Source organism: Benincasa hispida, chromosome 4 (assembly GCF_027475165.1).
Source record: "Benincasa hispida cultivar pf3 chromosome 4, pf3_genome.v1.1, whole genome shotgun sequence".
NCBI classification, from domain to species: Eukaryota; Viridiplantae; Streptophyta; class Magnoliopsida; order Cucurbitales; family Cucurbitaceae; genus Benincasa; species Benincasa hispida.
In genome coordinates, this window is record NC_143481.1 from 6,522,327 (window position 1) to 6,594,415 (window position 72,089).

A 72,089-nucleotide genomic window follows, 5' to 3' on the forward strand; every position below is an offset into this window, starting at 1 on the left:
TTTAATTTTGCACAATGTTCCCTCAAAAAGTGATTCTGAAATACCTTTTGAGTTATGGAGAGGTCATAAAGGTAGTTTATGCCACTTTAGGATTTGGGAATATTCAGCCCACGTGCTTATGGTAAACCCCAAAAAGTTGGAACCTCATTCGAAAGTATGCCTATTTGTAGGCTACCTCAAAGAAACGAGAGGTGGATAATTCTCTAATCCAAGTAAGAATAAAGTGTTTGTATCGACAAATGCTACCTTCTTGGAAGAAGACCACATAAGGGATCATAAGTCACAAAGTACACTTGTTTTAAATGAGATTTCTAAAGAGACTGCAGATACTTCAACAAAAGTTGTTGAACAGACTGACAGATCAATAAAAGTTGTTGATGTCAGTTCATCTAGTCAACCATCTCAAGAGTTAAGATTGCCTCGACATAGTGGGAGGGTTGTGAATCCACCTATACACTACATGGGTTTAACAGAAGCCCAAAACATCATATCTGATGATGGAGTTAAGGATCCATTGTCTCACAAGCAAGCAATGAAAGATGTTGACAAAGATGAATGGATTAAAGCCATGAATTTAGAAATTGAGTCTATGTACTTCAATTCTGTCTGGGAGCTTGTAGATCAACCTGATAGGGTAAAACCTATAGGTTGTAAATGGATCTATAAGAGGAAAAGAGGTGTAGATTGAAAGGTACAAACCTTTAAGGCTAGACTTGTGGTAAAGGGTCATACCCAGGTTGAGGGAGTGGACTATGAAGATACTTTCTCACTTGTTGTCATGTTAAAATCTATCAGGATTCTCATGTCCACAGCCACATATTATGACTATGAGATATGACAAATGGGTGTCAAGACTTCCTTTTTCAATGGTAATCTTGAGGAGACCATCTACATGGTTCAACCAGAAGGATTCATTGAATAAGATCAAGAGCAAAAGGTTTGCAAGCTTAATCGGTCCATTTATCGACTGAAACAAGCATTTAGATCTTGGAATATAAGATTTGATACTACGATCAAATCTTATGGCTTTGATCAGAATGTTAATGAGCCTTGTGTTTGATAGAAAATCATTAACAGCTCAGAGCTTTCCTCATGCTGTATGTGGATGATATCCTACTCATTGGGAATGATGTAGGTTTTCTGACTGGCGTTAAGAAATGGCTAGCTGCCCAAATCCAAATGAAAGATTTGGGAGAGATGCAGTTTGTTTTAGGAATCCAGATCATAAGGGATCGAAAGAACAAAAGGTTGGCCTTGTCTCAGGCACCATATATTGACAAGATGCTTGTTAGATATTCGATGCACAATTCCAAGAAGGGTTTATTACCTTTCAGACAAGGAATTATTTTGTCTAAAGAACAGTGTCCTAAGACTCCTCAAGAGGATAAGGAAATGAGACGGATTCCCTATGCATCGGTGATAGCTTGTAGAAATACAAGCTATTGTAGCCTTTTACTTAGAATTATGAGAGTTGATGAGCAAAATATGCATTGACAATACGAAGAATTCATGTGGAAAAGTGAGCTTGCGTCAATTACCACTAAAAATTCCCATTAACCCTATATCATGCGTTATTCTGCATCAAAATGTCTGTTTTTTTAGCCATTGCAGGAATTGATAGCATGTGTTGATCCCAGACCACCACAAAGTTGATCGCATGCATTGAACTTCATGAAGACTAGTTCATTGCATGGAATGTTGCATCTAGAATGATAACCATGATAGAAGGTCAATCGCACGGTGGGTGGAATGCATTGATACTTCAGAAGAAACGATCATGAACGCATACCTAGGGAGTATAAAAAAGATAAGATGATGTTGACATTCCACATACCGCGTCAGAAATGATAGTCATTCAGAGTGGGATTACCAATGATGTCAAACGTTTGAGCTCTATAAATAGAGCCTTTGGAGCCTAAATTCAAACCATCTGAGTTTCTGCCTTAGGCAGATTCTTGTGATCATAGATGAGAGCATGAGCAAGACATTCTTTGAGAGTTCTTCACTCCCACAGCCCTTTTCGAGTGACGATCAGAGCTTCGTTGGAGATAGAGCTCGAAAGAGACTTCTCCACCACCCATCCATGGCACCACCTGGAAGCAAGAGATTGCCTACATCTAGCCCTCCACCTCTCCTCTTATCTCTGTATTATATTATATTTTGGCTTAAGACATTAATACATTTTGTAATCAATGCATCTCTTTAGTTCCTTCAACACCATCTTCATCATCATCTTTTTCTTTATCATCGTTTACGTTCATTATTTAGTTAAGTGTTGATTTCAAGAGTTATTGCATACTCAATCATGTGGTATAGAGGTATGACGCATGTAGTAAACCACCGAGAGGTATTCGTTGCGCGAGTATAGCGAGCCAATCCTCTTTGCTTAGTGCAAGGCTATCACAATGCTTGTCTATGAGCTGAGTAGCTATAGCTAACTGTTCGAGAAGGTAACTCATTAAGCAAAGTAAGTAATGTTCCTAGAGATAGGAATAATCTTATGTTCAATGCAACCATGCGTTATAGAGATATAAGCGTGTGGCTGACCACCGAGAGGTGTGCGATGCATTAGTATGGTGAGCTAGATTACTCTTGTGACCAAGCATAATGATGCGGTGAATTTATTCCCTCTACAATTCTATTTCTCCATGCACCTTATTATGCGTTAACAGTTGTCGCATCTCTGCCAATTCTCATAGTCAAACCTCCATTGCTCAATTTATCTAGTTAGGAGTAGAAGTAGCACATAATCCATTAGCTTCTTTCTTTTTATTTTTATTCATCGCCTCAAACGCATTACTTCGCAAACATCATTTAGTTACAAGTACCTGTGTTCGACCTTGGATCATCCCAAGAAGCTTACGTTCTCGTTATACTTGGCGAAACAACAAGAAAACTTGTGACAGGAACCCATGGTCATTGCATACACGATTTGAAGGATCTCATAACGCAAAGTTCCATGAGCGCATTTGGATCGCTTCGATCTCACAGTGACTGAAATACAAACAATATACATTTAACACATACAGTTATGCAAATAAACTCTCATTAATGGCATGCTCAGAACAAGATAAATAACAAAGAGATAGAGTTTCATACAAATTGAAGACTATCTTCAAACTTCAGAACCCAACGTAGCGGAACCCTCCAACAAATCTACCAACGCCCGGCGGGAACATCGACTGCAGCAGCACGATCAACGCGAACACGAACGCCATAACAGGGACGACACCACCACTAATGAGCCCTGGGTATTCTCGGAGTGAAAACCCAAAGAGTGGGCTTTGGTGAATTTGGTAGATGAAGGGGGACACACAAATCGTGTAGGCGATAAGTAAGTGGGAGAGCAAATGATGCTATCGCATAGCAGAAGTGCTTATTGTCTAGAGGAACTACACGATTGTGTAGGATTTATTGAACGATCATTTAGGAAAAGGTGTACGATCGTTTAGTTAAATCGGCATACTATACGATCATATAGAGAAGCTATGCGATCGTGTAAGCAAGAGTGTGCAATTGTTTAGTGCGAGGTGGACGGTCGTTTAGGTGGAGAAGCGACTATCGTATAGGCTCTCAAGCGATCATTTTCTTTCACCAACGCGCGCTTCACAATTCTTTTGGGCGATCTGACGGACTATCTATTGCACGATTCAAAATGAAAACTTTTTCATTTTAACTCATCGGTTACCATAACCGATGCTAGTCACTAACCCACGTCCAAACCTGATATTATAATTAATTATTATATAATTAATAAATATAATCATATTATATTTATATCCTATAGTTTGATATCATATATCTATTATAGTATTTTCTCCTCTACTTGATATAAATCATATTTATATCTTATTTCCTTCAAAATAATGTATCTTATACATTTGCCAATTATATCATATATAATTAACTAGTCCAATTATATCATATATAATCGAACTTTCTCTTGTCAATTTGAACATTTCAAATTAACCTAAATACTGGTTCTCGACTTTATCCAAGCTACCCAGGGGACCTAATGGACCTGTGGCTCGAAGCTCCAACGGTACGTGAATAGCTGACTAAACTCTTTAGCCACGAGATCCACCATCCGTTAACTATCAGGCATTCCACTAAAGACCAACAGCTGAATTCTTCTTACCACAGATATATTTTTGTGTCCATTGGATATAACTAATCATGAGTACGATGACCCTTCACAGATGCTCATAAGTACAACTGGGCCAAATTACCGTTATGCCTCTATAGTTACATCTCACTCCTTAAGTACCACTGATTCCTCTAATGAACAATACAACATAATCCACCTATGTGTGAACACCTCTTGGGCCAAGAGAAGGTGTGTGGCGCCACATCGTTCAAGCCCCAAAATCAATCCTTAAGGGAGTCATCTATCTACTTACCCCTGCCTCAGGGAAGGAGTGAATTCCATCTTGTGCAGCTGAGTTCCCAGCTTCCAAATAAGACAAATCCCTAAAATGATAGGTTTGAATTGGCGACCTGGCCACTGGTACCCATACAAATCAAAGGACCGCCCTCAATGGCAAGAGTTCCCAACTCAATCAAGATTGAGGTCATGTTACCTATGGTCATCCTAGTGAAGTGAAGTCTCTGTCCTGAACAGTGTTATATAACGAGACGTTAACACTTCGTGGTCAGGTCTTATACAAACTCTTTGTATAGGACGCCCCCGCTCGCATGTCCCCAACAGGAATGATTAGGATCAAACTATCTGTGACAAGTCACAATACTTGTGACCATTCCACAAAGCGGGCCTCATCCGTAGCGTTACCAGGATAAGGTTTCCCACCTTTATCCATATACTTCAGACCATTTTTTGTTATCACTCAAGATATGATCCACTTGTATGTCACCACATACATGCTTGAGTCACATACAGATAACTAGGGATTTTATGTTTATTGGTTTGTGGTAAAACAAATAAAACAAGTAAATGAGCAAAATACAAGATGTGAAGTAAATATCATATATTAACAACACAAGCGTTCGTACATACTGTTTACAAACTAAGACTTTAGGGCATCAACCCCAACACGATTAACGCATATTCCTCAACTCAACGCATGACCATCAGCACATAAAAATCAACACATATCAAAAAAGTGCATTTTCCTTTCACCAATTGGCTATTGATAGCCTTATGTGTGCAATGTTATGTACTAGACCTCACATTTGCTATGCAATAGGGATGGTCAGTCGATATCAGTCCAATCCAGGATTAGATCACTGGACAGCGGTCAAAATAATCTTCAAGTATCTTTGAAGAATGGGAGACTATATGCTCGTGTATCTATAAGGATTTTATCCTTACAGGATACATAGACCTTAACTTTCAGACTAATAAGGATTCTCGAAAATCCACATCAGGGTTAGTGTTCACTCTGAATGGAGGAGCTATAGTATGGCAAAGCATCAAGCAAGGGTGCATCGCGGACGACATTATGGAAGTCGAATACATAGCTGCTAAAGAGGTTGTTTGGCTTAAGAAATTCCTTACTGATTTGGAAGTTGTTCCAAATACATCTTTGCCCATCACACTTTATTATGATAATAGTGGTGCTGTGGAAAATTCTAAGGAACCTAGGAGTCACCGAAGAGGCAAGCACATAGAACGGAAATATCATTTGATCCAGAGATTATGCATCGCGATGATGTGATTGTCAAAAAGATCGCGTTTGAGCACAACGTTGCTGATCTGTTTACAAAGGCTCTCATGGCTAAAGTGTTCGAGGATTATCTAAAAAGTCTGGGTCTACGGGATATACGAAAAATTGTCTAGGACAAGTAGGAGGTGTTATTGGGGTATAGTGTATGCCCTAGTTATTATATTTTGTACTGTATGTTACTGGGGTATAGTGTATGCCCTAGTTTTTTGTATTTTGTACTATATTTGTATTGTACATTAGCCTCACTAGGCTTTAGAACAAGTGGGAGATTGTTGAGAATGGTGTCCTAAATCTCTTTGTAATCTCGTAGTTTGTAAACTCTATATAAATATATTGTTATTAATAAAATAAGTGTTATTTTATAAGCATATACTCAATCCAATAAACTAAGATCCGAGTTTATTTTATGTAAATTTAAACAAGTATGTAGAGACATATAGGTGGATCTTATTTAAATAATAACCTAAATGGTCTGTAGTAGATGGATAAGGTTGGGTACCTTATCCTGGTGACACTACAAATACGACCCGCTTTTTAGGTGTTACAAATGTTGTAAAGTGCTACAAATGATATGATCTTGATCATTCATGTGGAGACATGTGAACGGAGGTATCCTATACAAAGAGTTTGTATAAGACCGGACCATGAAATGATTAGTCTCTTTATATAACACCGTTGATAATAAAGGCTTACATTTCACTAGGATGGCATAGGTGACATGAACTGAATTCTGAGTGAGTTGTGAACTCCTGCTCATGAAGGTGGTCCTTTGATTTGTATGTGGCCAAATTGCCAACTCAAAAAGCCTACATTTTAGGGGTCCGTCTGATTGGGGAGCTGGGAACTCAGCTTTACAAGACGAAATTCACTCCTTCCCGATGCAAGGGTAAGTAGATAAATTACTCCCTTAAGGACTGATTCTGGGTCTTGAACATAGTGACCACACCCTCTCTTGACCAGAGAGGACTCAGTCATAGTGGGACTATGACTTATTGTTCATTAGAGGAATCAGTGGTACTTAAGAAGTTAGATGTAACTACATAGGTAAAACGATAATTTGGCCCAGCTATAGTTACGAGCAATTTGTGAAGAATCATCGCATTGTTGATTGGTTATATCCAATGCACACAGAAATATATCTATAGTGCGAAGAGTGCAAATGTTGGTCTTTAGTGGAGTGCCTGATAGTTAACGGATGAGCATGCTAGCTACACGATCGTTTAGCACGCGTCTTTTTCTAAACGATGAGCATCATATGCTCCCACTACGATCGTCTACCTCCAGCGTCTCCGCGATCGACAACCAACGCTACGCGATAAAGTAAACGATTTACCCCATCGTTTAGTAAATATTACACGATCGCATAGAAAAATCTACACGATCATTTAGTTAAACCCCAACGATCATTTACCTAAGGCTACACAAAACGACCAACACTTGGTCTTCTTCTTCACTAAGAACTACATCTCCATGCTTCGAAACTTCATCACGAACGATGCAACTAACTCAAACACTTTGAATTATAGACTCGATAGCATGTTAATTTTGCCAAAAAAACACAGTGGCTCTTAAAAATTAACACTTTGTAATTTACAAAAAAAAAAAAAAAAAAAAAAAAAAAGCTTTAAACAGAGGCAATTAAACCGTAAACATTCATCAACGCTATCCATAAACACATTTAATATTTAAATGCAAATGTAGAAAACCCACCACGATTGTAAAAGAAGTTCAAAATAGAAGTGAAATTTGGAATATCAGAACAACCTAGTTCTAATATCAATTGAAAGAAATCGGACATGAGGATTTCCATGAGCAGCGGAATGATCGTTCCAAATTCCATTCGTATATGAACATGAACAATTACAATAACAAACGGAAACATACAGGCTATGCACAAAATGAAATTACAGCATGCTTTACTACGATTAAGGGAAGAATTTCACATACCTTTGAAGACTCATCTTCACTAAATTCGTTCATTTCATTGTTTACATTGCAAACTGGAAAAACAGCCTGTTTTTGTTGGGAATGGTGTCCTAAATCTCCTTGTAATCTCATAGTTTGTAAACTCTGTATAAACATATTGTTATTAATAAAATAAGTCTTATTTTATAAGCATATACTCAATCCAATAAACTAAGATCCGAGGTTATTTTATGTAAATTTAAACAAGTATGTAGAGACATACAAGTGGATCTTGCTTAAATAATAACCTAAATGGTCTGTAGTAGATGGATAAGGTTGGGTACCTTATCCTGGTGACACTACGGATACGACCCATTTTTTAGATGTTACAAATGTTATAAAGTGCTACAAATTATCTGATCCTGATCATTCATGTCGAGACATGCGAGCGGGGGTATCCTATACAAAGAGTTTGTATAAGACCAGACCATGAAATGATTAGTCTCTTTATATAACACCATTGATAATAGAGGCTTACATTTCACTAGGATGGTCATAGGTGACATAAACTGAATCCTGAGTGAGTTGTGAACTCCTGCTCATGAAGGCGGTCCTTTGATTTGTATGTGGTCAGATTGCCAACTCAAAAAGCCTACCATTTTGGAGATTCGTCTGATTGGGGAACTGAGAACTCAACTCCACAAGACGGAATTCACTCCTTCCCAATGCAGGGGTAAGTAGATAAATTACTCCCTTAAGAGCTGATTCTGAGTCTTGAGCATAGTGGCCACACCCTATCTTGGCCAGAAAGGACTCAGTCATAGTGGGACTATGACTTATTGTTTATTAGAGGAATCAGTGGTACTTAAGAAGTTAGATGTAACTACATGGGCAAAATGATAATTTGGCTCAACTGTAGTTACGAGCAATTTGTGAAGCGTCATCGCATTATTGATTGGTTATATCCAATGGACACAAAAATATATCAGTAGTGCGAAAAGTGCAACTATTGGTCTTTAGTGGAGTGCCCGATAGTTAACGGATGGTGGATAATGTAATTAAAGAGTTCAATTAATTATTCACGTACTGTTGAAGTTTCAAGCTACAGGTCCATAAGGTCCCCTTGGTAGCTCAAAAGAATTACGTTGAGAATTAATTTTTGGGTTAATTTGAATTGTTCAAATTAATAAGAGAGAATTTAATTATATATGACATAATTAAATTAATTCAATTATATATGATATAATTGATATAATGTATTTGATACATTAATTGGAGGAATAAATATTTGAATGAGATTCAAATAGTTGTTAATTTAATATAAATATGATTTATATTATTTATATTAAATGCCATAAAATAGAAAAAAAAATAACTATAGTTTATATTGTACGTAATGCAATATTAAAACTATAGGTTATAAATATAGTATGATAAGTTAGTTACCATATTTATTTATATTATTTATTATTTTGAATAATAATCTTTTTTTCTCAAAAACTACCTTAGTGGGTGGTTATACAATTTTTATGGTAATTGGAATAAAATGAAAAAGAGTTTTTCATTTTACTAAGGCAACGACTAAGACAAAAAGATCCCAAAGAGAGATTGTACGATAGTCTACACAACCAACTCAAAGCATATACAATAGGCTCTTTGTCTATGTGATAATAGAGAGGCTATGTGATAGGCTACACGATTGGAAGATTTTAGCTATGTGATCGCCTAAACGATTGAAGCATTTCATATGCGATAGTTCTTATTCGATCGTTTTCCTCCTCTAAACTCACAAACATCCTCTTAACCAAAATCATCAGAGTCTACCACTCCTGGGTTCTCATCCTGAGCATACTGAGGAATCCGAGTGGTAGTGTCCCTGTTGGATCGAGGATCGACTTGCTGTTTGCTGCTTGTTCGAGAGGAGTGTTTGTGACTTGTTCGAAGTGTTCATGAACAAGTTGGATCAAGGGATTACTTGAAGAACGGTTCTTCAAAGGTATAGTCTCTCAACCTTTGTTTTTTTATTTCAAAAGCATGTTGTAATTTACTTTGATTGCATAATCTGTATGTATGACTATAAATATATGTGTTCAATCACAAAGGAATTTGGACGATCCGCTTCCGCTCAAGGAACTCCTCATGTTGAGTTTCCCTTCAGCTCTGTCATTTCCTACTTCAGCATCTCTCTATGATAAACCATTTGGCCTTATTCATTCTGACGTTTGAGGCCCTTCTCCTGCCTCTACAATAAATGGTTGTCGGTATTTTTTTTATTCATTAATGACTACTCTTGTTTTACTTGGATATATTTTCTTAAGAATTGTTCATCTTTACCCTAAATTTACATTGAATTTGCTAGAATGATTCAAACGCAGTTTTCTCAAACCATCAAAATTCTTCGGACTGACAATGCCATGGAGTATAAGGACTCCCACCTGCTTTCCTTCCTAACTCAACAGGGCGCTCTTGTGCGACGCTTATGTCCTTATACCTCTCAACAAAATGGTCGAGTTGAAAGAAAGCATCACCATATTCTCGACTTTGTCCGTGCACAACTTCTCTCGGCATTTTTTCCTGAAAAGTTTTGGGGAGAAGCTGCACTCACAGGTGTCTATATTATCAACCGCCTTCCCTCTACTGTTCTCCACTATGTGTCTCCTTTTGAGCAATTATATGGCACTCCACGTTCTTATTCTCTTTTCAAAATTTTTTGTCGTGCCTGCTTTGTTTTACTTCATCCCTATGAACATTCCAAACTTGAACCTCGGGCTCGTCTGTGTTGCTTTCTTGGTTATGGAATTGAACACAAGGGATTCCGGTGTTGGGACCCCATATCCAATCGGTTACGTATTTCTCACCATGCCACTTCTGGAAACATCGTATGTTTTCTAGTATTTCTTCCTTTCATGCCTCCCTTTTTGGTACTCAATCATTCTTCACTAGTCCTACCACAGATCTATTTCCCTCCTGTGAATCTTCATCTGAGTCTTCCGCTCTACCCATTTCAAATCCCATTCCACCCATTCCATAGCATTCATCTTCCATCCCATCCGTCTCAGAGCTTGGTCAGTCTTCTTCGTCTGCTGCACTCCCGAACCTACCATCTGTCCCCGATGCTGATCATGATCCTGCACCTATTCGTCGGTCTGCTCAGGTAAGAGAAACTCCACAGTATCTACAGGACTATCATTGTTTTTCCATTACTATGTCCTTGGTTGAACCGCAGTTCTATCATGAGGCTTGTACTAACCCTCTTGGCAGCAAGCTATGGATGAGGAACTTCAGGCATTAGACAAGACTCACATTTTGGAGTATGTTGCTCTACCCATTCCAAATCTCCCTCCACCCATTCCGTAGCATGCATCTTCCATCCCACCCGTCTCAGAGCTCGGTCAGTCTTCTCTGTCTGCTGCACTCCCAAACCTACCATCTGACCCCGATGCTGATCATGATCCTGCACCTGTTCGTCGATCTGCTCAGGTAAGAGAAACTCCACAGTATCTACAGGACTATCATTGTTTTTCCATTACTATGTCCTTAGTTGAACCGCAGTCCTATCATGAGGCTTATCCTAACCCTCTTTGGCAGCAAGCTATGGATGAGAAAGTTCAGGCATTAGACAAGACTCACATTTGGGAGTATGTTGATCTACCGCCTGGCAAGAAACCTATTGGATGTAAGTGGATCTATAAAAGCAAGACCCGTTCTGATGGATCTGTCGAATGCTATAATGCTCGTCTGGTGGCCAAAAGGTATTCACGGGAATATGGTATTGACTATGAGGAAAAATTCGCTTCAGTTGCACAAATGACATTTGTCTGGAGTTTATTAGTCGTAGCAGATGCCAGGCAATGGCCCCTTCTTCAAATGGATGTTAAGAATGCCTTTCTCAATGGCACACTATCTGAGGAAGTGTATATGCAGCCACCACCTGGCGTACCTTCTCCACCAAACAAGATCTGTCTTCTTCACCGTGCATTATATGGGCTCAAGCAAGCTCCTCGTGCCTGGTTTGCAACCTACTCTACAGTTACTCAGCTTGGACTTTCCTCCAGCGTGCATGACTCTGCTCTGTTTACTCGGAAAACTCCTCGTGGACTTGTTCTTCTTCTGTTATATGTGGATGATATGATCATTACTGGTGGTGATCCTCAGGCTATCTCGAATCTCCGACGCTATCTAGGAGAACATTTTGAGATGAAAGATCTGAGACTGCTCAGTTACTTTCTTGGTCTTCAGGTTTCATCATGCTTTGATAGGTACTACCTATCTCAAGCGAAGTATGCATCAGATCTGTTAGCTCGTTCAGATATCACCGATTCTGTCACATCACTGATACCATTGGATTCCAATGTCCATCTAACCTCTTTTGATGGTGTTCCCCTCCAGGATCCAACACTGTATAGACAACTGGTTGCGGCCTTATATATTTAACAGTAACTCATCCAGATATAGCTTATGTGGTTCATATTGTAAGTTAGTTCATGTCCAATCCCCGCACTATCCACTTCATAGCTTGAAGGAACTCTAAAATTAGAGGACCAGTAAGCGGAAGCGGATCATTCCAAACTCCATTAAGAAATAACACATACATTTAAAGTCATACAAAAACGGATTATGCATTAAAGACTAAATTACAACATGCTTTTTAAATCAAATACAAAGGATCGAGTGAAAATATCTTTGAAGAACTCTTTCTTCACGTATTTCCCTCGATTAGTCACTAACGCATCCAAACAGCACGAATACAACGATCAACTGAAAGATCCTCGATCACCAGCGAGTAAAACTCAATCCTTAATCCTCGATCTTCGAACAAAACTTGACACAACTACAAGATTACCTTGGTATTCTCGGTGTGAGAATCCAGAAGTTGTGGGCTCTATATGAATTTGGATAGAGAGAAGAAGGAAGTAAACGATCGAGTAGATGATCGAGCATGCGATGAATAATCGTATAGAGGAAGAAGTCTATCGTATAGACTTGATACTCGATCGTGTAGAAATGAGTACTATCATATAGTAACTTGACGCTTGATCGTTTAGGCTCTGTAAAACTATCGTGTAGTAAAACTCCTTTTACTAGATAGTGAATTTTTGTGGGACGATTCGAACGTATGATTTGAAAAACAAAATTTCCTTTTTATCTCACACTTACCATAAAACTTTGCATAACCACCCACAAAAGTCGGTTATTTAGAAAAAGAAATATTAATTATCATATAATTAATATATTATAAATAAATACAATAACTAACTTATCATACTATATTTATAACTTATAGTTTTAATATTGCATCATATGTAACATATAAACCATAGTTCTTTTCCTATTTTATGGCATTTAATATAAATCATATTTATATTAATTCCTCCAATCAAATAATAATGTATCAAATACATCAAATCAATTATAATCATATATAATTGAATTAGTTTAATTATATCATATATAATCAAATTTCCTCTTGTTAATTTGAACATTTCAAACTAACCCAAAAACTGATTTTCAACATGAATCCATTGAGCTACCAAGGGGACGTTATGGACCTATAGCTTGAAGCTCCAACGGTATGTGAATAACTTATTAAACTCTTTAATCACGATATCCACCATCTGTTATCTATTGGGCACTCCACTAAAGACCGGCAGCTGCACTCTTCACACTACATATATATTTATGTATCCATATAACCAACCAACAGTGCGATGACCCTTTACAAACTGCTCGTAAGTACAGCTGGGCCAAATTATCGTTTTGCCCCTATAGTTACATCTAACTTCTTAAGTACCACTGATTCCTCTAATGAACAATAAATCATAGTCCCACTATGATTGAGTCCTCCCTTCCCAAGAGAAGGTGTGGTCACTATGTTCAAGACCCAGAATCAGTCCTTAAGGGAGCAATTCATCTACTTACCCCTGCATCAGGGAAGGAGTGAATTTTGTCTTGTGAAGCTGAGTTCCCAGCTTCTCAATTAGATGAATCCCCAAAATGGCAGGCTTGTTGAGTTGGCAATCTGGCCACTCTCACCCATACAAATCACGCCTTCATGAGCAAGAGTTCACAACTCACTTAGGATTCAGATCATATCACCTATGGCCATTCTAGTGAAATGTAAGTCTCTATTATCAATGGTGTTATATAAAGAGACTAACCATTTTGTGGTCCGGTCTTATACAAACTCTTTGTATAGGATATTCCCGCTTGCATGTCTTCACATGAATGATCAAAATCAGATCACTTGTAGCACTTTAGAACATTTGTAATATCTACAAAGTCGGTTGTATCCGTAGTGTCACTAAGATAAGGTACCCAACCTTATCCATATACTACAAACCATTTAGGTTATTATTTAAATAAGATCCACCTATATGCCTCTACATACTTGTTTAAATTTACATAAAATAACCTTGGATCTTAGTTTATTGGACTGAGAAAATACTTATAAAATAACACTTATTTTATTAATAAAAATATGTTCATATAGAGTTTACAAACTACAAGATTACACGGAGATTTAAGACACTATTTTCAACACAGTTGTCCTTCGTTTTCTGCGTTATGTTGAAGGTACGCTAGGACATGGACTTCAATTCTCCTCTAAATCCTCTTTGGTTCTGTCTAGATATTCTGACACTGATTGGGCGGGTGATCCTACGGACAGACGGTCTACCACAAGTTATTGTTTTTATTTGGGTGATTCTCTCATCTCTTGGCGGAGTAAGAAAAAAATGATTGTTTCTCGATCTAGCACTAAATCGAATTATCGTGCACTTACTGATGCAACCTCAGAGGTCTTGTGGTTGTGTTGCCTTTTAGCTTACATGGAGGCTCCTCAAAATTCTGCCACTATTTTTCACTATGACAATCATAGTGCCATTCAGATAGCACATAATGATGTTTTTCTTGAACAGACAAAGCATATAGAGACTGACTACCATTTTGTCCGCCATCATCTTCGAAACTCTACTCTGCACCTTCTATCCATATCTACAACTGAGCAACTAGTCGACATCTTCACCAAAGCCTTTCCCTCTAGATGCTTTCTTTAGCTACTGTGCAAACTCAAGTTGGTTTCTACCCTCTCACCTTGAGTTTGAGAGGAGATGTTAAATTGTAAACTACTTTTGTTGAATTTTCAGGTTGCAAAGTCAAGTCTCCTTTTTGTTAGATAGTTGAGCTTTGTTAAGGGATTCTTGTTAGCTAATTTTAGTGTTGTACCAAGCTATTTATACCTGTACAATTGATCAATAGAAACACAGAAAATCATCCATTCAGATTTTGTTTTTACAATTATAAATGGTTTGATCCACATCATTCATATGGAGACATATGAGTGGGGGTATCCTATACAAAGAGTTTGTATAAAATCGGATCACAAAATAATTAATCTCTCTTTGTAAATCTGTTAATTGATGAAATTAATATTTCATAGGATGATCATGTGTGACTCGATTTTAATCTTGAGTAATTTATGAACTCCTGTCTTGAATTCAGACCTTTGATTTGCATAGGTGAAAGTGGCCTAAGTTGCCGACTCAACAAGTCTACCATTTGTGGACTTGATTAAATGGGGAGCTGGGAACATAAATTCACGAGACATAATTCACTCATTCTCTATAAGGGTAAGTAGATGAATAGTTCCTTTAAGTACTGATTTTGGGGCTTGAACAAAGGGATTTTGCCCTCTCACTGGCCCAAAAGGTACTTAATTTATGGTTAGACCATAAATAAATTGTTCTTAGAGGAATAAGTGAAACTTAAGGAAAGATATAGTTACAGGGCTAAAATGGATTTTCTAACCCAACTGTAATTATGAACAACTTATGAAGGATCGACTTGCTTATACTGATTAGATTCATGGACACAACTTGTTCTACAGTGCATAAGAGTTCAACTATGAGTCTATAGTGGTTTGCCCTGTAGCTAATAAATGAAGGTTAATTTAATTAAAGAGTATAATTAATTAATCTTGGATCATTGGAGTTCACAATTTGTAAGTCCAGAAGGTCCCTTTATTAGCTCACTATGGACCAACGAGAATCAATTGATGATTGAAAGAAAAATTTGAAGAGTTCAAATTTTTAAGGAAAATATTAATTGTATTAGATGCAATTAAATATATGATTTATTATAAAATTTATTTGGATGAGATTCAAATAAAAAGTTCATAATATGTAATATGTTTCAGATAATTAAATTATTTAGATGAGATCCATATAATTAAATTATTTAATTTAAATGAGGTTTGAATTAAATAATAAGAGGGATAATTAATTAATTAATTTGAATTGAATTCAGATAATTAATTATTTAACTTGAATGAGATTTAAATTAAAGATTCTAAAGGAGATAAATTAATTAAATACTTAAAATCATTCTAATATGGTATTTTATTTGGATAAATATTTATTTTATTGAATATTTAATTTGAAATCTCTATAGAGGATTATCCCAATAGGATTAGGAGTAGCCCATAGATTTCTATAAATAGGGTTCTTAGAAAACCTCAAAGACCACACTTTCTACTATCTACAAGAATAATCTCTAAGATTACTCTAAAACTCTATCTACAAATTCTCCCAATTTTCTTAGAATAGTTCTAAAAAAGTACTCCTTATTCCCTTTATTCTTTCAAGAAACGGTTTCCACAAACTAAATCCTTACCGGAGTTATAGCGAGAAAGATCTTGTGGAACTAGAAAAATTCAAGAAAGAGACAACCAATTTCCAGAAGATTCAAGAGGAGATTTTGTTGCCATTATGAATCAACAAAGGTATGTTCTTAACCTTTTCTTGCGTATTTATATTTTTAATTTTTTCAAGAATCAAAGAACGCGATCATACTCTTCTGTCAGGATTCGATTCCCTTCACACTGTAATCCAGGTTTCAAAATTTCCTTCACATCGTCATTTTTTATGGTTGGATGAGATCATCCAACAACCACAACCTTCCATGTTTTGCTATCAATCAACTTCAAAAAGGCAGTCATTCAAGCTTTCTATTATGAATAGTTTTTCCCATTTCAAATAGGAGGACGAGTGGTGAAACCACCTTCCTTGATTCCACTCTTGATTGAAACACCTGAGATAAAAGTGATCCGCTTTGATACCAATTGAAAAAGTGTTAGGTTGACTCGTTACTCGAATTATGAATGTTAAAAGAAAAGCACAAACAACAACTGTAACTACAAGATATCAACAAGTAAAGAGATAAAGACACATAGAAGTTGGTAACCCAATTCGGTGAAATACACTTATGCCTAGAGGGCAGTGTGCCCGGGAAAGATAATCTACTAATATTAATAAATTAAGCGGTTTACAACGTAGTACTTATTTGTAATACCCGACTACTATAGTGACTCACGTAGAGCTCATTTTATTGATCACCTAGGCTCCCTTAGATGTGAGACTCTCTCTCAAATGCACGGCTCCCCATAAGTTTGATAATATTAGTGTTGAACATTTTAGCTTCTGACAATTTGTGAGATTCCTATCAACATTGTTATCTTTCCTTCAAGTTAGCAAACTCCCTTCATTGATGAATCTTATAACCCTCTAAGATGGAGAACTCCTTCTTCGTAGCAATGGCTTAAGTTCCCTCTAAGATCGCAAGAATCCCTTCTCGATAGTGATGACTTAGGCTCCCCATAAGACCGTGATTATCTTCAATGTGTTGCACTCAACGGATGAAGAACTTGCACAACGGAATATAGTGAGCAAAGAGCAAAAACACAATGTTGCACTGTTCGGCCACAAAATAGAAAACGTCTTGCTCAAATAACAAAAATGGCAACCCTAAATGATCGGCAAAATTTATCTTTAATAATCGAATTCAAGAAAGGAAACAAATCTCCATTTGGAAAAGATAAGTCATGTCTCAATAAAGGAAAATTTCGGACAAAATGAATCAACCGGAATTTTTCCAATGAGAAAAAAATATTCTATAGGAAAAAAATTGTAGTCTGAAATAGATGTTAAGACTTTATTTGAGACAATTGCATAAATCAATTTCATGGAAAGAGATTGAGATAAGACTATGTCAAACTCTTTTTTATTTGACACGTCATTTGATGGTATATTATTTCATTTCATGGATCCCACGTTTGCTTATGACGTTGTACGTTGTGGTAAATGGTGGGCACCATTTTAGTTTATGGGCTTCAGCCTTGGTCTAGTGAGCTGAAGTGGAAGGTACCTAGTTACAACATTCTAAGTGGGACTTGATAAGTATAATAAAGGCTTAAATACAATCATAGTTTGTCAATCCACAAATTATTCTTATTTAAAAAATGTTATGATTTTTTTGACTTTTTTTCTTGTGATGAAAGTGAAATGCACTGGAGGTGACTTTCTCCATCTTTCATTTTGTATTCATCATTCCTGTTTTTGTTTTTTTGTATAGGTTTTTTTATTTAGTCTTTTATTTTATTTTATTTTTAAATTACCTTTTGTATCTTTAATTGGTGGGTCATAAAATGAAATATTAATGGGAACATATTTGATTAAGTGAAGGGATTGATAGATGGGTCAAGTAATTAAAATGACTTGAAATGCATTTTGGATGATATGTTTTTAAAATTTTGTATAATATGACATGTCTCAAATCAGCTTCCGATCTAAAGGGTATTTGTTCTTATTTTAATTAAGGAGTACAATTTAAGACTGCATCCTCTAGTGTAGTGCGATTAGTATCTTTTCTTCTTTGTGATTAGTTATGGTTACCATATAATTTTGTTGGATGAGACTATTCTTTTTGTTAAGGTAATTACTTGAATTTTGGAATTTTGTTGCAAAGATGGTGGATTTTTTTTTAAAAATAATAAACAAATTAACTCGGCCAAGAAAGAAAAAGATTCGGCCCGTTTGTCAAAGTAATCCGGGTTATATATGGATTGGGTTAAAAAGATTTCGCCCGTTTGTCAAAGTAATCAGGGTTGTACATGGATTGGGTTGGGTTGGATTGAGGGTGTGTTTTTTGGATCAATCCAAAAATTCAGATTGGTTGGATTGACAATCCAAAAACCTAAATAAAGTCTTCTTCCCAACTCATGGGTTGTCAAGTTATAACTTTTTTTTAATTAAAAATATGTAAATTTATCTACAATATATTGCTAATAACTAAAATCTCATAAAATTCAAATGTTAAATACCAAATATTTATGATATTTATAACAAATTTTAAACAAAAACAAATATCGTAATAAGTTTAAAAGAAAAATATTAAAAATCAACATACTCATTTACGTCGAACAGTTGTAAATTTTCAAACTTAAAGGTCATCCAAGAGACAAAATGAATATAAACTATAGTTCTTGTCATTGCTACCTATTTTTTTTTTAATCAATTTTCCTAATCAGTGTGCGACTTTTGAAATATTTCTTAAGAATTAAAAACAAAAGATATTAATATTTCTTAAAAATAGAAAACCTCGGAAAATTCTAGTATTACAACGCTCTAGATACAATTTTTCATATTACCTTCCATTTATTGAATGTTTAAAAAATATATATTTAGAAATTACGTGGTTGCATAAAATAAAGTAATATATCATTAAATGACATGTGATATGTTGGATGAAAGGAGTATGTATTACGATTCTACTAATTCTTTTTTCAAAAATAAAATATTGCAAAACAAGAAAGTTATCAAATAACTAAATGCAAATAATTTTTTTTTATTTTCAGTAATAACTAGAGGTGTTCAAAAAACTCGATGACCCGAAAAAACTGATCAACCCAGTTGGGTTGGGTTGGTTCATGGGTTCACCTAATATAACCCGAACCAACTCAACCCAGTTGGGTTGGGTTGGTTCATGGATTCACCTAATATAACTCGAACCAACTCAAATTTATTATTAACTTTAAAATATATTTTTTATTACATATAACACAATTATTTATACATATATTGATTTTAATTTTATTTAATTTCAATATTTTTTTAATAATTTATTCTTCAACTAAAAGTAGTTTATTTGCACTTTAGAAATAAAATTTTCACTATATAAATTGAAATTGAATTATTAATCTTAATTCAATATATGAAAACAATTAAATAAGTTTTTTTACATATTTATGTTGTGCTTCTTTTTTTAACAAAATTTTAAACAAATGATCCGAATAACTGAATTTAGGTCTAAAAAGTTTCCATCCCAATTCAACCCAACCCATAAACATCCCTGATAATAACAACGTAAGAGATGTATAGTATAAATTTTAAAAAAAAAAAAAAAGAAGTTATTATTGCAAGTGAATATAAAATCATAATATATTTAAAGTATAGGTTATGATGAAGTTGGTTGTTGTGTATTGTTCGGTGTTTAATGTTGGGGAGAAGAAAAATAGCAACCACGAGATGAAGATGAACATCATTAATTTATTTCAACTTCCAACACTAATGATTAGGGTTGTTTTAATTTTGTCCTTTCTATATAATTTAACATAGGATGGACATCTTATCTGAAATTATATGTTCAAGTCCACCAACTCAATTAACTACTTTATTTTTTTCACAGTGGTCAATTGAAAGTTACCTCTCTTCATTTTTGGACCTCATAAAACTCAAATCAGAATTCTCAATTCAAATTCCAATACATTTCAATTGGAAGGGCTCTGGAGCATCTTTTCAATTCCAATTTGGATTTGAAAAATTTTACATTGAGATTTTTCAATTGGAGTCTACCACATTCAAAGAATCGAAAAAAATAAGCTTCATGTTATCACTTCGAAATTGACGACGATTTTATTTTTTTAAGTCGAGATGAATGATGAGGAGTAGGATAATCAGTATTAGTCAATATTTATTTAGGGGTTAATTTAGATCAATTAGTTTTCAATTAGAATATTTAGTTGGGGTTTTTTTCAAATATAAGAAAATGAAACAAATTTAGAAATATAGTAAAATTTCACTGTCTATCGCGATCTATCTAAGATAAACGGTGATATTTTGTTATTATTGGTAAATACTTTCAACAAATTTCACTGTCTATCGTGATCTATTTCAGACAAATTACAGTATCACAATTTCAATTTGTATTTTTTTTTTTTTTTTTTTTTTTGTTTATTAGTGAACATTCTGATTTGTACTTATTAGGAGAAAAAAATGAGAATATTATGGTATACTTGTGCATGACGTAAGCAATTAGGCATGACTTCAACACCCTACCACCTCATACATCATAATTCTTTACATAATTATCTTTGGAAAATACATTTTTAGCCCCAAAATTTTAAAATTTACATTTTAAATTTTTATACAAAATTATATAATTTATTCAAAAGCTCAATCATTGAACAATTCTACCAAAACTCATAAAATTTCAAGAAAAGGAAATTGTATATAAAAAGTAAGAATTATCACATTTATTCAACTTCAATGTAAAATTAGCAATATTTGTTCAAATTTAGGGTGCAGTCATGAGAATAAAAAAAATGATATTATTGTTCTCTAATCTTATATATCATCCCAAATTTTAAGGTTATGAATTTTCAAAAATTGATAGTTCGATCTTCTAGCACACGATCATTTAAAATTTAAAAATAATATGCACACCATTGTCGTCACATTATTAGGTCTTATTGACTAAAATCCACTCATTATTGTACTCATGGCAGTATCAATGCCGCAAGCTAAAGGCAATTTAATTTTAAAGTTTGAAAAAATAGTAAAGTTGCACCTTAGCTCTACATTTTAATATTTCTTTTTTGGAAAACAGTTTCTATATTTTAATTTACTTTCAATTTAGTCTTAATTTTAAAAAAAAATCAAAATCCCAAAACAAAGGAACTAAAAAACATACATATGAAGTATAAATTTAAATCCGTAAAGGTATATTTTGATTGACTTGAGAAAAAAAGTATTTTTCAAAAAACTCATTTTTATTTAAATATTTTTTATAAAAACTGATTAAAATATATTGAAAAATTATTTTATGGTTGTCAAATACTTCAATTTCTTTCAAAATGACTTATTTTTTAAAATATTTGAAAGTGTATTTCAGATACACACTAAGATTTAGAAAATAGTACGAATGTCTTAGTCATTTATTCATTTCTTTAATATTTTTAAATGTATTATTCTCTTATATCTAAACTAATTTACTAACCATTCCAATCAATTAGTAAAAGACTAACATTTACCAAAATAAATATAGCTAAACTGATATAAAATATGTACTATCAATCTTAATGTCTAGTGTTTGAACCCCACCTCTATATTTGAGTATTTTAAAAAATAACAAGTTATTGCCAAAACAAGCGTAACTCAAAATATTAGTGCTTATAAACATAATTAAAAAAACAAAAACAAAAACAAAAACAAAAATTAAGGGGTATTTGGAATAAGGAGTTGGTTATTATAGTCATAGTTATTATAGTTTGGTTAATTTGTATTTGGAAGGAAGATTATTTTAGGTTGGATTATAATAGTATATGTTTAAAGTATAAGCTATTTTATTTTGAAAATGGAATAATAAACACTGTAGCAAAGAATAAAAAAATGATAAATGTAAAATAGTAAAAATTGTAACAAATAAGAGATGGTTATTATAATCTTAAGATAGTCCTTACCCCAAATGTGCCATAATTAGTTATCCAACAAGACATTTTATTAATCATTTCTTTAACGTTAGATATTTTATCCAACATAATATAAAAATTTGAATAGTCTGTATATGCACATTAAACATTGAAAGCTTAAATGAAGTTTTTTTTTGTACGAAAGACATATTCAGATTACCTCACCTCTCACAAATGTATGAAATCTAACATTCTATCTACGTCATATTATGTTACAGCATTTTACAACGTGTCGCATTAGGATGACCATGTCTACCATTGTCCAATGGTTATCTCTATCATGATCATTCATTTTTTCTAATTCGATATGTTATAAAATGTAGTAAAATGTTGACATAAATAGAAGGTTAGATTTTGTGCGTTTATGAGAAGTGAGTCGTCAATCATAAAGACATTCGGAAATGGGTCTTTCGTTTAGAAAAAATAAAATAAAATAAAATACTCAGCTTGAAAAGGTTTTAAGTTATGTTGGAGGGTATTATAGTTGAAATGAAATGAAGAGGATGAAATTCAGATGGGCTAAAAAGAGGGAGATTATAGAGAAAAGCAATGCACGTGGTGCGAAGAGAAGGTATGGGAAGAGGGTAAAATAATGAGACAACTTTCACTGTATCATCTCTCTCTCTCAAACTGTGGCTGTGGCCTTAGTTAGGCTCACCCGCATTAATCAATCTGGTTTTGTTTCCTTTGGTTTGTGCCACTTTCTTTACCTTCCTTTCCTTTCCCACTTCCATTATTATTCATCTAATCTAGCACAACCTTTGAGAGTTACACACACAGAGAGCGAGAGGCGGCCAAACGAGGATTATAACCCTTGTGAAGGTCCCTCTCATTCTTCTTCATTTTTCTCCTCTCTTTGCCTTTCCCTCTTCTGGGTTTGCTTTTTTATGCTCCCTCGCCCAGCCTGCTGTCTCATTTCGATGCCCCATTTTGGATCTTCTAGAATCTGTGAGTTTCCTTTTACTTCTTGTTCTATTCAGCTCCCATTTCTCTGTTTTTTGTGTTTTTGTGATGTCTGTGACCTGGGTTTGATTTCTTTATCTGTGTGGTTGTTGAATTGTTGGGTTTTCTCGGTTGATAAGATTTCAGGGTGAGTGAATGTTTAAGAACTTCATTTCTCTGTTTTTGGTGTTTTTGTGATATTTGTGGCCTGGGTTTGATTTCTTTATTTGTGTGGTTGTTGAATTGTTGGGTTTTCTCGGTTGATAAGATTTCAGGGTGAATAATTAAGAACTTGTGGGGTTTTTTTTTTTCAGAGGCAGGCTTCCAAACTGTTTAATTGTTTGTTTTGTGTTTTTGTTACTGAATCTGTGAATTTTCCTCCTCGGGTTGTTTTGTCTTGATTTGTAATGTTTGGGGTCTGTAAACGCCTTTGCAGAAAACATGGTTTCCTGTTTTGTTGATCTTTGAAAATGGACTTGACTATTAATGTTGTCCACTTTGGAGTTCCCTTTTCTTCGTTGGTTAATTGTCATTCAGATCTGAATTTCATGTTACCAATTTTTTCCCTCCCTTTAATCGATAACTGTTACTGTTCAATTCCAAAATTGAAGAATGTGCTGCAGGTTCTACCAACTGCCTAGTGATTGATTGTTTTTCTTTTATTGATTTCCGGAGTCATTTTCTCATTGCAAATCTTTCATAGATATTTCTCTCTTTAAGTTGAAGAACCTAGTTTTGTTACTTTATTGGGATGTTGTCTTCGTCCATTGATAGCCAAGGGGGAGTTTGTATCGACTAGTTCAAGGTTACGTAATCTGTACACGGGTTGATTTGAAAGAAAACAATTCTATTATCAGTTTGATTTTGAAAATAGTGAAGCACAATGTGGTTTCCTTCATATTGTCAACAATATGAAACTCCTAGCTTTTAGGAATGCTTTTAAAAAAGGTTTGAGAACTTAGATGCAACTTTATTTTCTAATTCCATATATAGAGATTTTTTAACTAAAACCATTAAGCATATAAGCTGTTCCTGTTCAGATCTATTTAGATACTGTATACTGAAATGAAAACCCTTAATTGTTCAATTTACTGGCCTCCTCTAGTGTAATGGGAGAAGGGAACTAGCATATCTTCTCAATATGGTAAAGAATTAGAAGTATTAAATGAATGAGGATGTCATGATGACCATGGGCTACCTGGCTATATTTTTTTTAAAAAAAATATCATGTAAAAGAGAATCAGGCTAACGTCATCACTTAAATGTTATTCTAAATAAGAAAAAGAATGTTTTTAAACTCAACTTCCAATCATTAGTTAATTCGCTAAAAGTCTACTGCAAAAATGGATTCCTCAACTTTTGTTTTGTTTTGTATCTAAGACAGTTCCAACCAGCTCCTGCTAGCTTGTTTAAGTTTTGTTACCCTTTGCTGCACTTCTTTATTCTATTGAGCACTCAAATAGTCCTAATATTCTGCAGACTCAATGGACTTGTAAGTTTTTGGGTGTCCTATCTCATTCATGGCATGGTGATTGAGTTGGATAGAGAATATTCACATAAAGTTGAAATTTGCATAGTTTTTGTTCTCCCTCCAAAGCTTAGGTTTGAACCCGTATGGTCATTTCTGAACCACATGTATCTGTTGGACTGAGCTATATCTATGTTGGCACAATTCAGGCATATGATTTTTGTATGATATAGGAGTAATTTGGATTGGAGAGTTCTTCACTTAAATATGAATAGTCTTTATCATCACTTGAATGTCACGAGTAAAAATTTGATTGCAAAACCTAAGGTTTGTTATTACAAATCATCTTTCGTCACAAACCCAAGGATCGAGGGTTCATAACTTTAATGAAATTGGAAGCTCCTTTTTCTGCGATGTATAAAATATCCTGCAAGTTTTTAGACAATCAAATGTTGGGCTGTTAGTTGATTAGGTGTTATTCTGAGTTTTGGTTTTGATGCATGCTGAGGGGTCAAGGGATTTTCTGAGGATAATATCATGAATATGTCATTTTCTTTGTACATCCTCATATTGGTTATTTATTCAGCTTCTGTCTCTGTAACAGATTGCAGAGGGGCATCAACCAAATTCTGGTTTTTTCTTTGACAAAAAAATGAAAATGAAGCTTGGATCCAAGAAATGGAAATCAATTGCCCCTCGTTTGAAAGGAAAATCACCATCTCCCTCTTTTTGTCTGTTTTCCAAAGCTAAGTCAGTTAACTATGGTCCAGGCAAAACACCAGTTTATCTAAACGTGTACGATTTAACCCCTATGAATGGTTATGTCTATTGGGCAGGCCTTGGTATCTTTCACTCTGGCGTAGAAGGTAATGTCACAAACTTCTCTTTTGCAACTACAAAACCAGTTGTGATCTGAAATTAGAAACTTAGTAATGCACCTTGTGATCTTATTCCTTTCTGAGAGTGACATGTATGCATTGTGCAGTCCATGGTGTAGAATATGCATTTGGAGCTCATGACTATCCGACCAGTGGCGTTTTTGAAGTCCAGCCTCGACAATGCCCAGGCTTTAAGTTCAGGAGGTCAATATTGATTGGCACAACCTGCCTTGATCCTCGTGAAGTCAGAGAGTTCATGGAGCAACGCTCTTCAAGCTACTATGGGGATACATATCACCTAATTGTCAAGAACTGCAATCATTTCTGCAGGGACGTCTGTCATCAGTTGACTGGAAAATCAATTCCAAAATGGGTAAATCGACTGGCTAAAATAGGTACCTTTCTATCTCATTCCCTCTTTAAAGTGATTTTCCAGCTGAAACTGATCATGTAAATGTTCATTCTATCGACTTGATTCAAAAAAAAAAAAAAAATCAGCTACACCACAATTTTCATTAGATATAAGAACCTAACATCTAACATATACTGTTGTAATACATCCATTGTCAAAAGTTCTTTAATCTCTGATTGGCTTGATTGGCTAGCTTCCATCATCCTACTGATTTATTTTGCAAGTTTAGTCAGTAACCGTCTTCAAACTGCCACATCCATTGTGGTATCATACTATCATGACATTTGGGTTAAATTAAATCGAATGTAAAGAGTGGTTTTTCATATTCACCAAAAGATTGACTAAAAGGGATCAACATTACAGGTTCCATTTGTAATTGCATACTTCCAGAATCCCTTAGAATATCCGCCGTAAGACACGATCCCGCATACCCTCCATACGAGACCGAGAAGACAAAGCTGAGGAATGCCTTCAGTTGCTTGTCTTCTATATCATCGCGGCAAAAGCAGCTGTCTTCAACTTCATTATTTTTACAGTCACCATTAAAAGGCTGGGAGTTGAAAAAATCCAGCAGTGAACCCTCATGCCTCAAAGGATAGGTGAGAAATATTTGTTTGTTCTAGATATCTTTTCTTGGAAAGAGAAGGGATTTTATCTTTTCGATTTCACATAATTTGTTGAGAGATGCTTGCTGAGTAGATGCAGGCAAAATCTCTGTTAGATGACAAAACCTACTATAGCCTTGCAGTGTAAATGTATGTCGATTTCTGGATCGTACCAATGAATGGTCCGTTACCATGCTGGTCTCTTGTCATTTCAATCCCCTCCCAACAACCAAAAAAAAAAAACCCAACAAAAATTTAATGGCAAATTACGAAAATCACCCTTAGAGTATGACAGTAATTACAATTATACCTTCAAACTTTCAATCGTAAAAATTGAGCATTCAAATTTATGTAAGCATTAAAATTGGATCCTCGAACTTATATAATCATAAAAAAAAAAAAAATTTGTAATAATTATATAGGTTTGAAGGATCAGTTTTTATTATTTGGGATTCAATTTTTACCACTATTGAAAATTTGAGAGTAATTGTAACTATCATCATATTTTAGAAATGATTTCTGTATATGCCCAAAATTTAATGTCTAAACTTAGAAAATTATAGCTAGGTCACTTTGAAATCATGGTTAGTTGGCTAATTTGGTATAGTATGATAGACATCTAGAAGAAGATGGACAAATAAAACAAAATAGAATGGCATGAGGAAGGATTCCATATGTTAGGTGTTATTTTATTTGTTTAGTTGTCCCCTTTCTTTTTTGTCATTTGTCTACTATATATTACCATTATTTGTTTAATAGACATATCATGTCATCATTCTATTCTAGTTGATAGGAGTGCTGTATAGAGTATTAATTTAATGTAAATGGTGTAATTGAATATTTTATTAAACAAGTTTTAATACTAAACAAACAAAATCCTAAACTAGTAATGAGAGAGAGACAGAGAAACCTAGGTTGGCTTAATGGTTGGCTTAATGGTCAATAAAGGCCATGAAAATAATAAAGGGGTTTAGAAGAAATAGGTTCATTGTCACTTACCTCAAGTGTAATGGCCAAATTTTTTAGACAACAAATGTAGTAGGGTTAGGTTATTACGTGACTCCAGTCATGATGTGTGTTAGCTAGCCCAAAACTCGTAGACAATGAATTTAAATTGATTACTTTTGAAGTTGTTTAGTGTTTAAACTAATATAATTATTAGTTTGATATTTGAATGATACAATCATCAAAGTTTAGAGATATAAATTTTAAAATTCTCCTTCATACGTGAAATAAAATTTTATAAAATTATCAATTTACACTTCTAAACTTTGGATGTCGTATCAATTACGCTCTTGAACTAATAACTATATTAGATTAAATCTTAAATTTTGTTTAAGTACACTCTCCAAAACATTCCATTTGGAAAAATATCTTATGAACTCTTATAATCGTATCAATTAAACATCAATGTATAAATTTAAAATCTCAATAAGACTCTCGTAAGTGTCTATGCATCAATTCTAACAATCCATTTTATAAAACTAATATTTGATGAAGTTTACACGTACAAATTGATATGTTGGTGATTTTCAAAAGTAATTATAACGAGTGATCTAAATTAAATTTTTATGGAAATTTCAGAGTTTAATTATTACAAATTATAGGTTTCAGAAGATATTTATTTAAAGCTTTATGATATAAATGGATATTTCCTCTTAATATTTTAAAGGGAGAAGAATCTCGTGTACCCACTGTATTGCTCAGCCAATCTGATTGAAAGCAGAACCTCACGAGTCACAAGCATCCCAAGACAAAGGTGAGAAAAATCCAAGGCAAGTGTGTTCTTTCGTCCAACTGTCTAGTCCTTTTCAGTTGCAAGACAAATTATAGAGAAACATTTGAGAACATGGGTATGGAATTTATAGTATGGTCATGGAGAAATAGCGAAGAAACATAAAATTGAATCTTATGAATAACCAATTTAACCAATTTGAGCATAGCTTAGTGATTTAGACGCATCTTCCACTCTTAAAAACGCAGTTCGTGATATAAAACGAAACAAAATGAAAAGAGGAAGTCGGCATGAGATACAGGGGAAGGAAAGAGGAATTCCAAGAGATCTCGATTAAGTTAAACTTGGCTCAATTTTCAACCTATGATTTCCTTTACTATCACTACATTTTGGTAAATAACAACATAGAATTCATGATAGAGAATGTTTATATAGAAAAAGTTAACTGAATCAAACACGGTGTCTCTAATGGAGTAAAGGGTCAAAACCCGACAACGATATTTCGCACAGGCAGCAGCATTTCATGATCATAAACCACCCTTTGTCTTGTGACAGAAGCTCAGCCTGCAGGATGTCAATGACTCTCAAGCAAATTTTGGTGAGATTCACACGTGAACTGAATCCTCAGCAAAACTAGAAACCCTAAATTTGATGAGAGATGAGACCCACACGTATGCACACAAGCTACTCAGCAAAATTGAAGTTCCCAAAAAGAATCATACAAAGAAGTTTATTTGAGACGATATTAGTTAATGAATGCTTGCACATGGTGGTGGTGGTGGTGATGGTGTTTTCCATATAATTATCATCTACAAGAATTTACAGAAGATGACATCCCAAATTAGCATTGGCGTGGTATACCTGCAGGAACACCAAAGAGATACCTCAGAATTCAAATTAATAGGCTGTTTACGCTTTTGCTTTCTCAAGGCAATTTGTCAACTCTTTCAAATTTTCATTCCCAAAATAAAAATTTTAGTCCAGGCATCAACATGTTACATCATGCTCAGACAAACACAGAAACTCGCCATCACACTAATAAGTAAAAACTCTACTCGAATATTATGTTTGTTATATAAAGTACAGGCCAAGAAACGCACTCTCTAGTAGTATCTAGTATAGATGGGTGGGTGCGTAACTTCCCCCCATCGTAACAGTGCATAAACCTGGACAAAACTAAAACTAAACTCGAACTAGTTAATTCAGTCGTCTTTCTGATGCAAAACACTACGGATGTTATTATTACCATTCAGAGCAGCAAGATAAACACGCTTCTCTGGGAGCCCAATATCCGAAAGCATCATATTTCCCTGCAGATAAAAACAGCCGCCATAACTTATCCAGCACATCACGCTCGAATAGGGTGCAAAATAGTTTGAGCTCTGAAAATTTTGGTTGCATAGGAAACTCATCTTGCGAGAACAATTAACTAGAAAGATCTCAAAGTTTTTCTCGTTGTCCTTGTTGCCTTTTGAGAGGGCATGTTTAAGATCTCCGATCACTCTCCTAAATGAATATAGTATAGTGCCAAAGAAGAAAGCATACCTCTTTCGCCATCAATCTTCTGATATTATTAGCATATAGCTTCGGATCATCCTTTTCTTCTGCTGATGGGACGTAGACAGGCAATCTTATTACCTCCATGTGATTTACAAATTGACAGAGAAGAAGTAAAAAATGACGGCCCTGCCAATAAGAATTCAAATATATTTTAAACTAGGATCCTGAAACCTCTACAAATATCAGAAGTGGTAGCCACGGATGAGTTGGTTTCATAAGTAATGATCATCAGAATGTAAGCCATATGAGAAACTTCAGAATCAGAATATTTAACGCACATACTCAAAATGAATTATAGCGTTTAAGAAAATACTACTGCACAACCCGATTGGATGATGTATGACTTCCATTTAGCAAATTCTCCTTAACAAAATTTTAAGAGGAAATCTTGAAAGGGCAAATATGATAAAATAGAAAGCCTTACTCCTGTTATTGATTCCCAGGCCAAACTAAATCTCTGATACGGATATCTTAAAATATATGGAAGGACAGGAGCTTTCGACAAAAAGGCACCCGTTTTGAATGGCAGGAGATACTCCCCATTGGTAGTTGTTCCTTCTGTAAAAGTAAATAATAACATATTAAACGACTTGGACAATAAACAAACACAAGCACAAATTCCTAATTAGTCCTCAGCTATCACAATAGCCATTCTCACTAATAAATTTATGATGTTCACATTCTTTTATTGCTATATACAAAACATGAAAATTTTTAGGTCAAAATACCATTGTGGCCCCGAAAATTTAGGTAGTTCATGTACTTCTAATTGTTTTTTTCCTTATAAGAAGTGTACTTTTAAGTGTTCAAATTTAGTTACTATACGTTCAATAAGGGGATTTTTGTACAGATGGCCCGAATTGGGAGGGAAAAAATGAGACTTGTCCCGCTTTGTGAAAATGAGGTTTTTTTGGTCCTTTGCTAACGTCAAATTCGGGTGAAATTACCAGAGCAAAACCCTCCCGCACGCAAATTGGCTCTCTCGCTCCCTTGCTTGACCTCTCGCTCGCTCTTCTCACGATCTCGCTCTCCTCTCATATAGGGAGGGGGAAAAACTGGAGGTAATTTTGTAAAATTGCTTGAGGATGATGTAAGCAAGAGGTCAAAATCTTAGGTTTTAAAAAGTGAGGCATTTTTCATTTTGGGCCTCAAAAATGGGTCAGCTGTACAGTTTTCTCTTCAATAAGCCTTAAAATTAGTCAATAACCCTAATATTATTGTCAACTTTTCAACAAAAAAGTTTAAGTTGTATTAGTCTTCCCTCTACATATTTTGAAAACATATTCACATTGTGTCTTTTTTTGCATTGAAATTGTTGGGTTGTATGTTATAAAACTCACAGTTTGTCATGTTAAACATATTTTATTATCAATAAAGATGTTATTGACGTTTATTCAATAAAATTGTTATTGAATATGTGAATTGCACTTGTCAAGTCTAAATCCAATAAACTAAAGATTCATGACTATTATATGAATACATGAACTTCATGTGGAGACGTAAGAGTGGATCAAGTTCAGTAAATAGCCAAAATGGTCTATAGTATACGAATAAGACTGGGTACCTGATGCAGCCCATTCTATAGTTGTTACAATTTGTTGTAAAGTGCTACAAACGAAATAATCCTGATCTGTTCACGTATTGACATGAGGAGCGGGGGCATCATATGCAATGAGTTTGCATAAGATCGGACAAAGAATTAAGTCAATCTTACTTTATAACGTTGTTTACTGTTTAAGACCGACTATTTCAAAGCGATAACCTAGGTAACTTGACCTTAATCCTGAATTAACTATGAACTCTTGTTTATTCAGGATTATCTTTAGATTTACATGGTTGAGTGTTGACTCAACAGCATCGGCTCAATAAGCCTCCCATTTCAGAGGTAAGACCGGGCAAATAGCTGGGGACATAGAATGCAAGACGGAATTCTCTCCTACCCGCGTTTAGGGATAGTAGAGAGGTTATTCCCCTTAAGTGTTGACTCCAAGTCTTGAACAAGAAACCCCACCCTCTCATTGGCCCGAGAGGGACTCGGTTTAATGATTGGATCACAAAACCAATTGTTTATTAGAGAATCAATGGGACTTAAGGAGCAAGATGTAATCTCGGGGATAAAACAGCTTATAACCCAGCCATTATTACGAACAAGCAGTGAAGGGTTGACTTACTTATCATGGTTATATCAAATGGACACATAATATATCTACCATGAGGGGAGTGCAACAACAGACTATAGTGGACAATCCTGTTAGTTAACGAATATTGATTAACTAGGTTAAAGAGTTTGACCGGTTAGTCTCGGATCGTTGGAGCCCATGATCTGTAGGTCCATCGGGTCTCCTTGTTAGTTCAATACAGACAAAATTGAAGAACTAGGTGAAGTAAGAATTTGAAATGTTCAAATTCGAGCATTAGGAAAAATTGTATTTTATATGAGATATAATTTACGATTAAATAATTTATTTATTAATTATTTTTTAGAATATTCTCGAACATTAGCATGAAAGTGTTTTTTAAACTTGATCAAAATTAGGTATTAAAAATAATTTAATATGTGATATTAAATTTTTTTAAAATATTTTCTAAATTATGAAAATGTTTTTTCATAAAAGTCTGTTTTATTTATATTAAAATTAGTTAGTAGAAAAATCTAATTGTTGGATTTTCCCACTAAGTGGACTTTGAAGTGGCACTTCCAAAGCTTAACACGTAAAGATTACATGCTAGTGGATTTTGAGGTAGAAGACATGCAAAATATGATTTTGCATGTAATTTATCTTTAAATAGTTTGGTTTTTGAAACGTGGAAAAACTAATGCTTCTTCGACTTTTCACTTGACTCTTCCACCAAAATCTCTTTACTATCCACTTTTCTAGAGTGAAATTCCCTTGTCTTCACTAACAAAACGGTCCCACCACCGTGTTCTTCAACCGAAGAAAAGCAAGAATGTACCGTTGGTGGTGTCAATCGAGTACGGAGAGGAAGATTGCAGTGAATTCTACAAAGGTTTATTTTCTAACCCTTTATGCATGCTTATTCTAGTTTTATGTAATAAGAACGTTATAGATCCTTGCTTCCGCTGTGCTTGCTGTTTTTTATGTTCCATCAGAAATTTGAAATTACTATTATTATTTAACCAAATACAATTTAATTATATTTACATCTACCTTGCTCACTAATTTTACATGTCAAATCTCTAAATGAAACCTCCCGATGACTCATTCCAAAAAAGAAACTTAAGATGCCAAAAGAATGAGGCTTCTCCCAGCATTTTTATCCCCTTCTGTACAAGCACAACAACTATAGCCAAACCTTTGACTGAAAAGCTCAAAAAAGCTTTCCCCTCCTCTTCCCAATTTTCCTTTTTCTTAAAGAAACTAATGATTCTTGTATAGTGGCCATTGAGCTTACTGGTGATCATGTTTAGCAGACAATAAGGTCCTTGTTTTCAAGCATGACCTTGACAGAGTTGTACAGTTTTGGAGGCCTTGGTTCTACTAAATGAATTCTTAGGTGCATCCCTCGTGCAATTATCTGTCATCATCAAGGGAAAACCAAGACACAACATTCTTCCTTCAATTGCATTGGAGGTAGAGGTCATCCCTCGTGCAGATTCTCATTTCCAATTAGCTTATGACACTTTTTAGGAGGCTACGGGTCTATAAAAAAGCCTCTCTAAAACAAAGCTCACTGGCATAAATTGTTCCAAATAAATCCTTCCCTACATATCTGGTTGCATTGGTGATTGGTAGGAGAAGTGGTACTATTCTTATCGAGACTTTCCTCTAAATGACAACCCTTTGCAAAGCTGTTTGGAACTTGATCATTACAAGAATTCATTGCAAGCTTGATAGGTAGAAGGAAACTCTTCCATCGCAATGGAGGTACCCTCACCCTCATCCAAGCCATAATCCTACCAAACGTCCCTTCTCAAAAAGCCAAGCATTGACCCTAAGAAACTATTGGGAAGGAGTTGCAGATAATGGTGGCTTCCTTTTTATTTTTTGGCTCCAAGGTGGCCTCCCTATCTCTCAATGGTGCCTCAAAATTGGAAATATTGAAAACAAGAATTTGGCTCACTTCTCTAAATGCTCCGTCACAAAATTATTTCTCTAAAGTATAGTAGTGATCAAATGGTAGCAGTTCTTTCTCCCCCAACACTAAATATAGAGGCCCTCCAAAATAAGATTAGGAAGATAGTTGGTGGGCTCCTGCTATTTTTCAGTGTCTTCCCCAAGATTTGGGGCAGAATCATAGCCTTAGAAGAAACTTTACAATCTTGTAGTTAAAAAATGGATCCCTCTCAAGAACCTTTTGGCAGATTTCTCCCTCTCCTTCTCAGATGATAGCTGGTTCTGAAATCAACATTTCAGGCACATGCACCTCCTTTAGCAAGTCTGTGATCTTGTCTATCTCACTTCGATAAGGATCTCTCCATTCTCAGCTCAAATCACTGCAAAGCTATTTCAAGACAAGATTCATAGAAAGATGTCTGACTCTCTATGCAGATTGCAGAATCTCAACACCACCTCATTCACTTTCCTCAAAGCTTGGAACTTCTGGAAAGCTATTTATTTTGGAAGGGCATCCATTTAAAAAGGAAGTCAATATTCTATAACTTACTTTCACCAAAGTTCTTTTGTCATCCTTGTGACTGTAGAAACGGCAGAGTTTGTCGAGACAGAGATTTCTTTTGGTTTCGGTAACAACTCTGTTTATACTTTTTACACTAGTTGGAAGAAGTTTTTGCACCTTCCCTAGTGAGGGCTCTCCCCTGGTTGTTCTGTGTCATTTGGTCGATTAAATTGTTTCATATTGACAAAAAATAACAATAAACAAAGATTAGTTTACTGGGCTTAATATTAAAATAATAATAATGTTATTTTCTGATTTCTACATATAAATTAGTTGTCAAATTATTATTATTTTTTAATAGTTATTAGTTAGGTAAATTTTGTACCTGGCTTAAATAACAAAGCCAGAGTCCTGAACTATCAAGTGAGACAAGTTCAAGCACCGTGATTCTATTAAAATAAAGGGGCACACAACAATCAGGAAGAAACACAATAACAGAAAACGTGGTCAAGAGCACATTAAGAGACCTGGAAAAAGCATCATCATGGGAGCAGAGCTATTCTTCACAGCTTCTCGAATTCTTTCACTCACAACACCTATAACCAACACTGTGATTAATATCTGGAGGCCAGATTCAGAATTACAGATGAACATTAGTTAAGAGCCATTTTGTGGGACTAGTGTTCTTGAATGAACTATTACGCTAAAATCATGCAGCACTGGGGATTTACAGTAAGATTGTGCAAAAAATGACGGATTCCAACATTGTCTTAAAACACTTAACGAACTCAAATCTACAACTAGAATGCCAATGGTATGAGCATCTCGAAATAAGTTTCAGAAAGCAACAACAATCAAAGGAAAATGTCATAGATGATTGAGAGATGGAAGCATGAGGTACCTGAAACACCCTTAGATTCAGATGTCTTTGACTCCCGTTGAACATAGACACAGCCAAGGCATTTGCTGTCACAAAAAACCAACAGCTAAACTTAAGATATATAGAACATCAAACAGGTTCAGGGATAAAATTGGTTTTCCCCTTAAATTTTAAAGATAAACCTTCAATAAAAGTTTGGCTTTTGGAACAAAATAATCATAATAGTAAATCGATTCAAGATGTACCAAAAAAAGAAGAAAAGCAAAACTAACCTGATAATACCAACTAGAGGAAGTTTAGCCACTGATCTCTTCAGCCAAAACAAGAAAAAGAAGAAAAATCAAGGATCAGAAAAGGCAGACCTAAAGATGAGCTATACTGTAAAGTCATATTGGCCCGGACCAAAAACTGTCACAGATAGTCAGGATAATAATGACAGAGTGTGTTTGAACAAACCTTAGCAACGAAGCTTGGAAAGGAAGAAGACATATGATACAAAATATCCAAATATGATACATGGTTGCTGATAATAGCCCCGGGTCTTTCAGACTCTCGAGACTTCTCTTGCCCCTCATTCTAAAAATCAAACAAGAGGAAATAGCAAATACCAGTGAACACAAGAACAAACTCAAAGATGCAGAGATTAAGATACCTAAGAACTAAAACAAACAAGAAAGCAGAACAGAACAATGGCCGAGTCTGAACTTAGAAAACATAGCAGAAATTAAAGCCCACCTCGTCAGTTGACTTGTCCTCGTTAGGCGGGATTCGATAAACTTCCGAAATCCAATAAAACCCTAACACGAATAACATGGCTCTAGACAGAAATCTTCCGGTCCAAACAATCACGGACCTCCTCCATCCTACCATATGCGCGTAGTCCTCCTGCTCGTCCGTCTCCCTATTCGGATCGTGAAATAACGTACAAAGTCTGCAAATCGTGTAATAGAGAACCAGCAAACTCATCCCAACAACCACCCGTATAGGAACGATTGTAACGAGTGCCATTGCGAGCAGCACCTTCTCCATCCACGGAAGCTCCCCTCGGCCCATGGTGCCGTAAACATCTTGTCGGACAAATGGAGCATATTTCTGGTGGAGATCGTCGGAATCGTCGTCGGCGACGGCGGCAGACTCGGGGTTCAACAGTGGGCGATCGTCTTTGGCAGAGGACTCGTCGGATGCGTTGGATTCAGGCGGGTCGAACCTCAATTGTTGGAGCTCAGACGCCATTTCCCTCCTCCACGAACACCAAATCGAGTCGTTAAAGCTTTTCTTTGCTTTTGCTAAGCTCCTCCAGAGCTTCCAGACTAAGATCGCGTTGTCACGATCACGACAATTTTCTTTTTCTTCATTATATTTTTTAAATTTTAAATATGTTTATTTGATAAAGTTTTAAACGGAAAAGATTAGATTTGCGTAATTTTAACTTCGATTAATATAATTATAACTTTTTGTTTTCGATTGCGATGTCTCGTTTATCTGATTAAATAGAAAATATATATATTATTTTCATTAAAATAACTAATTTTTTTTGGATTGTTTTCATTAAAGAAAATAAACAATTTATTTAAAAAATAGCAAAATATTACTGCATATGAGAGATACTAATAAACGATATATTTAAAAAAAAATTGACGATTTTGTTACTTAAAACAAACCTTTATTGATTTAATATGTTTTGACAAGTATATGTTGTATCAAAGCAGGCAATTGACAAAATAGTGTAGCAAAGTGTAACTCGTGTATTTTTATTTGCTTTTGTCTTGTGTTATAATTAACATGGACTTAGCTCAAATTCAAGTAATTGGAACCCACAATCTCTATTATTGAAAAATATATATTGCATCAAATAATCAACCTACAATTAACTAGCGAGTAGATAATCTCATTAATTTTAATTTTTTTTAATGCAATAAATATAGAAGTGGAATCATAAAACTTCAACCTAACATTATTATCTTAGTCTTTGGGATATAGTAATGTTGGTACATTTTTTTTTATTAATAATATTAGTGGTAGAAACTAACTAAAATCATAGTTTAAAGTTAAAAATGTAATTAAAAGTTTCAAAGTTTAGTGACATAATATATAATTTAAATGATCGGAAATTTTAGTGACTAAATAAAGAGATTTTTTTTTCTAAGGAAGAAACAGAAACAGATGCTAAGGATATAGTTTAAACTACAAGTTTAATCAAACTAAAAATAACTTTAAATTTTAACTATTTAGTAAATTTATAGATAATATTGTTGTCCTTTTGTAGTTAAAAAGGAGTCAGTTTTCAAGTTTATTTGGTTATTCGAAATATATATAATAGTGTGAAATAAATTTAACTTGTAATTTTAATTTTGTATAAGATAATTTAGTAGATTTTTCAGTTTTTGTATCTAAAAGTATCATTGATTTATTTAACACTTTTTATTTATTAAATACAAAATTAAAAATTTAGAATCTATAGGATTTAAATTTATATCGATCAGTTAGTTTCTAAAATTTTGAATAAAGTAAAAATTTTATTAAATGTAAAATTAAACATCCAAATTGTGAAGCTGAATTGGTAATTAAACAAATATTTATAATTATAAATTATAAATGAATCAACGGTTTATATCGAGGAATCGTGATCTTACTGGAAAAGTTATTAATTGGTGTAATAAATAGTTTCAAATCACGTGGCTACTGTTATGAGTTTCGATTTAGTGCAGAGATATCCACCCTTAGAATGTAAGCCTGACGTTTTTCTAGCCGTTTGATTGTAATCGTGCCGACCAAAATGATTAGTGACCGGTTTTATCTTCAGAAGGTATTTATTTATTTTAGGACAAATTGCAAAAAGTATAGTAGTAGCTGTATACAGCTTTAAACTTTTAAACTTTTAGTTGTATCCGGATGGAAATAAAGAAAATTCGAAGTTAATCTCTAAATTTTTAGTTCCAAAAATTGGACTTCTCAATTTCAAAAGTCTTAAAATTGGACTCTCAATTTTTCAATAATTATATAAATTGGACCCAAAGATGATCAATACTAAACTCTCGAGCTTATATAATTATGTAATTTTGATGGTCTAATTTTAACACTTGTATAAGTTTGAGAACTTAATTTTTAAAAATTAAAAGTTTAAAGGTATAATTGCAACTACACATATTTTAGGATAGAGGTGTTTAAAAAATTCAAACAATCCGAACATCCAACCCAAGTTATAAGGATTGGCTTGGGTTGAGTTAGTTTTGTTCTTAGATTAGGTTGAGATGAATTTTTTATATTTTGGTTGGGTTGGGTTAGATCTTGGATTGGTCAAGTAAAAACTGGAGTTGAAGCAACCCAACCTGAAACATATATATATATATATTTATATATGTATTTCTCCTTACTTAAAGTTTGACTATTTTGGGTTAATGAATTTATGAATTTTTAATATTTTTTTAAAAAAATTGTTATGATATTTGTATTTGTCTAAAATTTGTAATAAATATGACAGATATTTGGTCTTTTAACATTTGAATTATATGAAATTTTAGTTATTAATCACATGTTGTAGATAATTTTATGTATTTTTCCAACTCAAATTTTAAGGATTGGGTTGAAGATTTTGTTGGGGTCTTTAGGGTTTCCAACCCAACCACCCTATTTTTTGCGTTTGTCCAAAAAATATCTTCAACCTAATTTAACCCATGACACTTTCACTTCAGAGATGATTTTTGTAATTTATCCTTAATTTAATTGAAATAAATTGCAGGGAGAATGATGCTTTTAAAATTGGGGTATTAAATTTCATATCAACACGTCGTTTCCATTGATATTAGTATCATCTTTCATAAAAGTGAATAGGTCACTTATCACTAAAGTAAGCATTTTATCAATAATAATTATTTATAAAAAATGTTAATTATTTCTAAAGTGAGCTTTTTTAAAAATAAAAAAAAAATTATAATTGGTATAACCTTTATCTTCTCAATCTCTTATCTTCATACTATAAAAGAACCATGTGTTTACTTTTTATTTTTATTTTTATTTTTTTGTTAAGCAATTCCATAGGAACATTTTCACTGCTTCATTAAAAAAGAGACAAAATATAAGAAGCTTTAACTTATTTAAAAGTGTAAAACATGGCTATTTGTTACTTTTAAATATCTTTTAAATTTTTTATTCATGCTATTCGTTTGTTAATATTTGTCAGTGTTGATATTTTATTTACATTTCTATAAAATTGAGATTTAATATTTATGACATTGTTTAAAATACTCTTGACTTTTTTATTTTTTTTTTTCTTTTCGTTGTTTAATCCAAAAAAATGCATTTTTCTAATTTTGTTTTTTTTGACCCAAATTTGACGCTTTGGATTAATTATTTGGAGAAGTCACTATAATGTGGTCAATAGTTTTGAACTATTAGATGTACAATAAAGAAGCTATAAAAGTACCTCAAAATTGTACCCTATATTTATGAGAATGCAAATTTCTAAAATGCATGATTAGATTGCGACGATTTCGTTAAATAATTTTTCTTTCTTAAATGGCAACTACACAATTGGCATACCACATTTTGCAAGTTTTGAAGGATGGTGAGAAAATTGTGGGCTATTTTATTTGTTGTAAAATCTTATTTTGGGTTTACATCGGATGTTTTCTAAACTACTTTTCAGAACCACATTTGGGATATGTTCAAAAAAAAAATTTTGGAAGTAACTTTTGTTATGGACAAAATCATTCTAAAATATGTCTTCAATAATTCAAAATCAAATTATCGATTAGTTTTACAATTTTAAACATGTTTTTCATATTTTTGAGTGATTTTAAAAATAACAAAAGGTGATTTAAATAATCTCAAAATGTCTGCTAAGTTCAGTGCTTTAAATTCACAACCCATTCATGAAAACAAACTAATAGCTTGGTGCTTGTGACATTATACAATTGATTGGAGAGCTGAACTGCTCAGCAGGATATCCCATGCAAGAAGTTGGAAATGAACAAAAACTGAGACCAAGGAATCCCCAATCCCATTCAACGCTCAAATTTCAGCAAAATTCAAAATTTGAAAAGATGAAAGATCATTGGAATGTGAAGTGAAAGAAACCAGAATGAAGAGGCAGAAAAATACCAAATGATAATCATAGATTAGAGGCAGAGGTTAGAATTGTTTTGTTACACATTGCTCTGATCTTCTGGCTCAGAAAAATTCATGGATGGCAATAAAGAAGTTGATGTTAAGAAACCCCAATAGCAAGACAGTTTCTATCAATCTAACCAAAACCATATGCATTGGGTTGAATTGTAAAAGTTATTGAGTTTAATTTGGATTAGGATGGATATAACATCTTAAAAATTGATTTGGACTTGAAACAAATCTAACCCATCATCTAACTAGAATAATCTGATTCAAAGGAATTGACAAATGGAGCCATTGAAGTAGATTCAAACAAATTCTTTAACTTAATCTAAACATGAACACTCTGGTAGAACATTTGCACAAGGAAACAACATAATCTCTGATCATCATAAAGCCGCAGCTACCATACCACCATAATCAATTGAAGAAAACAGAGACCTATGGTCAAGGATTATTGTAATGGTAATGGTTATGGAAACCAATGAACTGAACTCTAACAAGCTTCAAGCTAATAATGTGGGAGAAGACTAACGATAATCATCATTTTACATTGATAGTTTAGGATCAAAATTCCTGTCTTGTGCTTATTATTCTTGAGATATATAGTATGTGGCTCTGTGCTATGAATGTTTTCAAATGAACAGAAAATTTAGCCTAGTAAAATTGAAAGCTATTTTCAGCATGATATCCAATTCTTATGAGTGCTAATCAATGCCGAGAGAAGCCCAGCACAAGAAATTAGAAGAGGACCTGAAAACCGGCCGTGCCCATCATGAATGTCCGCCACCGCCATGAATCCATCGGCAAAATCTTGAACAATCGAAAGCTTCTTCATCAACATTTTCGCACGCAACTTCTTCATCTTCTCTTCTTCTTCACGATGTCCATTCCCCCTAGTGGCCGCAATCTCAGTACTCGCTTTCAAACACGCCTCATCTTCAAGAATACGATTCAAATCCCTCAATTTCAACGAAATACTCCCGATATAGCCGATCAATTCCGCCCACGCACTGATCTTCTGCAAGAGACTCGAGTGTCGTTTGTCAATCAAACCAGATTTAGCTAACCAAATGAACTGTTCGACAAAGTAATAAAACCCTTCTCCGCCATACGCAAGGAGGGCGAGCAGAAGTTCTTGATTAGATTCGAAATGCGAATTTCTTAAGGCGTTGAGGTCCTGGACGAACTTGCCGAGACGGAAGGCCTTGCGACTAACGCCGACGCTGGACTCGAAGCTCTTGAGACGGTGGGTGAGAGGATGAGATTCGGAGAGAGCGGAAGAGGAGAGGATGATTTTGGTGGTGTACCTAGAGATTTTCAAGAGCTTGTCGACGCCGTCTCGCTTTGCGAGGTAAGCTTCGAGATGATTGAAGAAGTCTCTTTGTTTCTCGGTGGACGACGGTGGAGCTTTGGAAGCCATGGCGGTGGTAGCGGCGGAGAGAAAGGAAGCGGGTTGTTCCCCAAATTGACCGGAGACTGGAGATTATTTTGACAAAGGGTGTAGCGAGATAAAAATCAACATCGTTACTGAAACGACCGCGTTTTGGAATTTGTGATTTTTGGTTTAGTATAATTATGTGTGCCATGAGATTCGGCAAGATGACGGGACAAAGTCAGAGAAAATGAAAATTATTAAAATAACAAGAGAATTTGAAGGAGAGTGGTTTGAAAGTGTTTTTTCCCCCAAATTTTTAATTAAATAGAACAACTATTCCCCAAAACAAATCTTTGATTTAGTTTACATTAATGTTTTAATTTAATTTTTAATTAAAAAGATTCTAAAGGATTAGTAAGGCAATGCGTAACTATTAGATTTTTTTTGTTTTTATTTTTAAAAATTAAACTTATATCACCTACATTTCTTGATATGATCTACACCTTACACCGCTAAATTCTTAACTAAACTCTAAAAACAAAACAAAAACATTTTGAAAGCAATTTTTTTAGTTCTCAAAATTTGGCTTGATTTTTTAGATCATTGATAAAAAAATAAATAATAAAAGAAGAAACTTGGAGATGGAAGTAGTGTCCATAGGCTCAATTTTTAAAAACAAAAACAAAAAATAAATTGTTACCAAACTGAACCTAAATGAACTGAATTTTCAATAGTATAACAAAGAGTAATATTTGGTCTATAATGTTTTGGGTAGTTGCAGATTTAAAATTTTATGTTTATAAGACTAGAAGTTTAGTCAATAAATTTTTAGATTTATTGAGGGACAAGTCCCACGTGGATTCACCTATGTTTGAATGTATCTTCTTGCAACTCACCTCAACCACAAAATGGAAACATAAATTCAAAAATATTTTTTTTTTTTTAAAAAAAAAAGAATTTATTATATAGTAAATTGTGGTTGAACAACTTAAAAGATGAATATCGAGATGGATTGTAATTATTTTTCTACAAAAAATAGAGATAAAGGAGATTTAAACTTACGATTACAAAAGATAAAGTATTACTCTACTTAAAGCGTGTCACTTTTTTTTTCCTTTTTTTGGAAGGACTTTAAGTGTGTCACTTTTTCTAGAACAAATGGCTCAAATATTTTAAGCCTCAAAGGGCAAAGAAGACAAATTACATTCAGATTCAGCTATGGGAAGAAAACAAATGGGAAAATATTTCAACCAAATAGAATATTCATGCTCTTTCTTCGCAAATTCTGCTACAAAATCAGCTAGGACATTTGCAAGAACGGGGAGCGAACGAGAACACCGAGTAGGAAAATCTATCTGGAGAGATCGAATCTCTTCAATACAACAGTTGATTTCGGCTACAGCAGATGATTTCTCTTGAAGAAGATTTACCACAAACATGCAATCGGATTCGATGATGATGTTTTGGATTTTTAAAGAGATTGTGAGTTTTAGTTCTTCCTTAATTGCTAGAGTTTCAACTATGGGGCATCTGAAATATTCTGAGTATTAATTGTTGATATTGCTATGATTGAGCTATCGGACGATCCTATAACAACTCCTAAACGGGTTAGAGAGAAAGCAGAAGACCCGTGTTAATTTTTGAAGCTGTTTGGAGGTGGAGGGCACCATAACTTTGGTATACTTCGATCTTCTAAATTTCTACATGCTTTAGTTTGTTTAAAAAAAATTGTATGGCTTCCATGAAACAACTATGATAGTTGATGATCAAGGCACCTTTAATAGGGGAGGGTAGATGAAGATCTTTAAGAATATTGTTTCGATCATTTCTGATGGCCCAGCAAGATATAGCAATTATTTGTAGCTTGCTCGAGCATGTATTAGAAAGGACATACCATCTGTCAATAAAACTATTATTGAAATCCTCGTTTAGGGCATTCTCTTTCAGAAAATGTTGCCAAACATCTCTAGCTCTTTCGCAGGAGAAAACAATGTGGTCAATAGTTTCTTTCTGTTTTCTGCAAACATGGCAAAAAGGTAAGATGTCCAATCCTTTTCTTTCTTTTTTTATCAAATTAACTCTGGTTGGAAGTATTTTTTTAAGTGCCCGATAAAGTGTTTTATTTTTTTTAAGGAACCTTAAGCTTTCAAATCTTCTCCATATTATTTTCACGGGTGATATATCGACCCGACCCTCTAGGACTCAAGTTAGGTCATTACTAAATACACTGCATGCATGGAACTTAAAACGACACCCTTTAAATGGTGAAATAAATGTTAAATAAATAAGTTGAATTCAAAAGACCTTCATTAAATTCAATACAGACTATAAGGTATCCATAAATCATAAATGATAATTAATAGGTCTGAAAACAAATCTTAATAGTAAGTTTCAAACATCAAATTGAATGTTGAAAAACAGGAAAAGAAATCTAAATATCATGAGCGGAAGCATAAAACTGGTCTCAGTGGCTTGATCACAAATTCTGCTTGTCAAATCGCCGGTGCATCTTTACCTTTACCTGAAACAACTACATGAGAAAGGATGAGTAAAAAATACTCAATAAGTAACCCCACTACTGGGGTCAAGCTAGGCATCTATGTCTTTTAGATGTCTACCTCTGGTGGAAACATATAAACTTCTCTAGTCTTCATAGGACATATACATACATGAAAAACTGATTTTTATCCTACTTTAGTTAAATATGCCCATTACCTCTTGTAAGTCCCATAGGACTCACAACCTCTAGTGAATCCCAAAGGAGACACAACCTCTGGTGAATCCAAAAGGAAACACAACCTCTGGTGAATCCTGAAGGATAACACCACCTCTAGTGAATCCCGAAGGAAACACAACATCTGGTGAATCCCGAAGGATAACACCACCTCTAGTGAATCCCGAAGGAAACACAACCTCTGGTGAATCCCGAAGGATAACACCACCTCTAGTGAGTCCCGAAGGAAACACAACATCTAGTGGGCATCTAACTAATCAGTAAGGACACTATCACAATTTCAACACTATCACAATTTCAACATTACAAGTATCACAACATGGTTCTATAACATACATATACACCTCAACATCATTGCTCTATAACATACATATATGCCTCAATATTCTCATATCAAATACGACCTCATGGATTCAAGTATCATCTCATACTAGCATTCAAGTATCTACATGCACAAATAAATCTTTTAGATCCTCAAATAAGAACATACATCGGTTATACTATACTATCCGTCTATTATGCTATCGTTCTGTCATAATATTCACCTATCATGCTAGCATATCTAGTGTCTGGCCCATGGGAAGTTCCAGTAATAAGATTACTTACCTCAAATTTGGTCACAAATTAATCCAAGAAATTAACCTTCTTACAACTCTTGGAAAACTTTGAATCCACCCTATAACATATATTCCAAATATTAATTTAGCACCCCAAGTCCAAAAATAATAAATCCAAAGTTTTAAACTCCTCTTTGGGGGCTAAATCCAATTAACCAAACTAAACCAAATGTCCTCAAATTTAACTTACCAAAGTCGTGGCTTGACCCCAAAACAAATTCCAAAACTCAAACCAACAGGCCAATCCGAACATAATTTGAACCCAAAATTAATAACTTAATTTTTTTTAATATATATAAGTACTTTTACCCTAGAAGACACCCAACGCAATTACTCACCCAAACTTAACAATTTATGTCAAAAATTGGTCTCTTCCTCAACGTCCCACAATCTTCTGAATTTCACTTCTGAAAGTCCAATCATAAAGGATTTTAACCAACATGATTTCAAAACAGAACAACACACAAAACTTCAAGGAAAATACCTAAAACTAAAGTCTAACCCAAAACAGATCTGACGACAACCACGACGGCAGTAGAGGCTAGGTGGCGCACGGCTGGAGACGGCATTTTAGATGTGGCTTCACCGATGGGAAGTTGGTTGGGCACGACAGACGGACGCAGCTGGCCGACTCATAGCGCTTCAGATCTGGCAGGTCTGACAACTTCACGATCCAGGCACGAATGGAAGGTACGATCTCCGGCAGTCGAAGGGCTTCGACGTGTGGGGACAAGGCTCGGATGACTGGGCGGAGGGGAGGTGAAGGGGAGGCGGTGCGTGGAGCGCTGAACGACTGGAGGCGGTGGGTCGCGGAGGGGAGTTCGGTGTGCGGCTGAATACGAGCGAGGGGGCTTTCAGCGAGGAAGAAAGCGTGAGGGGGAGGGGGGCGTTCGGCGAGGAAGAAAGGGAAATAAAAAGAGGAAGAAAAATAAAAGAAAAGGAAAGAAAAGGAAAAAATATAATATAATAAAATAAAATATTTACTTTATTTTATTTTATTTTTTCCTATTACATTTTATTCTATTAAATTCTTTTCCCCCCAAATCTTCAAAATCAACCCTTTCTCTTCCAATTTGAAATTAATTCCCGACATTAATCTCAAATTAAATTATATGCCATAAAAGTCCAATTTCCAAAATTTCTCCTTATTTAAACCATTAAATCGAAACACCCTTTACTCGGTAATTAAATTTTCATAATCCAATTAAATTTCCAAAATTCCAAAAATGTTATCAAATAAAACAAAATATGTAAATTACATTAATAATAAAAATTTCGGGTGTTACATTCTTCCCTCCTTAAAGAACTTTCGTCCTCGAAAGTTCATTCCTGAAAGAGCTCCGGGTACTGGGCTCTCATCTCATCATCTCATTCCCAAGTAGCCTCCTTGAACTGATGATTCTACCACAGGACTTTTACAAATGTAATCTCCCTGCGGCGCAATGTCTTTACCTCTCTGGTGAGGATCTCTACAATTTCTCCTCGTAGTTCAAGTTGTCATTCAACTGCAAGGGCTCAAAGTCAACTACATGGGACGGGTCTATCACATACTCAAATTCCAGGTCCTTACGTCTCACATCGGCATAGCTCTTTTGTCTGTTCTGAGTTGTTTGCATACGAGCTCTGATCTTTTGTATTGCCTTATTCATGGTCTGCACTATTCAGGTCCTAAGAATTTCCTCTCTCCTACCTCCTCCCAACACACAGGAGACCTACAACTCTTTCATATAGGGCCTCAAATGGTGACATCCTAATAGTGGACTAGTAGCTGTTATTATAAGCAAACTCCATTAAATGCAAGTGAATATCCCAGTTTCCTGAAAACTCTATGGCACAGGCATGCAACATATCTTCCAATATCTGATTCAATTGCTCTGTCTGCCCATCAGTCTATGGGTGAAAAACTGTATTGAAATCCAACCGGCTCCTTAAAGCTGCTTAAAGACTCTTCCAGAAGTTAGACGTGAAATGAGGGTCTCTGTCCGACACAATGGACATAGACATTTCGTGCAATCTCACCACCTTCTTCATGTATATCTATGCCTACTTATTTACTGAAAAGGTGCACTTTCCAGGTATGAAATGTGTTAATTTTGTAAGTCTGTCTACCACAACCCAAATTATAGTGAAATCTTTGACTGTCTGTGGCAACCTCACAATGAAGTCCGTAGACACATGCTTCCATTTCCATCCTGGCACACTCAATGGTTGTAACAAGCCTGCTGGTTTCTGTCTCGGGGTTTTCACTTGCTGGCACATCAAGCACTTACTGAAGAACTTTGCAATCTCTCTTTTCATATCATTCCACTAGTAATAATGTTTCAAGTCATGATACATCTTGGTGTTATCGAGATGAATCGAAAATAAAGAACTGTGAGCCTCTAACAACAACTCATTCTTAATATCATTATCTGCTGGCACGTATAAACATCTCTGATAGAGGAGACCACCTTTCGTTGATACCGAAAATTCGCCATCCTGGCCTGACTCCACCCTACGAACTCTCTCTTCTAGATAAGGGTCATATCGCCGCACATCAATAATCCTCTGTCTTATACTCAATCGCACTGACAACTGTGTTAATTGTGTCGTGACCTTCCCCACTACCATTGCAATCTCTGCTCGCTCTAACTCCATGCACAAATGAGTCTGTCTAGTAATGAGAGCTATTGAATAAGCCACCTTTCTGCTTAGAGCATCTGCCACTACATTTGCCTTTCCTGGGTGGTACCAAATTTCACAATCGTAATCCTTTACCAGCTCTAACCACCTTTTTTGCCTCATGTTCAACTTCTTCTGAGTGAAAAATTACTTTAAACTCTTGTGATTAGTGAAGATCTGTATCTTCTCTCAATATAAGTAGTCCCTTCATATATTGAGAGCGAAAACCACTGCTATTAATTCCAAGTCGTGTGTGGGATAATTCTGTTCATGCTTTTTTTACTAACATGAAGCGTAAGCAACTGCTTTGCCCTGCTGCATCAATACGCATCTCAAACTCTTCTTGGACACGTCACCGTAAGTGAAAAAACCACATGACCCATTTGGTACTATAAGAACTGGGCCTAAAACCAACCTTTGCTTGAGATCTTGGAAACTTCTCTCACAAGCCTTATTCCAAATGAAAGGGGCTCCCTTCCGGGTCAACTGAGTCAAGGGGACGGCTATGCGAGAGAAGTCCTTTACAAATCGTCTATAGTAGCCTGCTAGCCCCAGGAAACTATGCACCTCACTGACTGTGGTTGGACGAGCCCAACTCGTATCTGCCTCAATCTTTGCAGGATCCACAGAGACTCCTTCTTTCGATACTACATACCCTAGAAAGGACACCTGCCTCAACCAAAACTCACATTTAGAAAACTTAGCATACAACTTATTGGCCCTTAACATCTCCAAAAATTTCTGCAAATGCTCCTCATGTTCAGCCTCTGTCTTGGAATAAACCAAAATGTCATCAATAAAAGCAATCACAAAGGTGTCAAGGAATTCCTTGAACACCCTATTCATTGTATCCATAACACTGTTGGGGCATTCATCAGACCGAACAACATCACTATGAACTCATAATGCCCATACCTCGAACAAAAAGTTTCCTTGGGTATGTCACTCTCCTTTATTCTCAGCTGATGGTATCCTCATTAGAGATCAATCTTTGAGAACACCGTAGCTCCCTACAACTGGTCGAACAAGTCATCAATCCTGGGGAGGGGATATTTATTTTTTACAATAACCTTGTTCAACTCTTTGTAATCAATGCACAGACGTAACGATCCATCCTTCTTTTTCACAAACAAAACAGGTGCACCCCATGGTGACACACTAGGGCATATGAAACCCTTGTCCAAGATTGATGACTTGTGAACCCTGAACCCCAATTTCTCTACTTGAGTATGTTCCCTACTGAGACCAGTATGGTGAGTAGGTTGACATGGAAACTATTGTGTAATTGTAGAGAAAAGGGTGAAAAATTAGAAGAAAAGTGTGAATTTGAAAACTTGACTCTTGGGAAAAGCTTGAAAAATTGCTAAGTATAACCCATGCGTTGGAAGCAAGAAAATTGACTAAGTGTTGTCCATGTGTTGGCCTTGATCATTTAGAGGTTATTTGGGGGGTTGAAGGAAGCCAAAGTGTGGCCAAGAATAACGCATGCAGCAGCCTCAGGTTGCACATCTAAGGGCGCTGGACGTTGGACACGATAGTATGTGTGTATGCGGCCGAAGGAAATGCGTTGATAGAGCGGTGATGCATGCGGTGCAAGGGCATGTGGTGATGCGGTGAGAGGCATGCAGCGATAGGGGCATGCAGTGCTACGCGACGGTATGCGGTAACACTATGCATTAGTGATATGCTATGCGTTGGACATCCGAGGGCTTGTGGGTGCATAGGACAAGCTAGTAGTATACGTTCAAAGAGTGTTGGTCATTATCCTAGTTGAGCGCATAGAACAAAGGTAAGCCATGCGAAAGGAAAGGATATGCAGCCAAAGATGAGCTTTGCAAGCATCTAGCATATGTGACTAAATTGTGTCGATTAGATGCACAAGGTAAGATTAAATGGATGCATGCGCCGGTTGATGGTGTTCGGACATAGGAAGGTTGCGGCATTTGGATGGGCACATGTGTGGCTAGATGACCGCATATAAAGTTGGATGAATACATATGAGGGAGGATGGACGCATTCAAGGTCGTCATCTAGACATGTGGCTTGTTAGGAGGAAATCTTAAACCTTAAGCAAATAAGGTGGATGCATAAGAAGACATGCAAAATTGAGGGCTATGCGTTGTTAAAAGGGGAGCAAGACACCTTGGCTTGTGCTGACGCAAGGTTGTGTTGATGGTGTGAGGAAAAGACACTTGGACATGCGACCAAGTAGAAGGTGTCAGCCTTAGAGAAATCTTAGACGCCTATAAATAGGGCCAAGGACTTCAAATGAGAACTCAAAATCTCTTCAGAGGAAATAAAGAATAGTGTATTGGGAGGAGAATATGCGTTGATAGCAATCTATGCGTTGATCATAAAACTTCAAAAAGGAGACGCATTTAGACAGTGAAGTTTGGAAATAACGTCAATTTGAGACGAGAAGTTCTCCCAATATACTTGTGCGTTTGGAGTGATTTCAAAGCCACCTGAAAGCTCCGCAAGTCTAGTTTTCAGGGTAGGGCTTCCGAAAAAAAAGTTCCAAGGGATCGGGATGGAAACTGAGAAAAAGACAGAAGGGTCAAGCTGTCGGGTAAGCTTGGGCCAGTCTTGAAGGTTTTGTGATTCCGGCCAAACCACGAAAAGTTATGAGGTAAGATTTTAAGGTAAGCTTCTTGAGAAATTGTAGAGCATGTTTACAGAAGAAAGTATCACGAGATAAGTCTTAGAACTATGAGTAATCTAAGCTTTAAATTGAATCTGGATTTTAGGGGTTCAAAAAGAAGCTGAGGTAAACAAAGAACTTCAAGAGAGAAAAGTTCCTAAACGATCAAGGTCAGTGACTAAAATATTTGACTAAATATTTACAATGTTTTAAAGAAACCATGTTTTAAAGAAATATTATTCTCATGCCAGCTAGTTTTACAGAGTGATTTCCAAGCAAACCATGAGTTATGTTTTAAACGTGTGCATGTATGAAAAGTTTATTGAAAAGTTATTTATGTGTGTTTAAATATTGCGTTAGTATCTTTAAAGACTGTTTTCTATGCATTATGCTTTACATGCTTTAAAGATAAAGTCATTTATGATTAGTTCTACTTGAAACGCGATACCGAAGGACAGTTGAGAAGGTATCCGAGCAGCTCGATACTGAATGACAAGTTTAGAGAAGGTATCTGAGTAGAAGTACCCAAAAATATGACGGTACTTAGTATGGCCCCGTGCACGTAGGGAGTTAAAGTTAGAGATTGAGCAAAAGAATTCTCTCTTAACTAGCATTGATGTTGGGATTTAACCACAACAGGGTTATTCTCAACTAAGAAATAGTTTTAATGTTTTCTGATAAAAATAACTTTATATGTTTTATACTTGGAAAATGTTTATACAGCAGTACAAGGTTGCTGTAGAAGTTTATATTTCAGTTTAATCTCTTTATTGAGACTATTGCATGAGAATCGGTTATCTTTCTTAAGTCACTCACTAGGCTAACAAGCTCACCTCGTTTTCAAATGTTTTCCTTTCCCCCAGGTAGCGGTTAAATCCTCAGAAGATAGCTCTACATCTGCTCTGCCACTTCAGGACAAAGATATTATAACCCGTCTGTTAGGTGGCTACTGTAAATATTGTACACATGTTACAGTTGCTCATATAGGGACTATGGTTTTGGGCATCGAGACTTGTGAAACTAGTAATGTAATTACTCTAAATATGTTGTGTTTTTTATTAATAAATTTTGGCCATAGAGGCATTCGCTGTATATGAATTTATATATTGGTATCAGAGTTATTTTTTGCTAGATTTAGTAGGCAGTAAATGTCAACAAAAGGGTTGATAACTGTTGCAGTCATATCCTTTCCTAGGCTCAGAGAGTAGACCTTAAGTTCCCTCAACTCTGTTGGTGCCATCCTATATGGAGCCTTTGAAATAGGGGTTGTGTCTAACTTCAACTCAATAGAAAAATCTATCTTCCGCTGCGGGGGCAGTCCGGGAAGATTCTTTGAAAAAACAGCTGGAAAATTTCTTAATACTGGCTCTGAAGTCAAGGTGACTTCAGCCTCTGTAGTGTCAACCACACTGGCCATAAAGCCCCAGGCTCCTTGGTCAAACAGTCTACTGGCCTTCAATGCTGAAATCACTTTGGGTAGGACCACAGTCCCAACCCAACTTAAAATTGGCTCCTATAGGAGGGTTAAAGATGACCTCCTTACGGGAGCAATCTATGCTGGCATGATTAGCAGTTAACCAATCCATGCCCAATATCACATCAAAATCACGCATATCTAAAATTATCAATGTCACATCTAATGCATGATTTGCTATCTCTACCTGACATGCCTTTATCTTTTTAGTAGCTAACATGATCTCTCCTGATGGAGTGGAAATAGACAGTGCCAAGAGCAAAGGTTCTGACTCTAACATGGCATGCTTTACAAATATGGAGGATATAAACGAATGCAAAGAGCCACAGTAAAAAAAAACTAAAGCATAGTGCCCAAAAATGGGAAGCGTACCTGTCATCATTGTACCTGACTTCTGAACCTCGCGCCAAGTGGTAGAAAACACTTTACTCTGCTGCTGCTGACGACTCTGGCCTCCCTGAAACAAGCTTATGGGCTGGCCCCTGAGTTCGAGCACGTTCCTCCTTAGGCATTTCTCTGACATATGCCCCTTCTTACCACATCGAAAACAAACCCCAGAGCCGGCTAGGCAACGTCCCCAGTGTTGCCTACCACAAATAGTACAGATCGACTTATCTTCCTTGACAGTCACAACTTGAGAGCCCTGTTGTCCCCATTGACGTGGAGCATTAACTGTGTTCTGGTTCCTTTATTGGTGCTCAAAAGCCCTTGGTTCAGCCTTCCTTTTCTAACCTGCAGATGTCCCAATCCCGAGCAACTTCCTGTACTTTTCTCTCGCCTGGGAGTCAGCATCAATCCTCACGGTGGCCCACAGTGTTGCAGCATATGTCTTGAGGTCGAAGGCATGTACCATACCTCGTAGTCCACTCCTTAGACCCTAGATGATTCTCTCTGTCCTCACTGCCTCGGTGGCTACTAGTTCAGGAGCAAAGTGAGACAGCTTATTAAATTCCTGCTCATATTCCTCTACCGACATAACTCACTGTTTCAAGTTCAAGAACTCTGCCTGCTTATCGTACTGGGTGTTGGCCGAAAAATACTTCTCATAAAAATCCTCATTTAACTGCTCCTAGGTTGCAAGTTCCCCACCAATATTAATTATTTTCTCTACTGAACGCCACCAAATTTCTGCGTTGCCAGTCAACATGAAAACTGCACATTGGAGCTTATGCTCTTTCGGGCACCTCATAAAATGAAAAACCGTTTCAATCAATGACAACCACATCTCTGCTTTAGTGGGATCCCCTAACGATCCATCAAAGGAGCGAAGGTCAAACTTCCTGAAATCCTTGAAATGCTTAGCCTTAAGAGACAGGTCCTGCATGTCTCTATTCTGCGGGGGTCTGCTGTAACTGCTCAGGTGGTACCTGTTCCTCCTGAACCTGGTTCTGTGTAGTCTGTCCTGCCATCGTGTTACGAATCAGCTCCTGCAGTTTTTCCATTAGGGAGGATGCAATGACTTCACTAATTATTGCTTCCATTGCCTTCTCATCGACTTGGGTCATAGGTGGATTCTGAGCTATTGGGACAGTCTGGCTACTCTTTGCTCCCTCTTCCTGCACCCTTAGAGGGGGAGGATCCTGAACTCGTGGATGTTGCACTTAGGGTCCTGAACCCTTCTTCTAACAGTCTTTCTTGCTCTAAGTTTAGGTGCCATATCTTGTCATGAACTCATAAATTAGTTTTCTACCTCTGGGTCTTTCTCAGAAAACATGCTACTAAAACATTACATCAATAATCTCATATATGTACTCTGAACTTTCATTAGTAAGACATACCTGGAGATGACGAGGAATCCGTTACTGGGCCATAGAGATTACCTAGACTTACGTAGTAAGTCAGTCTTCAAAACCCAAAATGTGGGCTCTGATACCAACCGTAATGATCTGACCCCCTAGGACTCAAGTTAGGCCGTTACTAAACACATGCATGCACGAAACTTAAAATGACACCCTTTTATAGTGAAATAAATGCTAAATAAATAAGTTGAACTCAAAAGATCTTCATTAAATTCATATATTAAAAACAGACTATAGGGTACCCATAAATCATAAATGATAATTAATAGGTCTAAAAATAAATCTTAATAGTAAGTTTCAAACATCGAATTGAAAGTTGAAAAACAGAAACAGAAATCTAAATATCATGAGCGGAAGCACAAAACTGGTCCCAGTGACTCGATTACGAATTCCGCTTGTCAATTGTCGGTGCATCTCTACCTTTACCTGAAATAACAACATGAGAAATGATGAGTATAAAATACTCAGTAAGTAAACTCACTACTGGGGTCAGGCTAGGCATCTATGTTCTCTAGATGCCTACCTCTGATGGAAACATATAAACTTCTCTAGTCCTCGTGGGACACATACATACATGAAAAACTGATTTTTATCCTACTGTAGTTAAGTATGCCCACTACCTCTAGTAAGTCCCATAGGACCCACAACCTCTGGTGAATCTCGAAGGAAACACAATCTCTGGTGGATCCCAAAGGAAACCACCACCTCTAGTGGATCCCGAAGGAAACACTACCTCTGGTAAATCCCGAAGGAAACACAACCTCTGGTGAATCCCGAAGGAAACACAACCTCTAGTGAATCCCGAAGGATAACACCACCTCTAATGAATCCCAAAGGAGACGCAACCTCTAGTGAATCCCGAAGGAAACACAACCTCTGGTGAATCCCGAAGGATAACACCACCTCTAATGAATCCCAAAGGAGACGCAACCTCTGGTGAATCCTGAAAGATAACTGTTGGGGTTGATGCCCTAAAGTCTCATGTCCTGTAGTTTGTAAACTATTTGTACGAACGCTTGTGTTGTATAATATATGATATTTACTTCACATTTTGATTTTGTTCAATTTTATGTTTTATTTGCTTTACCACAAACCAATAAACATAAAATCCCTAGTTATCTGTATGTAACTTAAGCATGTATGTGGTGACATACAAGTGGATCATGTCTTGAGTGATAACCAAAATGGTCTGTAGTATATAGATATAGGAGGGAAACCTTATCCTGGTAACGTTATGGATACGACCCGCTTTTTGAAATGGTCATAAGTGTTGTGACTTGTCACAGATGGTCTGATCCTGATCATCCATGTAGGGGACATGTGAGCGGGGGCGTCCTATACAAAGAATTTGTATAAGACCTGACCATGAAGTGTTAACGTCTCGTTATCTAACACCATTCATGACAGAGACTTCACTTCACTAGGATGAGGAAATAAATAAAAAATGTGGAAAACAAGACAGGGATTCTCTACAATGACACTGTAGACCAATTGAAAGGGATGTAGCGCAGCTTGGTAGCGCGTTTGTTTTGGGTACAAAATGTCACGGGTTCAAATCCTGTCATCCCTACCTATTACTTATCTTCTGAACAGTAACGAGGAATCATGACCTCAATCCTGAGTGAGTTGGGAACTCCTGCCATTGAGGACGATCTTTTGATTTGTATGGGTGCGAGTGGCCAGGTCGCCGATTCAAACCTACCATTTTTGGGATTCGCTGATTTGGGAACTGGGAACTCAGCTACACGAGATGGAATTCACTCCTTCCCCGAAGTAGGGGCAAGTAGATAGATAGCTTCCTTAAGGGTTGATTCCAAGGCTCGAACGATGTGGCGCCCCACACCTTCTCTTGACCCAAGAGGTGTTCACACATAGTTGAACCATGTTGTATTGTTCATTAGAGAAATCAATGGTACTTAAGGAGTGAGATATAACTACAGGGGCAAAATGGTAAACTGGCCCAGTTGTATTCACGAGCATCTATGAAGGATCATCGTACTCATGATTGGTTATATCCGATAGACACAAAAATATATCTGTGGTAAGAAGAGTTCAGCTGTTGGTCTTTAGTGGAATGTCTGGCAGTTAACGGATGGTGGATCTCGTGGCTAAAGAGTTTAGTCAGCTATTCACGTACTATTGAAGCTTCGAGTCATAGGTCCATTAGGTACCTTGGGTAGCTTGGATAAAGTCAAGAATCAGTGTTTGGGTCAGTTTGAAATGTTCAAATTGACAAGAAAGAGTTCAATTATATATGATAATTGGACTGGTTAATTATATATGATATAATTGACTAAATGTATGAGATACGTTATTTTGGAGAAAATTAGATATAAATATGATTTATATCAAGTGAAGGAGAAATTACTATAGTAGATATGTGATATCAAACTATAGGGTAAGAATATAATATGATTATATTCATTAATTATTAAATTGGTTAATTATATGATAATTGGCTGAAAACTTCTCTCGGTCGTGTGTTAGTGGCAGAATCCGAAGTCGGTTATTGTAACTGAAAAATAAAATGATTTTTTTTTTATTTTGCAAAAAGTTCGAAAAATTCGCAATCGGTGTGGAAACGTAAACGAGCGCCTAGTTTGAGAGCCTATACGATAGTTGCTCATCTAAACGATCGCACGCCTGTCCTTAAACGATTGCTTACCTTTCCTAAACGATCGCATAACGTGCCGCGTTTCTAAACGATCGTCTAACTTTTATTAAACAATCGCTTAGTAAAACCTACACGGTCGTGTAGCTTCTTCTAAACGATAAGCACCCTTGCTATACGATAGTTCTTTCTCTCCCACTTGCTTATCGTTTACACGATTTGTCTTTTCTTCGACCTTTACTAAATTCACCAAAGACCACACTTTGGATTTTCACTCTGAGAGTACCAAGGGCTCCAACTAGTGGTGTCGTCCCTGTTGCTTTCTTGTTCGTGACTGTTCGTGCTGTTACTGTTCGTGTAGACGATCATGCTATCACAGTCGACTGTTATGCTGGGCGATACAGTACGTAGAGGCTCTGAGAGTACCAAACAGATCTGACGACACCTAAAACTAAAGTCTAACCCAAAACAGATCTGACGACAACCACGATGACGGTAGGGGCTGGAAGGCGCACGGCTGGAAACGGCATTTCAGATCTGGCTTCACCGGCGGGAAGTTGGTTGGGCATGGCAGATGGACGCGGCTGGCCAACTCACAGCGCTTCAGATCTAGCAGGTCCAACAGCTTCACGACCCAGGCACGAATGGCAGGTACGGATATGCGGCAGCCGAAGGGCTTCGGCGTGTTGGGACGAGGCTCAAATGACTAGGTGGGGGGGAGGCAGCGCGTGGAGCGCTGAGCGACTGGAGGCGATGGGTCGCGAAGGGGAGTTCAGCGTGTGGTTGAATACGAGCGAGGGTGGCTTTCGGCGAGGAAGAAAGCGTGAGGGAGAGGGGGGCGTTCGGTGAGGAAGAAAGGGAAATAAAAAGAGGAAGAAAAATAAAAGGAAAGGAAAGGAAAGGAAAGGAAAGGAAAAAATATAATATAATAAAATAAAATATTTACTTTATTTTATTTTTTTCCTATTACATTTTATTCTATTAAATTCCTTTCCACTAAATCTCCAAAAGCAACCCTTCCCCTTCCAGTTTGAAATTAATTCCTGACATTAATCTCAAATTAAATTATATGCCATAAAAGTCCAATTTCCAAATTCCTTCTTTATTAAACTATTAAATCTTTCGTAATCCAATTAAATTTCCAAAATTCCAAAAATGTAATTGAATAAACAAAATACTGCAAGTCTGCTTTGACAAAATTTAGATTTTTTATACCTAGAAACCACTTTTATCTTGATGCCAGATTATTTTATCTTCCATCCTTAAGTTCAAAGGAACTCTACTGATAATCTTACAATCTTTAATAGTGGTGTTTTTTAAGAGTAAATTAATGTTCCATTCACCTTGTAGGGTAATAAAATCGACAATTTTTGCCTCTTCAAAATTTGTATAAGGACATCTTGGTTTAAAAGTTGATTCTCTAGGTAACCACAAGTCTTGGAACATTTTTGTAGAGGCCCCATTAGCAATTATGAATCGCAGACCTTCCTTGAGTAGTGAGCAACCCTAGTGGATGCTTCTCCATAAGTATGAGGGATTTTTCCCAATATCAGCCTCAAGAATTGTATTGTCTCTAAAATATAGGCTTTTAAGGACCTTGGAAACGCGCAGGTTATTGTTTGCAAGGATTTTGTTTAGCTACTAAAGCTCTATTGAATCCTTCTAGGCCCCCAAAACTCAAGCCACCTAGGGCCTTTGAGAGGCAGAGGTCAGCCCATTTGATCCAGTGTTTTTTATTTTTTGAAAAGTTCCTTGTGATTTCGTAACATAGTTGTTTTTGTAATTTGAAGATACTCATTCCATAGGTCGGGATGGCTTGGGCAACACTTTTAATAAGAATTTCTTTGCTTCCAATTGAAATGTAATTCCTTTACCATCCTTGTAGAGTTTTCCATATCTTGTCAATTAAAAACTGGAAACCTTTACACTTGCTTCTTGAAAGAAAAGATGGAAGCCCCAAATAATGGCCCAAATTTTTTACTATTGGAATTTCCAATATACTACTAAGGAACGTGGTTCTATCCTCATTGACATTTGGGGATACAAGAATTCTAGACTTTGAAAAGTTAATGCGAGCCCTTATTGCTGCTTCAAATGCCTTCAAAATACTCTTTAAATGAGAGAATTCCATTGGCCCTACAAAAGATTAAACTATCATCTGCTTGAGACATACAAGGACACCTGGTGAGGTTTTCCTTGAGAAATAAGGAGTTGAGTAGAGTTGAGGGACCTTAGGTATGGTGAAATAGGATCTCCCTGTCTTAAACCTCTGTTCAGGGTAAAGCATTCACTAGCTTCACCATTTACTTGAATAACAAAATTAGTAGAAGAAACGTGCACCATGTTCTTATATATATATAGATGAGTGAATATTAAGCTTAATATATATATATATATATATATAGATGGTTTCACCATTTAAGTGTGTCACTTTTGACATAGCTTTGTACGTGAAAATTCACATATTTGAATATTAAGCTTAGACGATTGTTATTATATATATTTAGATGTATATAAATTGAAAAAAAGAAACGTGCACCATTCTTTGGATTATGACGACTACCGAAAACGTGGAAAATAATAATATATTATTGCTTTCACATTCAGTCCACTGGATCTTGGATTTTGACCATTGGTAAACATACATTTTTATTTTATATAAAATTCAAATACATGTTTCGTGTGTTCGACATCGATGTGAATGGTGATCGATATTTTCATTATATCGTAAAAAAATTTATATAACATAAGAAATAAGCAACAAAATGTCACTAAAGTAAAATATAATATAAATTATAGATATCTTAACTTGTTTAAAAATCACAAAAAATTGAAATCGATATATTATTGATATTTCCATCAAAATTTTCATAAAATTAAGACTTCAATATTTATGCCGACATCGACATTTAAAATCTTGGATATACGTGTCATTTATTAACTAAATACATTTATGAGAATGATTTTTAAATGGTTAAAATTACTATTTTTCTAATGTTCAAAATCTATATGAACATGCCTTTAATCTTTAAAAGTCAATTTAATGTTAATGTGATTTTAATTATTTGAAATTAATCCTAAGCATGGTATAAGTCAAAGTGATAGTCAACCTTCAAAGGGGGAAAAAACAAGAATTAACCTAGGTATAAGTTGAATATTAAATATAAAATCCATACTTTATGATGGTTGTATTTATTTAGGGCATGTTTGAACTAGATAAAAAAAAATTGTTTTTAAAAAGGTCATTTTGATTTAAACCTTTTAAAAAAATTGTTTAGAATACATTTTGTATGTGTTCCAAAAGTTATTTTAAACTATCTTTAAATACTTCAATTTTTTTCTAAAATGATTTATTATCAAAATTAAACACTTAAACAACCAAACACACCCTTAGCCACTAAAATTTAAGAGGTTGAATTATATTCTTAACTTTTTTTTTTTTTTTTAAAGAAAGTAGATGAATCAAACCTACGACCTTCTAAGTATATGTATAAACCAAATGACTATATACAATTATAACCTAATTTGTCAAAGTGAGCATCACTTAACTGACGTAAAATGTGTACCACCGATAAAAATTTCACTCAATTTTCAATAATAATTTCTTAGAGGGTGCTTGTTTCAATGGTAAGGCTTGTGATGGGTTAGACATCCTAAGCTCAACCCTTGTTTGGGACAAGAGTATAAGAAGTCGCTTCTACACTATTTCCCATAGTTTTGAATAGTAAACACTATTCAAATCCATGGGGTTACACTTTTTTTTCCTAATTTAATTAAGGAGGTTTGTCGGCCAACTTTCGAACACCACATTCGACAACTGTTGCCGATCAACTCCGACTACCACCCTTAATGATCGTTGCCAGCCACCTTTGATTGCCACTTCTAGTGACCTATCGGCGAACTTTCGGCCACCGATTTTGGTCAAATTTTGACCACCGGCGGCCAACTTCAACCGCCACCTCCGACGACCATCGTCAGACACATCCAGCAACCCTATCGGCGAACCTTCGACACCAATTCTGGCAAAACTTCTACTGCCACGGGCTAGCTTTGGAAAACATTAACAAAAACGCTTTTAATATATAACAAACGAAAGAAACTTATATATAAAAATGTGTTTAAATAAAAATGAATTCTTGAAAAACAATTTTTTCTAATTCATTCCACAGACCACAATTTAATTACAATAATATTTTTTAAAACATACTTTCTCTTTCTTCTAATTCTTTTTTCATGGAAAGTTTTTTCAATTATTATGATTTATTAGATTATCTTTTCTTTTTTTTAATTCTCTCTTCTGTGTATATGTTTTCCTTATTTTAAGAGATTTCATTTATTTTTTCTAGAAAAAATTTTACATATAGAAAAAATGTCAAACTATTTACAAAAATAGCAAAAAAAACATTGATAGATATAGATAAACTTCGTCTATCACAAAGTATCAATAATAGATTTCTATTTTGGAATTCTTTTTTTCTATTTCTCCTAGTTGTAAATCGATCACTACAAGTAACATCTCTTATATGCTTCTTTTTGTATTATTATTATTATTATTGTATAGACACATTTTTAATAAAAATAAAATAGTAAGGAGGGTTAAAAGTAAATTGAACTAGATTTTATGTAAAATAAATAACTCAGTAGACTGCAATTGCATAATTAAATATATTTATTTAAACTATATAGGTAGAAAACTCTAATTTAAATTAGTAAATACTACAAAAGTCTATATAACATTGTATTTCAAAATCTAGTAAAATCAAAATATCAAATTATTAAAACAATAAATTAAACAAAATTATAATTTTAGTCAAATCTCTATTTCAAAATTCAAAAAACAAATATTCTTATAAACTTTTTAGATTATTTTAAACTTAACTATATTAAAATAATTAAGATACAAATTTAAACTAATCTAAAATTTAGCCACATATTAAATATAAGAAAATAATTCATAATCTCAAAATTTATAAATTTGTTATTCATTCCCAAGTTATCTAAGCTTGCACTCCAAATGCAGACTTCTTAAATTTAGACTTCCAAAACCTGCACTCTAAACACGATTTTCTTAAATCCATTCCACCTAAACCTCCCAAGCTTAACATTTCAAGTTTAGCATTCCAAATCTGGACACCAAACGTCCCCTTATGGTTTCTCTTCTTATTATGATAAGACAAACATCGATTAATTTAGTTAACATTATCTATTAATGATGAAAAGTCGAATAGCACAGCATCACAATTTATTTAAAAGAAAAGTTGATGTCACTATTTTCTTCTACTATTTCAAATTTTATTGTGCTAATATTTGTCTAACAAACATGTTCGATGGATATAAATTGACAAAAAATATTTGGATGCATCTCGAACTGCACACATCTTTGTGTATTTTGTGTATTTTATCGAAGTGTCTAATTACAAACATTTTATCGTGCTAACATTTGTCTTTCAGATTTCGGATTGAAGGGTATACATGGAGATCAATATATGTTGCACCCAAGTATTGAACCTATAACCAATAATAAGAATTGAAAATTCACTAGCACACTTGGATTATTTTAACGTTTGAACACGAAAAGAGAAGTTGAATTTAATTTGAACATAATCATGTTCAAACTGTTGATCAACATGCCCACGTGAGAAATTATGTGGTCTGCAAGCTAGAAAGTAATGTTCAAGAAGACAACCCATGCGCAGTGGGTTTGAATATGTAGCCAAGAGATGCAAGGACAAAACTTTCTCGTCTTTTATTACATTGCCAAATGTATTTATTAAAAGTGTGTGGTTGAACATGGAGCTTGTCGGACATTGCCATAAGCACAATCAACCAGCTCTCATGGCCCCCCATTTTCAGTTCCATCCAATGGCAAAACGCAGGCAAATGGTTGAATTGAATTGAAACAGAGTTTGAATGAGGAAAAACAGAGCAATATGTGTGCATTTTCAGTGTTTTTAAAGATGATAATATATCAACAACCCCTTCTCATCATATGTTACATCTATCTACATAGTAATTGCTGACTTGAAACATCTTAGAAACTCGGGATTTCCTAAAACATGCACTGTAATGTAATATAACAACAAACTAGGAAAATCATTGCCTGAAATGAAGTGAATGAAGCTCCCTCCCTCAAAGACAGACACTGTATAAAGTAGAGTTTTTAACTTATAATATTGAATGGAATGAGCCAGGCCATGCCATTTTCAGATAGACCATGAATCAATCAAAAGAGGGTTTCTTACTATTGTTATGTTTGTAGACCATTTCTTCTTCCATTTAGCTCCGAGCCTTACTGCTACCAAGTGTGAGCTCTAAATCCTCCAATCCGACATCGTGGATCTTCTCCCCTTCCCAAGGCTTAACCTTGTAGCCCAAGAACTCAAATTCATTTCCTCTTCCATTTTCTTTGATGAAACCACCATGTAGAGCATGTTGGTCAGCAGGTTTCACAAGATTGAACGTGGGAGATGTTGGCATTGTCGATGCAGAAGGCGCATAGGCACGGAGAAGTGCCCATTGACTAGAATCATTGGTAGATGATTCAGATTCGTCACATTTGTGAATCGTGGCGGGAGTATGGATCTGAGGGCGAGTCGGGCTAGCTGGAGCAGATACTGCAAAGAAAGGGTAATTCAAGGAGGACAAGGATTCTTTAGCAGTGACTTCCCAATTGGGGAATGGCTGTGGAGTCCTTGAGGCTGGGGATGAAAGGGGAGGGGTCACAGGAGCACTATTTGAGATTCTTAGAGGAGGAAGCGATATGGGAATCGCTTGGCGAAGATAAGGAATGAGGTTCGACGGATTGTTGGCGTCGAAGTGGGATGGGCTCGGGAAGGAGGAGGAGGAGGGACTGACTTGGTAGGATCCCATAGGACTGGGGAATGAAGATGACAATGGGCTTGGATTTTGGGAAGAGTAAGGGGTGATTTTGGTTGAATTGCCAACAATATCAATTGGGGGCGGCTTGCATCCCTGCAGTAAGATAAAGCACAAAATCATATATCATTTGATTTCTAGGGCACAACCAAAGCAGAATTGATCAAAATACATTAAGCTCCTCAGCTCGATTTAGTTCACAAACTAAAATCAAGTCAATTACAACAATAAATTCGCATGGCGAAGCAATTGAAACGAATCGATCGATTCTCCAGATCGATCCCAGTGGCGAAGAGAACAGATCAAATTCAAACCCAACAAAGACAACAACTAGTACATTAATCATTTCATTCAGATCTACTAAACCATTTGAAAATCAACATTCCAATTAACAAGAAAAATGAGAAAAGAAGATCAATTGAAGAGAGAGAAGGCGGAAACTGACCTTCCGATAAGTGGTTCCGTCATCTTCGACAGTCCAACCAGCTTCAGCACAGAGGGCCTTAAGGACCTCGTTATTGTCGCAGTGTTTAGGCAAATTGAAGTTGCCCTGAGCCCTAAGTCCAGAGTAAATCTTAGCAGCGATGGCTCTCCTCCGACGCTCTCTGGTCCGATTATTCTCCCGTTCCCTCCAAGACGGCTTCCGCCGGCAATTGGAGGCAGAAGTGGCGCCGTCGGAGGTCATAATCCGCGATCGGCGGAGATAATGGCGTGGGGAGAGTGAGTCTGGCGGGAAATGGAAAACGGGAGTGGGGGTTTGGATTATTGGAAGAAGTGGCGAAGGAGTTTGGGTATTAAAGTGGACGGAAGAAATGGAGAATTTTCAGGGTGGGAAAAGAAGATAAAGAAGAAGACGACGACGACTACGGTTTGATTATCTCTGTCCTTTGACTTTGGGGCCCGCATGATTGAAACGGTGGGCCCTCGGGATCGGACGGTGATTAAAACTCCACGTAAGACAACCACTAACACGCGTGATGAGTTTTTTTTTTTTTTTTTTTTTTTTTTGCAAATTTATACGTAAATAATTGCTTTAGTTACAAATTTGGTCCTATAGTTTGTAAAAAAAATAAAATTGAATCCTTATACTTTTAAGGATTATAATTTAGTCTTTCTCGTGTGATAAAATTTTATAAGTATTCTCCATAGTTGGGTAAAATCTTCATACATATTCCTTACTTAGTGACAGATCCGAAACTTATGTCGTTAATAAGCCTCAAACTTGATAAAAAAAAAAATTTGTAGATACCGAACTACTTTTATTACTACTGAAACGTAACAACAGTGGTAAGTCCGAGTCGATCTACAGGGATGCGATTTGTTTCATTAAGTTAATTTTCTAAGTAGAGTAGTAAATGGGAGGTTCTGGCGTGGAAGAGATAAAACGTGCGAAATTAAAATAAAATGGTAAATGTAATCTAGAATAGGAGTCTATCTAATTTCTAGAGCAAGAGAGAGAATTCTATGCATTTCTATCATGGAAATCGATAATTAAACGAACGCTCAATTCTATGCATGTACAACTATCAAATCGATTCGACTTAACTAATCTCTACAAAGGCCGACAATCAATTAAATCAAAATCAATCAAGCGTCCTAATTATCAATTAAGGTCGAAAATACCATACCCTAATTAAACTATATGCTCTCAATTATATTGGGTTCTTAACGATCATATAGAATTAGAAAAATATATGCATTAAGAATAAGGATTCAATCGCGTTGATTAAAAATCAAGAAAAACCATATTCAATTAACCAATTTATTTTTCAAATATGGATTAAATATACAATGCCAAAATTCAAGGACAGTCTATAAATCTCAAGCATACACATTCAATCCAACGATTACAACAAAAAAATAATAATAATAATAAATAATAACCTAAAGACACTAAATTCTGAAGGGAAAAGAAGAAAAATGAAGGTTAACTTCGGCCTCCATCAAATTCAGCCCCAAAATTCAGCATATCCTGACCTAAAGACGAAGAGAGGTATTTATAGAAGTCATCGCAGCGTTGCAATGCTGGGAAGAGCGTTGCAATCTTGGCGTTGTGCAAACTTATGTTACAAGTAGCATTGCAACGTTGCACATTCTGCCTTATAGCGCCAGACAAGCATTGCAATTCTGGGACAGTGGCATTTTCATAATTTCTACTCCTTTGAAGCCCAGATGCTCAAAACACCTCCAAATTGCTTCAAATTAACCTCGTTCAGCTTAATTCTACAAAATAGAATCCAATAACGAGTCCAAACTAAGCTAGGAATAATAGCTATTTTTTAGAGCTATCAAACACCTCCAACTTCATTCTTACTCGTCCCGAACAAGGTAGAAACACACAATAAACACAAAAAGATTAACGGTAGCATTTTTTACAAACCCGAAACTTATGTCGTTAATAAGCCTCAAACTTGATCAAAAGAAAATTTGTAAATACCGAATTACTCCTATTACTACTGAAACGTAACAACAGTGGTAAATCCGAGTCGATCCGCAAGGAAGCGCGATTTGTTTTGTTAAGTTAATTTTCTAACTAGAGCGGTAAATGGGGGATTTTTGTGTGGAAGAGATAAATCAATCCAGCATCCTAATTATTAATTAAGGTCGAAAAGATCATGCCCTAATTAAATTATATGCTTTTAATTCTACTGGGTTTTTAGTGATCATATAGAATTAGAAAAATATATGCATTAAGAACAAAGATTCAATCGCGTCGATTAAAAGTCAGGAAAAGTCATATTCAATTAACAAGTTTAGTCTTCAAATCTAAAATAAACATGCAATGCAAAGATTCAAGATCAACCTATAAACCTAAACATGCACATTCAACCATTACTACTGGGGTAAAATCAAGCATAGACGAACTACGAGGAAACGTGCGAGCTTGAAATTAACTAGCGGAGATATGCAATCATGATAGAGTTGTCGGTCCAACACACAAATGCAAATATAAATTCATCAAGATTCAAAGAAAAACATAGAATTGAAGAACATCACAATTTAATTACATAAAACTCAAGAAATTAGACATAGGTTTCTTGCTCAAAGAAAATTAGATAGAAGTTACTCTTAATTTGTAGAAAAATCCGAGATACACATTTGATCCATTGATTACAACCTAAAACAAAAAGAAAAACTAACCTAAGGATACTAAATTCTAAAGGGAAAAGAAGAATAATGAAGATCAACCTCGCCCTCCATCAATTCAACTCCTAAAAGTTAGCATATTTTGACCTAAACATGAAGGGAGGTATTTATAGAAATCATCGCAGTGTTGCAACACTGCACATTCTGCCTTATAGCGCCAGGCTAGCGTTGCAACTTTGCAGAGCGTCGTCAGGCAAGCGTTGCAACTCTGTGACAGTGACATTTTCGTAATTTCTGCTCCTTTGAAGCATGAATGCTCAAATTACCTCCAAATTGCTTGAAATTAACCCCGTTCTTCACTAAATGATTAATTTTACCTCTTGATTCTTGATTGCTCGGTACCTACAAAATAATACAATAAACACATAAAATCCAACAACGAGCTCAAATTAAGCTAGAAGATATAGCTCTTTTTTAGAGTTATCACTTAGTCATGAGTGTTTTATCAAATCATAAAAACTAAATTCTAATTATAAACTATAAATACTAAATTGTATCTTTTTTCGAACTAAGGACCAAATTCACAATTTAACATAAATAATTAATATATGTCAAGTTATACCTTTGAACTTTGAGGTTGCATTAATTAAAATTTTAAACTAATAATTAGATTAATTTAAGTTTGAACTTACATAAATGTATCAATTTATACGGTCCATTATATTTTGTTTTGGTAAACATCATGTGTACCAATTTGGACTCTAAATCAAGATTAACTTTGAAAATCTTTCATGAACCAATTGTAATTGTCGACTTTTCTAAATCCAATATTTGAAGTAATCTACACACATCTAAGAATTTCACATTTACAATTTTCAAAAGTTTCTTAATAAGTTGATTTATCCACTTGTGACAATTTAAAAGTTTAATTGAAACAATTATAAGTCTCATACAATATCTATTGAATCATTATATAAATTGATAAACTTACAAAATTTGAGGATTTAAATAGATACAATTATTAGTTCAAAGTTTTATAGGATAGAATTTTAGGTATAAATTGATATTAAAATAAGGTGGGGGAAAGGGATTTCTATTAAGCAAACCGAACAGGCATGTCTTTGTGGGCCTCAAACAAAAGCCGCAAAGAGAGGGCATCTGAAAGGGGAAAAGACAAGGGAATGGCCATGGCAAGCAAATTATATCTTTTAATCTCCTATTTGAGCGGTTTTTAATTATTGGTTTTCTCCATTTACGCTTAGGGGAAAATATGCATTTTTATATTAATTTTGAGTTTAATTTTTATTTGCTTCCTACATTTCAAAATATCATAGAGTTTAATCTCCATGTTATCTTTCGGTTTCTTCTATGCACACGCGAACCAAGCTTGTTCTCTTTCGGTTTCTTCTTCAAGTTATCATGTGAACCAAGTTGAAGACTGGATTGCAACAACATAAGGATTTTGGAATGTTGAGTAAAGTTTTAACAATAAAAATACTCTAATACGATTTGCTTTTACTTCATTAAAAATAATCAAATACACGTCTAATACACTTTATCATTCAATAATTTATTATTTATTGAATACTCTATTATTTTTTTACCAAAAAAAAAACTTCAAATAATAATAACAACGAAAACTATCGCTATTAGTATTAAATCAAATCAAGTGTCAATCCGAACATAACCTGATTGTAATTGAATACTCAAGATTATAGTGTTACAATAAATGTGTTCACCCATGAATAAAATAGAAACTTCACTGCAATGCGCTGTCCACAAGTTAAGAGGGAAGTGAGAGGCGAATAATGCTGGTCTCTCTATGGGGAGCACGTAAATTCGTTCAGGCTCATAGCAATCAATAATAATCTGGCAAAGGATCAAAGCATGTAGCCGCCCCTTTTGACTTTTGAAAATGATACATTAATCAAAAAGATCTCAGCAGGAAGGAGAGTTGCAGAGCTCACATGGCAAGCATAGCATGGCTATATCCTTGTGAAGTATTGTGATTCCTGGAAGTGAAGGGGTTCGTTACCCCAAGAAAGGCATCCAGGATTCATCTCTCGAGCAAAAAGTTCGATGCAGCGACCAGGCTTTGGCCCCGGAACATACTCCTGCAGAAGCTCTGGATGGAAAGCAGAATGGTGGAACAGATAAGGGGTATACATCCAGTAGAGGAATCCAAAATTTCATTCCATGTGAGTTTAAGTTTCAGAGGACTTTTGAAGAAAGAAAGCATTGTTCAAAGTGATACCTGCAATTGGTGGCTTCCTCGAGTAATCACCAGGAATGCTAATGATGACCTGATCTTTAGGTAAGGTTTGCTTCAAACTTTTCAGGTCTTCAAAATCCTTTACTCAGAAGTATTTTAAAGAAGTCAACAATAAATAAAGGTTTAGAGTGTTGAAAAGTTCGAACTAATCAGCATTAATCACTGGACAAAACTTACCTGCTTAAACTAACCACATACCAAAATTTTTTGTTATAATGTATTTAAGTTAGAAATATGCGATTAAATTATAAATTCAGTTTATGTGTTTTTATGAAGTATATTTTTAATTAGTGACTATGGTAAAGAATATCACTACGATGCCCAGCATGTTCATCAAGTAGATTTTGACTGAGTTGGTGCTACTTAACAGACAAGTAGACAAACTATCAGGTGTTTATTTTACATTAGCATTCTATTCATGACCAAGTACAGTACAAAATTCATATTAATTCTTAAAAATATTTAGGAACTAAATCCATTTTAATTCAACTAAAGTATATAAATTACATTCTTTTTCTTCTCTTGGTGGGCACAGCATACAAAGATGTTTCCTGTAGGTAGGTAAGTTATTTCCTTAATCAATTCAGATGCTTTTTTTCTTCCTAATCAGCCATTATCTTGATACCTCACCATAACAACAGCCCAAGAGAAGGCATTCATACGGCCTGTGATGGAAGAGATCTAGATCACTTATCAACGAAGCATCTGCTTTGACCTGTAAAATGCAGGTAGGTATAAAAGGTCAGAACAACTTGGTGAGAGATGGGGAAGGAGAGCTCGGACCTTCAACCAGTAATAAGTGGAAATATGTACGACTCCCCATGCAGGAAACAATTCCAGATCAATAAAACGATGGAACTTTTCTCTGTTTGTCACCCACAAGGCGACCAGTGCTCCTTTGCTATGAGACAGTTTCTTAATAGGCAGAGATAAGAAATATCGGTTTGGCAATGTAGGATACCTATTGTGGTTAAATAGAAATGCATTAATTGTCCAAACATACACATGTTCAACAATAGTGGCAAGAAGGTACGGCAAAACCAATTGAGGATGAATGGCAACAATGAGGTTGTGACAATAAACATATAGTGAAAGTGAAAAGGACAGTAAATTTGTTTTTCCAATAGGATGGTCCCGGAACTATTGACAATATACCAGTTTTAGTCACATATTAACTAGAGATTACAAACTTCAATAATGCTCGGCACGGCAAACATAATCAATTTTAACAGATTTTAACATCTGGACAGAATGAATATTCTGATGAAAATTGCATGAAAATAAAAATGTCAATTTTTAATATATTTACTTAAACAGCAAACATTTTTTAATTTTCTTAAGGTCAACCTGTGATTTACCGTTACAAGGTCAATTCAGTAGGCAGTAAGTTATCAAGAAAATACGACCATTATTGTCAGTAATTTGTCAACAACAATAGGGATATGCTGACCGATGATCTATATTTAATTGGTTTGACTTTTACATTTAGAAATCAAATCTTTACGGTTCTAAATAATTGGATTACTGCATCTTGGTTTAATGTAGACTAATTTCTCATTATCTTTTTCCTTGTGGACCCATTAAAGCAAACAACCGTAACCCCCCCACCCCCCGGTAACATCCTTCCACAGAAGTACATCTGAAATTATCCCCAACTGTGATTAGAACACCAAGAGCATCTTTGCACTTCAAAACTCTAAATGCATAGGAAGCCTTAACTAATCTGAAAAACGCTGGGTGACTTTAAAATGATATGGAAATGAATAAGATGAATGAGCTATAGCATACTTCGATTTTTGTTGAGCACTTCCATTTTCCCATGGTGGATCGATCACAATAAGACTGAAGCCAGAGATAGCTTTAGCTGCATAGCAACCAAATACACAATCAGACATTTCCAATGAGAAGATAATACAAAGTTTCCATGAGTGTGTGTGTGTGTGTACATAACTAATATTCCTAAACCAATATTAAGCCCCACAAGTAGTTCCTCTACATAAATCCTTAACATGGGAGGAAGAGGATGATATCTGATGGCAAAACTAGGCAAGAACAATAGCATTGTAATAGAATAAGGGACGGAAGATTTAAGTGATAAAGACCACATGTTTAAAACAGAAGAACCTCAACCAACTCCCCTTTTAATGGGATTTTTTTATGCGCTCGTTATTCTCACTTTTCTCAATAAAAGCTCGGTTTCTTATTTATTATTTTTTAAAATAGATGCATGATGATAAGTTAACTAAAGATCAACTGAATTTACTGTCTTTTTCTATTTACTGTCAAATAAGTAACTAAAGATTTTCTGTCAACTAAGTACGAAAGTCAATGATTTTACTATAATAAATTGCATAAATGAAATGCTTAATCATTTGGAAATTAGACGTAAAACTAGAAGTCTAAAACATGAAGACATGCGGACCTTACCAGGAATAAGGTTGTGAACCTGCCTCAAATCAGACTTGTACATGGAAACAATAGAAACAGTTTCATGTAAGACCAACTTGGTACTAAACCTAACAAATCTTAGAAACAAAGGCATCTGAAATATCCCAAATGACAGAAGTACAAAACAGTGCTCATCTGAAAACATTCGGAGGTTCTTTATGAAAACTAATGATTGGTTTGATTGGAAGAGAAGGCGAGATCAAAACAAAAAACAGAAATCATCAATATTGTTTGGATAACCAATAACACTTCTCAAGAACACCAAAAAGTAATGAAAAACGAAAACCTTCATTAATAAATGGCCCAAGAAATCAGAAATAGAAAAATGTTGACAAGGTCGCCACCATACCATGTAGAAACAACTTTCACGAGGCAATATATATTGATGATCGAGAAATTCAGCTTCCACCTCATCAGATGTCTCATTGACAACCAGGTTATTGAATAAAGGAACTACTCTGTGCTTGAAAGAGGATCCTGAAGCAGAAGGGGAGTACATAAATTGTCAGGAATTTGCCAGCACCACTAAAGAAGGCAGTGGGTGGAGCCAAAAACACTGGAATATTAGTTTGTCAAAGTTATTTGCCCCCTTCTGAAAACTTTTGGCTACACATCCAACAAGGATAATGTTAGCACACAATTCAAAAAATGTCATATTCACACAACGCAGGAACTTAGCCAAAAGTTTACCAGGTTAATATTGAAACTTCAGACTGACCAAGACATAAAAACCACTAAGCAAGAACCAAATTTTTACCAGCATGGAGTAGCTACTATGAGTTGGAAGTAGATGAAATAAAATTACGTCCTAACAAAAAGAGTAATCCAAAATGTAATAATAGCATGAATCATATAAATGCAAAATGCCTTCCCCTTAATTGACCAACCTCCAACTTCACTCGACTGATTGGACTCGGGGACTTTAAGAGTTATCTCATATAAAGGCGCTTGCCAAATCTGTCCGTGTTCAATCAATGATAGTTGATCACTGGAAAATTCTAACCCTTCGCTTTCCGCCGAAGAACCAACTTCACGGTTTAAACTGCTCATTTCCCTCAACAGATCAGTAGCTTGCAATAACGACTCGTGTGCCTTCAGTAACAATGGCTTTGCCACCTGCAGCACGTGAACACCACAAAATATTTACCACCGCAGAA

At 35.4% G+C, this 72,089-nt stretch overlaps 5 protein-coding genes, 2 long non-coding RNA genes and 1 other non-coding gene across 12 annotated transcripts in view; 3 read left to right on the top strand and 5 right to left on the bottom strand.

Moving 5' to 3' along the window:
* Positions 1-22,656: 22,656 nt before the first annotated feature.
* On the top strand, positions 22,657-26,676 carry LOC120074992 (PPPDE putative thiol peptidase family protein). Its single transcript, XM_039028121.2, has 4 exons — positions 22,657-23,118; positions 25,185-25,446; positions 25,566-25,853; positions 26,234-26,676. Exons 2-4 carry the CDS (start codon positions 25,233-25,235, stop codon positions 26,467-26,469), a joined length of 738 nt encoding a protein of 245 aa, XP_038884049.1. The 5' UTR covers positions 22,657-23,118; positions 25,185-25,232; the 3' UTR covers positions 26,470-26,676.
* A 1,841-nt stretch (positions 26,677-28,517) lies between these two features.
* LOC120075753 (Phospholipid/glycerol acyltransferase family protein) lies at positions 28,518-36,690 on the bottom strand. Of its 4 annotated transcripts, XM_039029400.2 has the most exons (9): positions 35,964-36,645; positions 35,685-35,804; positions 35,501-35,538; positions 35,250-35,314; positions 34,876-34,944; positions 30,195-30,328; positions 29,756-29,896; positions 29,457-29,520; positions 28,518-29,071 (listed from the first exon to the last, which is right to left on the bottom strand). In XM_039029400.2, the coding sequence occupies exons 1-9, from the start codon at positions 36,459-36,461 to the stop codon at positions 29,052-29,054; spliced, it is 1,149 nt and encodes a 382-aa protein (XP_038885328.1). In that variant the 5' UTR covers positions 36,462-36,645; the 3' UTR covers positions 28,518-29,051. The 4 variants fall into 4 exon arrangements, with proteins under 4 accessions (XP_038885328.1, XP_090168918.1, XP_038885327.1 ...); XM_090312792.1 differs by lacking the exon at positions 34,876-34,944 and having other exon boundaries at positions 35,964-36,625; XM_039029399.2 differs by lacking the exon at positions 28,518-29,071 and having other exon boundaries at positions 29,145-29,520; positions 35,964-36,690.
* A 4,175-nt stretch (positions 36,691-40,865) lies between these two features.
* On the bottom strand, positions 40,866-41,936 carry PEX11A (peroxin 11A). The gene has a single exon (XM_039029477.2). The coding sequence runs from the start codon at positions 41,755-41,757 to the stop codon at positions 41,014-41,016; it is 744 nt and encodes a 247-aa protein (XP_038885405.1). The 5' UTR covers positions 41,758-41,936; the 3' UTR covers positions 40,866-41,013.
* Positions 41,937-43,052: 1,116 nt separating this feature from the next.
* On the top strand, positions 43,053-51,457 carry LOC120075413 (uncharacterized). The gene is made up of 4 exons (XR_016529262.1): positions 43,053-43,194; positions 43,287-43,389; positions 43,694-43,748; positions 51,229-51,457. It is a non-coding gene; the product is annotated as an uncharacterized LOC120075413 (long non-coding RNA).
* LOC150036429 (uncharacterized) lies at positions 44,002-46,013 on the bottom strand. Of its 2 annotated transcripts, none has more exons than XR_016529261.1 (2): positions 45,548-46,013; positions 44,002-44,233 (listed from the first exon to the last, which is right to left on the bottom strand). It is a non-coding gene; the product is annotated as an uncharacterized LOC150036429 (long non-coding RNA). The 2 variants fall into 2 exon arrangements; XR_016529260.1 differs by having other exon boundaries at positions 44,002-44,242; positions 45,548-45,993.
* A 3,677-nt stretch (positions 51,458-55,134) lies between the features above and the next one.
* TRNAP-UGG (transfer RNA proline (anticodon UGG)) lies at positions 55,135-55,208 on the top strand. The gene has a single exon. It is a non-coding gene; the product is annotated as a tRNA-Pro (tRNA).
* Positions 55,209-62,154: 6,946 nt separating this feature from the next.
* LOC120075412 (protein BRASSINAZOLE-RESISTANT 1-like) lies at positions 62,155-64,048 on the bottom strand. The gene is made up of 2 exons (XM_039028790.2): positions 63,571-64,048; positions 62,155-63,221 (listed from the first exon to the last, which is right to left on the bottom strand). The coding sequence occupies exons 1-2, from the start codon at positions 63,808-63,810 to the stop codon at positions 62,526-62,528; spliced, it is 936 nt and encodes a 311-aa protein (XP_038884718.1). The 5' UTR covers positions 63,811-64,048; the 3' UTR covers positions 62,155-62,525.
* Positions 64,049-67,840: 3,792 nt separating this feature from the next.
* LOC120075647 (Methyltransferase MT-A70 family protein) overlaps positions 67,841-72,089 on the bottom strand; it is a 4,706-nt gene continuing 457 nt past the window's right edge. The window contains exons 2-9 of the mRNA XM_039029231.2: positions 71,820-72,048; positions 71,282-71,409; positions 70,912-70,945; positions 70,273-70,348; positions 69,268-69,445; positions 69,110-69,199; positions 68,467-68,563; positions 67,841-68,337 (exon numbers count right to left, since the gene is read on the bottom strand). Of these exons, the coding sequence (XP_038885159.1) occupies positions 68,198-68,337; positions 68,467-68,563; positions 69,110-69,199; positions 69,268-69,445; positions 70,273-70,348; positions 70,912-70,945; positions 71,282-71,409; positions 71,820-72,048 (972 nt within the window). The 3' untranslated portion in view covers positions 67,841-68,197. The remainder of the gene's footprint in view (positions 68,338-68,466; positions 68,564-69,109; positions 69,200-69,267; positions 69,446-70,272; positions 70,349-70,911; positions 70,946-71,281; positions 71,410-71,819; positions 72,049-72,089) is intronic.

What these genes read in the sequence shown, in the direction of transcription:
- PEX11A (XM_039029477.2), bottom strand. Translation starts at nt 41,757, where the DNA reads ATGGCTTCCAAAGCTCCACCGTCGTCCACCGAGAAACAAAGAGACTTC.
- LOC120075412 (XM_039028790.2), bottom strand. Translation starts at nt 63,810, where the DNA reads ATGACCTCCGACGGCGCCACTTCTGCCTCCAATTGCCGGCGGAAGCCG. An exon ending in ACGGAACCACTTATCGGAAG is followed by an intron (nt 63,222 to 63,570) that starts GTCAGTTTCCGC and finishes ATCTTACTGCAG; the next exon opens with GGATGCAAGCCGCCCCCAAT.
- LOC120075753 (XM_039029399.2), bottom strand. Translation starts at nt 36,461, where the DNA reads ATGGCGTCTGAGCTCCAACAATTGAGGTTCGACCCGCCTGAATCCAAC. An exon ending in TTCCAAGCTTCGTTGCTAAG is followed by an intron (nt 35,539 to 35,684) that starts GTTTGTTCAAAC and finishes TTTTGGCTGAAG; the next exon opens with AGATCAGTGGCTAAACTTCC. An exon ending in CCTGGGAATCAATAACAGGA is followed by an intron (nt 29,897 to 30,194) that starts GTAAGGCTTTCT and finishes TCTTATTGGCAG; the next exon opens with GGCCGTCATTTTTTACTTCT.
- LOC120074992 (XM_039028121.2), top strand. Translation starts at nt 25,233, where the DNA reads ATGAAAATGAAGCTTGGATCCAAGAAATGGAAATCAATTGCCCCTCGT. An exon ending in CTTTCACTCTGGCGTAGAAG is followed by an intron (nt 25,447 to 25,565) that starts GTAATGTCACAA and finishes TGCATTGTGCAG; the next exon opens with TCCATGGTGTAGAATATGCA. An exon ending in AAATCGACTGGCTAAAATAG is followed by an intron (nt 25,854 to 26,233) that starts GTACCTTTCTAT and finishes TCAACATTACAG; the next exon opens with GTTCCATTTGTAATTGCATA.